Below are 72089 nucleotides of genomic sequence, written 5' to 3' on the forward strand. Positions count from 1 at the left end.
TAAACTTGAATCCACAAGCTTAAGACAAATAAGACATAAAATATATTGAATTGTTATATTTCATTAAAAGTTTGATAGATGAATGAATTACAACCTAGAATAAAACTTCCTTTTATAGGCTAAGGAAGTAGCTAGTTACATTAATTATCTTCTTAGCTAAATTAAAAAGGAACTTAAAAGTCACCAACTAGCTAAAAGAACTCAAAAGCTGGCAGGTACCATCAGCCCTCATGTGTAACGTTTCCCTTGGAAATCGTCACATATTAAAGACTAATAACTGCTGAAGTTCCTTTAGAGGAGTTCCTGAAGGAACTCGCTGTAGATCCGCCCAGCTTCTCCCTTGTAACGGTTGACTGTTACAATGTTATTATAGCCACTTTAAGCTTAGCTAATTACTTCTAACAACTGAAAATAAACATATAATTAACTAGTATTAGAAAGCAATTAAACTAAGGGAATTCAAACTTCAAAAGAAACATCCAAGGGGCGTGTAACCTCCTTCATAAACTCCACATTGAAGCTTGTAACCTCCCATTGATTGCTTTGTTGGATGCCTTCATTTACTTGTGAAATTGGACTGAAATTCGAGGGAGGATATTCCCTCGTCTATGCTAGTACTCACGCCCAAGCATCCAAGGCAAACACTTATTAATAGTCCACCCAAGTCACGCAAGACTTGATTGGAGAAGAAGCTATGACAAATCCTATGCGTGAACCTTGATGAAACTTGGACCCTTGTATGAACAAACCACGAACTAAAGGAACTTGATCTAGTTGAACTTTGGAACGTGTTAATGGACCCTTCGAACCATGCATTGGACCACTAGACTCGTTAGCTTGTAGTGCACCTTGAACGATATCCAATTCCGGATCATTCCCTCCTTCCTCGAAAAAGCTTGTCCTCAAGCATTCATCATCCAAGTAAGGAGTGAGATCACCCACGTTGAAGGTTGAGCTCACATCTCCATAGTCGCTAGGAAGTTCAATCTTATAGGCACTCTCACCACCCTTTGGAGCACACGAAATGGACCATCCGACCTAGGCATGAGCTTGTGTTTGCGTAGGTTAGGAAAACGTTCCTTCCGAAGATGGAGCCAAACTAAGTCACCCTCCTTGAACCGTGGTTGAGAACGGTTCTTGTTGGCCTTAGCTTTGTATCTTTCGTTCATGGCCTCAATCTTCTCATGAACCTTCTTGCAAGTCGCTTGAAAAGACTCCTACCTTTTCTTAGCATCTCCATGCACCAACTCGGACTTTGGCAAGGGAATGAGTTCCAAAGGTAGCAATGGGTTGAGACCATAGACCACCTCGAGCGGACTTTGGCCTGTAGTGTAAGATGGAGTCCTATTGTAAGCGAACTCAGCATGAGCTAGCTTCAAGTCCCAGTCTTTCTGTGTTTTACTCACAAGTCCACGCAAAAGAACACCCATGGTTCGATTTGTCACCTCAGTTTGCCCATCCGTTTGAGGATGGTGTGAAGTACTAAACAAGAGTTTAGTCCCTACAAGTTTCCACAACATTCTCCAGAAATGGCTAAGGAACTTGGTATCACGATCCGAAACAATGGACCTAGGAACACCATGTAAACGAACCACTTCTTTGAAATACAAATCAGCTACTTTAGATGCATCATCGGTTTTATGACATGGAATGAAATGAGCCATTTTTGAGAAACGGTCGACCACCACCATGATACTATCATTGCTCCTTTGGATTCTAGGCAAACCCACCACGAAATCCATGCTCACAGCTTCCCATGGAACACTAGGAATCGGCAAGGGGACATAAAGACCCTTGTGAAAGGTACTTTTGGACCTTTGGCAAGTTGCACACCGTTCCACCACATGGCTCACGTCTCTAGTCATGTGAGGCCAATAGAAATGTTCTTGAAGTATTTCCACCGTCTTATGAACACCAAAGTGGCCAGCCAGGCCGCCACTATGAACCTCACACACCAAGAGTTCACGCACCCCACATCTAGGCACGCAAAGCTTGTTGCCTTTGAACAAATATCCATCCTGTATCACAAAATCTTTAGAAGGATTGTTAAATAGGTTAGAAAAATCATCATCATCAGCATATAAACTTTTCAATTGTTCAAAACCCAAAATATGTGTTTGAGCTATGTACAATAAAAAGTTTCTTCTTGACAGAGCATCGGCAACAACATTCTTCTTTCCTTCCTTGTACTTGGAACTGAATGTGAATGACTGTAAAAACTCAACCCACTTAGCATGGCGTGAATTAAGTTTTTGTTGGCCATTGATAAATTTCAAGGCCTCATGATCCGAATGGAGGACGAATGGTTTTGGCCGCAAGTAATGGGACCAATGATCAAGAGCACGTACTATGGCATAGAACTCCTGATCATAGGTAGAATTAGTTCAACTTGGCACCGTTCAACTTCTCACTGAAATAGGAAATAGGTCGTTTATCTTGCACCAAAACGGCACCTATCCCCACGCCACTTGCATCACATTCAACCTCAAACAACTTATCAAAATCAGGCAAAGCCAAAACTGGAGCAGAACATAGTTTAGCTTTAATTTCTTCAAAGGCCCTTTGCGCAGACTCGTTCCATTTGAACACCTTGTCCTTAAGCAATTCGGTCAAGGGAGCAGTAATGGTGGAGAAGTTTTTGATGAAGACTCTAAAGAATGAGGCTAACCCATGAAAGCTTCGGACTTCATGGAGATTCCGTGGCACCTCCCATGTGGAGATGGCCTTCACTTTGCCGGGATCAACCTATATACCTTCACTAGATACAATATAGCCTAGGAAAGTATTACTATTACAGAAGAAATTACACTTCTCTAATTTTCCTGTAACACCCCAATAATTCTCTCTTTAAAACTTGTATTAACCTGTAATAACCTGTATAATCTGTAGTAACCTGTAATCACCTGTAAATACTTTTAATAACCTGTGAGAGAATTACTGGCATGCTACCGCCACGTGTTCAAACGTTAATGCTAGTTTCAGAAATCAGCAGCGGAAAACTAACTTAGTTTTAAGAAAAAAAAGAAAAGAATATAAGTTTCAAAACTAAAAGTCAAAACTCAACTTAGTCTTACAAGTTGGAACCATAACGGCCCTTATTCAAAATCTAGTATAATAGGAAGTAAATGGAATTAGAACCAAAATAAAATTCAATCTATGATATAAAATAAGCTAAGTGATTAACCAACGCTCCACTCAAATCCCATCACCCTGATGCAAATCAGTTTATGCAAAAACCTGTGATTAATCTGCTCCCCAATATTACAAGTGTAAGAATTGGATCATTACAAGGTCATTGAAGGCGAAGGCCATGACCAAGAGAAACACACAAAAGCACGTCATCAGCAACGCTGAGTACATACAAGCTACGAAATATAGTAAAGAGTCTTAGCATGATACTATCAAGCACTCCATACACTCACAATATAATCATTGACTCGAACACATGATTTAATTGTTACTTATTACAAAGTTTCTCTAAATAGTATTGATCACATCATTAATTTAATTGGATTAAGCAATAGACCGGGTTGTCCCCCTGTGCTCCATTCCGGAACATTAAATAAGAAAACCCTATGCCTCCTTTCGGAAGACATTAATAAACATCCAATGGCAGACGGGCGCGACTCCGTGGCCATAGCTAGTATGAGATCTCATCTAACTCATTATAATTTTAAAAGGATTTAAAACAAGAGACTCGTAGATCAGACGGCCTCTGAAAAGTGCACGGCTAATACCCCGTCAACCCCAACCCCTGTTTGTCATTACTCTAGATGTGCACAAATCTAGAGTTTTATTGCTCATCCTTCTTGCACTTTACGTGATTTACCAGTTTAAATTTGGTGATGACTCATATGCAAACAACACAATCAATCATACATCAATCATTCAAATCATTCAAGTTTCCAATTTAATTCTTAATTTATTAGTGACAAACAACATTTATTATTGAATCCTTTAACTAACTCGGTGTATAAACACCTTAAGTGCATAAGGCACCTTATATCCACAATCTTGTCTTATAAGACTTTAACTCTTCCTTTACTCATTCCATTTCAATACAAATGAATAAGTAGTTAAAAGATTCATTCCATATATATATACTTGTAGCTTTGCTTCTAAGCTCTCTTTGCAAAGTATTGCATAAATAATGCTCATAAGGAAAAATCAATGCAAATTTCTCATACATAAATTAAACCAATCATCACATTTATCATCAATCAACTCATTATCAAACAATTTCAACCAATCCACAAGTTCCCTAGCATGATTCTAGGTTTTTCCAAGTCCCTAAACATGCTCCTAAAATCAAGTTTTCTCGTATTCTTATACGTACCTTAATTAAATCATCTTTCCAACTAGCCACAATGCTAGAAATTACTCAACTTAAAGTCTCCTACAATACCAAATACATAAACTCAATTACTTCCTTGATTACACAAATTTCTAGCAACTTTTAAACACTTTAAACCTTCTCTAATAAGCTGAAATTTTGGTTTAAAACCTTTAAAACTCTTTGTTTAAGTGGGTGATTAAAACCACAAAACAAAAACTCATTCATGGTATTTATATAAAAATTCCAGCACACTTATTAAGATTTAAATCCCTCAAATAAATCAGAAAATTATTTTTAAAACATTAAACCTTCTTCAAAAATCAAAAACTGTCCGAAAACCCTATTTAGAGGCTGATTTTGGCCACGAGAGGGTGGTTCTCACAACCAAAGGTAGTGAGTTAAGATTAGAACGTTGTTTACACACGAAAACACTATTTTCTTTTGTAAAAATCGGACGAGTTATAATCTCAGCGGGATTAAAACGTGATTAAAAATAATTAAGAACGGAGATCGGAATTTAATTACCGAAAATTTGTTTTTATGTTTAATTAATCTTTATAAATTCAATAGGAATGAAAGCCCTAATTTAATTGATTATTAGAACCCTAAAAATCAACACTTTAATAGTTAAAACCCTAAATTTTAATACTTTATAAAATATGAAATTTAAAATACTTTATAATATGAAATTTATAATCTTTAATCATCAAAACACAATTATAAAATATACTAATATAATTTATCAATCAAAAATCAAAACCCAAAACAAATAATTACATAAACAATAATTTAAAACAAGGAGGAGGAGAGACGAACCACCGCGGTGGCTGGCCGCGGGTCGCCGGCGGTGGCTGGGCAGCCGAAGGTGGTCGGCGTCGGGTGGCTGCAAGGTGGCGTGGTGTTGGTGGCTTTCACGTAAAGGAGAAGGGAAAAAGTTAGAAAAAAAAAAGAAAGAAAAAGAAAAATAGAAAAGAAAAGAAAATAAATTACCTTTACCATTTGACTTTTGTGGGGAAAATTTTGGGGCTTTGGGGGATATTTATAGAGTAGAGAGTAGGGATTGCGTTTGGACTTAATAAATAAATGGGCTTTAGTCATGAAATATTTGACCCACAAGGGTTCAAATAAAAGAATTGGGCTTACTTAAATAAAATGGGTTGGTCCACTAAAAGTATATAAGAATTGTTGACATACTATTATTTAAACGAGCCCAACAATTAATAAAAGTTTAGCCCAAAATAAATTATACATTTATAAAACTCACTAATTTAAAATAATTTAGCCCTTAAAAATATATATTATAATTAATTAAAAAATTTATAAAATACATAAAAATACGGAGTATTACAATCTACCCCCCTTAAAAGAAGTTTTGTCTCCGAAACTTAGGTATGAAAACTTTTAAAACTTTTTAAGGACAAATAAATACTTAAAATCTTAAAAAAATTTCTCAATACTTTTAGTTGCTGTACTTTTTGTGACTCATACCTTCTATTTCTTTTACTCATTTCTACACAAACTTATGTGTAAAATAACGAACTTTCTAACAACTTACACAATATACTGTGTAAAATAACAACTCAACTAATAAACTTACACAAAACATTATGTAAAATATTAAACTAATTAACAAACTCACACTATTATTATTGTAATATTCATCCTTCCTAGTGTGTAAAATCATCAAACTTAACCACAAAATCAGTATAAAACTGATGACAAAGCACTTAGGGTGCCAAATTAAGGAAAAATAAGTGCGTAATTCTATCGCACTCTACCCCCTTAAAGAAAACGAGTTACGCCCCCGTAACTCCACTTAACTCAACTTTAGAAGTAAGGTACTTCTTTTCAATCTATCCTTGGTCGAATCATAATGCTTCTTTATAATCATTCCTTGTTGCTAGTACCAATAATATTATCAAACATTTAGTCATCATATTAATTTCCACCTAAATCATCTTTTACCAATCCTTTAGTATAAGTAATGACCACTTTGTATCCCAAGCTTTGATTTATTTTGCTTTCCCGTAGATCAACTTAGTAACCTCAATAGTTTCCCTTGCAACTTCATACCTTAGTCAGGAGTATGTTCTTTTACAAAGATTTATGACAAATAAATGTCTTGTACATTACCAAGGTCCAATCATAAGGCTAATTTATTCGTCACTTTACCAATACTATGTAAACCTATATATATACTTTGGCTCATCTTTGCTTTCTTATCAAAATTCAACCTTTATACCCTTTGCTTACATTTCTCCATAAAAACCATGCATCACCTTTCCTCCAGCATTCCTTGAATAAATCTTTTATGATTCACAATTAATCTCAACTTCAATTACCTTATAAATAATCCATAGTTAAATTATATCAACATTCATAACTTCAACATAACATGTGAAAATATCTTCAACGTTCAACAAGTCGAAAGTCCTCAATATTCCAATAAAATTGTAAATTCCCAAGACTCCAATGATTTACTAAAATAATATGCTCAATCCTCAATCTCGAAATAAATACTCATGGTCATCAAGAATTATAAATCATTAAGTTCACAATTTCAAACTCCAACTGACTCAAATTGAGTATCCCTTAGCTCATATAATAACTTTCATCATTACTCATCTCTATACAATTCTTATGCTTATTTCTCATGGGCTCTTGTTCCATCTCGATTCCAACTCAAACTCATGCTTAAAGACAAAACATATTCCTCAAAATGGATAAGATCACAAATTTTCCTAAGTAAAACTTTTCACTATACACTTATTCCATGTAATAATCCTTCGAAAAACAAGAGTGCCATAAACCAATTCTCAATTCAATATTTCATCATCACCACATGTTTCATCGATTCTCCAAGTAAAATAAACTCTCATTGGGTGCAAGGTTTGGAGGAAAGTCAAATAAAAGAAAGAAATATCCCCCCTAAAAAGCCAAGCATTAAATAACATCATTCAATAAACGCATATTAATAGTCACATAAATATAAGCTTCACAAAATGATCACGCAAACCTATCACATTGCACAATTTATCATTACATATTATTCTTTATTACATGCTTTAATCCTTAAACATGATACTAGGTAGTAACTACAACCAAATGTATACAATTGTATAACACATATATAATTTAAATCCCTTGCATAAACAATCCATTCAAAAATAAACAACACAAAAAGAACTAAATACAATGCACATAGAAAGAAATCATCTATCTTATATGCCCATCCTATTACCAAAACTCACTGATAAAATGAAATAAATACTCAAGTTCATTTATAAAAAAAAATACATATATTTTATTTTAAAATGCCGAATTAATTTATTTAAAATAAAATAATTTTCAAAATATAAAGTTTTATTTTAAATCAAGTAATTAAATCAAAAAAAAATCACAAGACTTAAAACGTTAGGCGCCTAAAAACTTTAAATTACCTTTAGTATTAATTAAAACTAACCTAAGCTCTGAGATACCACTTTGTAACACCCCAATAATTCTCTCTTTAAAACCTGTATTAACCTGTAATAACCTGCATAATCTGTAGTAACCTGTAATCACCTGTAAATACTTTTAATAACCTGTGAGAGAATTACTGGCGTGCTACCGTCACGTGTTCAAACGTTAAGGCTAGTTTCAGAAATCAGCAGCGGAAAACTAACTTAGTTTAAAAAAAAAAAAAAAAAGAATATAAGTTTCAAAACTAAAAGTCAAAACTCAACTTAGTCTTACAAGTTGGAACCATAACGGCCCTTATTCAAAATCCAGTATAATAGGAAGTAAATGGAATTAGAACCAAAATAAAATTCAATCTATGATATAAAATAAGCTAAGTGATTAACCAACGCTCCACTCAAATCCCATCACCCTGAAGCAAATCAGTTTATGCAAAAACCTGTGATTAATCTGCTCCCCAATATTACAAGTGTAAGAATTGGACCATTACAAGGTCATTGAAGGCGAAGGCCATGACCAAGAGAAACACACAAAAGCACGTCATCAGCAACGCTGAGTACATACAAGCTACGAAATATAGTAAAGAGTCTTAGCATGATACTATCAAGCACTCCATACACTCACAATATAATCATTGACTCGAACACATGATTCAATTGTTACTTATTAAAAAGTTTCTCTAAATAGTATTGATCACATCATTAATTTAATTGGATTAAGCAATATACCGGGTTGTCCCCCTGTGCTCCATTCCGGAACATTAAATAAGAAAAACCTATGCCTCCTTTCGGAAGACATTAATAAACATCCAATGGAAGACGGGCATGACTCCGTGGCCATAGCTAGTATGAGATCTCATCTAACTCATTATAATTTTAAAAGAATTTAAAACAAGAGACTCGTAGATCAGACGACCTCTGAAAAGTGCACGGCTAATACCCCGTCAACCCCAACCCCTGTTTGTCATTACTCTAGATGTGCACAAATCCAGAGTTTTATTGCTCATCCTTCTTGCACTTTACGTGATTTACCAGTTTAAATTTGGTGATGACTCATATGCAAACAACACAACCAATCATACATCAATCATTCAAATCATTCAAGTTTCCAATTTAATTCTTAATTTATTAGTGACAAACAACATTTATTATTGAATCCTTTAACTAACTCGGTGAATAAACACCTTAACTGCATAAGGCACCTCATATCCACAATCTTGTCTTATAAGACTTTAACTCTTCCTTTACTCATTCCATTTCAATACAAATGAATAAGTAGTTAAAAAGATTCATTCCATATATATATACTTGTAGCTTTGCTTCTAAGCTCTCTTTGCAAAGTATTGCATAAATAATGCTCATAAGGAAAAATCAATGCAAATTTCTCATACATAAATTAAATCAATCATCACATTTATCGTCAATCAACTCATTACCAAATAATTTCAACCAATCCACAAGTTCCCTAGCATGATTCTAGGTTTTTCCAAGCCCTTAAACATGCTCCTAAAATCAAGTTTTCTCGTATTCTTATACGTACCTTAATTCAATCATCTTTCCAACTAGCCACAATGCTAGAAATTACTCAACTTAAAGTCTCCTACAATACCAAATACATAAACTCAATTACTTCCTTGATTACACAAATTTCTAGCAACTTTTAAACACTTTAAACCTTCTCTAATAAGCTGAAATTTTGGTTTAAAACCTTTAAAACTCTTTGTTTAAGTGGGTGATTAAAACCACAAAACAAAAACTCATTCATGGTATTTATATAAAAATTCCAGCACACTTATTAAGATTTAAATCCCTCAAATAAATCAGAAAATTATTTTTAAAAACATTAAACCTTCTTCAAAAATCAAAAACTGTCCGAAAACCCTATTTAGAGGCTGATTTTGGCCACGAGAGGGTGGTTCTCACAACCAAAGGTAGTGAGTTAAGATTAGAACGTTGTTTACACACGAAAAACACTATTTTCTTTTGTAAAAATCGGACGAGTTATAATCTCAGCGGGATTAAAACGTGATTAAAAATAATTAAGAACGGAGATCGGAATTTAATTACCGAAAATTTGTTTTTATGTTTAATTAATCTTTATAAATTCAATAGGAATGAAAGCCCTAATTTAATTGATTATTAGAACCCTAAAAATCAACACTTTAATAGTTAAAACCCTAAATTTTAATACTTTATAAAATATGAAATTTAAAATACTTTATAATATGAAATTTATAATCTTTAATCATCAAAACACAATTATAAAATATACTAATATAATTTATCAATCAAAAATCAAAACCCAAAACAAATAATTACATAAACAATAATTTAAAACAAGGAGGAGGAGAGACGAACCACCGCGGTGGCTGGCGCGGGTCGCCGGCGGTGGCTGGGCAGCCGAAGGTGGTCGGCGTCGGGTGGTTGCAAGGTGGCGTTGTGTTGGTGGCTTTCACGTAAAGGAGAAGGGAAAAAGTTAGAAAAAAAAAGAAAGAAAAAGAAAAATAGAAAAGAAAAGAAAATAAATTACCTTTACCATTTGACTTTTGTGGGGAAAATTTTGGGGCTTTGGGGGATATTTATAGAGTAGAGAGTAGGGATTGCGTTTGGACTTAATAAATAAATGGGCTTAGTCATGAAATATTTGACCCACAAGGGTTCAAATAATAGAATTGGGCTTACTTAAATAAAATGGGTTGGTCCACTAAAAGTATGTAAGAATTGTTGACATACTATTATTTAAACGAGCACAACAATTAATAAAAGTTTAGCCCAAAATAAATTATACTTTTATAAAACTCACTAATTTAAAATACTTTATCCCTTAAAAATATATATTATAATTAATTAAATAATTTATAAAATACATAAAATACGGAGTATTACATTGCCATACAATTTATGCCTACGTAAAGCAGTAAACAATAATCTAAGATGACCTACATGCTCATTTATATCTTTGCTATATACTAGAATATCATCTAAATATACAACAATGAATTTGTTCAAAAAGGGCCGTAATACCCCATTCATTAGACGCATGAACGAGCTAGGAGCGTTGCACAAACCAAAGGGCATGACCAACCATTCATAGAGCCTTGCTTAGTCTTGAAAGCGGTCTTCCACTCGTCACCTTCTCGAATTCTCATTTGGTGATAGCCACTTCGCAAGTCAATCTTGCTAAACACCTTGGAACCACTCAATTCATCCAACATGTCTTGCAATTTAGGCATGGGAAATCTGTATTTGATAGTGATATTGTTGATGGCTCGACTATCAATACACATTCTCCAAGTTCCTTCTTTCTTTGGCACTAATAATGCCGGAACTGCACACGGACTTAAGGACTCACGCACGAAACCCTTAGCCACAAGCTCATCTACTTGCCTTTGCAATTCCTTTGCTTGCTCGGGATTGCAACGATAAGCCGCCTTGTTGGGAAAAGCCGCCCCTGGTATTAAGTCAATGGCATGTTCAATTCCTCTAATGGGTGGTAACTCATCAGGGAGTTCCTCAGGGAACACGTCCCGAAATTCCTTCAATAGGGATCGTATGGTAGGAGGGTAAGTTCCTTCCTCCATGCCTTCGGAACTTGGTTTCACTACCAACATGAAAGCAATTCCTTCTTGCTCATACAATTCATCAAATTCGGCCATAGTCATAAGGAAATTAGGCTTTTCTTCTCTAACTTTCTCTATTTTAGGGGGTAAAGGTAGTAGCTTGATTTTCTTGCCTTTGTTAGTTTTGACCGTATACACATTTGTTACACCATCGTGTATAGCCTTACGATCAAACTTCCATGGACGCCCCAACAATATTTGACATGCCGTCATAGGGAGTATATTACACCATCGGTCATCATAAAAATTTCCCACGGCAAAAGCTACCAAGGCTTGCTTTCTCACACGTACACCGGAATCATTGTCAAGCCAATTGAGTTTGTACGGATTGGCATGATCTCTAGTAGGAAGCTTGAGTTTTTTTACTAACTCCGAAGCAACCACATCCGTACATGACCCACTATCAATAATCATGCTACAAATGCGATCTTTCACCTTACAACGGGTGTTGAACAGATTTTCCAGTTGTTGCATATCTTGTGCGGGTTTAGTGTACAAGATCCTTCTTACTACACCACAAAAAGAACTGTCATCTTCTTCAGGCGCACATTCATCACAGTCACTGTCATTCTCTTCATCCTCATTCATCATATAGCCACCTTCATGAATGGCTAGGGTATTCCTTTTAGGACAATTGGTTGCAATATGTCCCTTCTGTCCACACTTGAAGCAAGTGCGTTCACCTCTATCATCCACCTTGTTCTCGGGTTTCTTTGGGAACATAGGAGCTTTTCCCTTGTCGAAACGGTTGCTAGGCGTGTAAGCTTTGTAAGGAACACGGGATGTGTTCTTTGTTTGACTATCTTTTGCTGCGCCTCTACTTTACAAGCTGCCTTCACAACATCATCGTAAGTAGTGTAGGGTAAGAGGTCTACTTTGTTGGCTATGCTTTTTGCAAGGCCTCTAGTGAAATGAGCCATCCTCAATGGTTCCGTTTCACCCAAATCACATAAGAGACTAAGTCTTTCAAACTCCTTCACGTACTCATCAACAATCAAGTCACCTTGATGAGGCGAGTGAGTTTGAAATATTGATCTTGCACATATTCTCGAGGAATCCAACGTTGCATCATTTTTCTTTTCAAGACTGCCCCAGAACTAATTTTCTCTTTTCCAGCACGTCTCCTCTTGGATTTGAGGTTTTCATACCACAATCCAGCTAACTTAGTGAGCTTGAGTGTTGCCAGTTTACAACACTTCTCATCATCATATTCTTTGTATTCGAAGATTGACTCAATCCTTCGAACCCAATCATTGAAAACTTCAGGGTCACTAGAACCATCAAATTCAGGGATGTCTAGTTTCAAGAACCGATCCTCCTGATTAGGGTGGAAACGGTTATGCTCACTTTTGGGTGTTGGTTCACCTTCTTCCAAACACGGACAATCTACGATTGTGTTGATTGGTAGCGTCACCTATCACACTTATTTGAGTGCGTACATCACGCAATACCTCCTGCCTGGTTTGCATGGTTTGCATTGCAGTCATAAGTCTTTGTTCCATCTCACGTAGGAACTCATTCTGGTTTTGGTTGGATCCTGTCATGGTCACACCTTGGCCTAGACCATGGCTGAAACCGTGGCTCTAATACCAACTGATGCGGAAACGGATATGGGTTAAGGTGTTTGGGTGATGGTTTATGTGTCTAGGCTAGGTGTTTCTGTGGGAACAGGGTAAGGAAAGAACAAAGTTCCTGACAACGAGGAACTCGAGGGTTGATTAGCAAGGAACACTCGCAATACTAATCAAGGATAAGTATGGTTAGAGTTGAACACTCACTCTACTAACCATAAACAAGCTAATCCCACTCCGGATTAAACTCACAAACTCGAACCCACGAGTTCAAGCTAAAATTGAATCCACAAGCTTAAGACAAATAAGACATAAAATATCTTGAATTGTTGTATTTCATTAAAAGTTTGATAGATGAATGAATTACAACCTAGAATAAAACTTCCTTTTATAGGCTAAGGAAGTAGCTAGTTACATTAATTATCTTCTTAGCTAAAGTAATTAAAAAGGAACTTAAAAGTCACCAACTAGCTAAAAGAACTCAAAAGCCGCCAGGTACCATCATCCCTCATGTGTAACGTTTCCCTTAGAAATCGTCACATATTAAAGACTAATAACTGCTGAAGTTCCTTTAGAGGAGTTCTTCAAGGAACTCGCTGTAAATCCGCCCAACTTCTCCCTTGTAACGGCTGACTGTTACAATGTTATTACAGCCACTTTAAGCTTAGCTAATTACTTCTAACAACTGAAAATAAACATATAATTAACTAGTATTAAAAAGCAATTAAACTAAGGAAATTCAAACTTCAAAAGAAACATCCAAGGGGCGTGTAACCTCCTTCATAAACGCCACATTGAAGCTTGTAACCTCCCATTGATTGCTTTGTTGGATGCCTTCATTTACTTGTGAACTTGGACTGAAATTCGAGGGAGGATATTCCCTTGTCTATGCTAGTACTCACGCCCAAGCATCCAAGGCAAACACTTATTAATAGTCCACCCAAGTCACGCAAGACTTGGTTGGAGAAGAAGCTATGACAAATCCTATGCATGAACCTTGATGGAACTTGAACCCTTATATGAACAAACCACGGACCAAAGGAACATGATCTAGTTGAACTTTGGAACGTGTTAATGGACCCTTCGAACCATGCATTGGACCATTAGACTCGTTAGCTTGTAGTGCACCTTGAACCATATCCAATTCTGGATCAATATGATATTATGAAAATACACAACTAAAGTTTATATAATAACATTTAATTTTGGGAAATTCTCAATGGTGATCCCCAAGTTTTAATACACCTCAATGATGACCCTCTTAAATTGAATTATACAAAATGACCTTATTTTAAAATTTTATCCCACTAATAACCTTATTTCATTAAATAGTTAATTAAAATTAATTATGGTTAGTTTTTTGTAAAGAAAAAAAGAAAAACATTTAGAAAAATTAACAACCACAACCATCAATCCACGGTTACACACCACCATTTCCACCAGCTAGCCACCGCCATATCCCTTTCCCTTTCACTGCCGGCGACCCCAACTACCCGACCACCTGCCGTCGTACATAGATGACCATCCTAGACCAGCAAATTACCCAGAACCCCAAACCCCGACCACCGATCCTCCATCTATTTCTTTCTTCTCCACCCTTTCCTCGACAACATCGACGTGAACGACTAGAGGAGACAAGTTTTCCGGCGAGTCATCGGCGCGGAAGAGAACCTGCCACGTCATGAGGTGAGGGAGGAGAGAAGACGACGGAGGAAGAAGCGCGTGAAGTGCTAGAAACACCTTAATGTTAGACCTAAATGGAGCTTCAGCGATTTCGTGGCCAGATCCCGGCGCCGAAAAACCTAGAAAGTCCATAAACTCGGAGGTGACTCGACGCTTCATTCGCTTCAACGACCTCGCGTTAACCACCATTGATGAAGAGGGAAAGTTGTAGAGATTTGAGATTGAGAGAGAGAAGAACGAGGGAAGGTCGTCGGCGGGGTTTGGGGTTCACGGTGACGGTGACGGTGGGCTGGGATAGCGTCGCCGGCGGGGGGAACGGGGAACCCTAGGCGCTAGCAGTTAAGGGGGTGGAGATAGATGTGGTGGTGGTGGACTGGTGTTGGGGCTAGCTGGGTAGGTGGTTAGGTTAAATTCTTTTTTTTTTTTTTTTATAAATAAAAATCTAACCATAGTTAATTTTTATTTACAATTTAATGAAATAAGGTTATAAGTGAGATAAAAATTTTAAATAGGGTCATTTTGTATAATCTATTTTCAAGAAGGTCACCATGTGTGCGTAGCAGAAGTTGGAGGTCACCATTGTGAATTTCCCTTTAATTTTTGTATATTTGTAAAAATTCAAGTTAACACGTTAGTATGCGAATAGTGCAAAAGTCAAAGTGATACACTTATTTAGATATGAAGGGAGTACTAAATAGTGTAATTGGACACATATAGTGAGTGCCAGAAATCTAAATCTTTCATTGCTAAAATAAGTATGAGCTAAATGTACAGGAAATATAAAACAAGAAAGTTATTGACGTATAGGAAACTAAAGATATGATCAATAAGTTGCTAAGATAAATAAGTCAACTTCTTTTCTTATCTTATATTTTCTCAAAACTAAGAAAGGCATGTATTTCTAATTGCTCAGCGTTTTTTTTCCAGAAGATTGAGGATGATACATTGAGAGAACAACTATCTAATGAAGAATTATTGTCGGAGGAATTAATTGATGATACTTTGAATAAATTTCTAGAACAAACGAAAGATGGTAGCTGGATTACAGGAGGGTGGCCTCAAACATTTACCGATTACTCAATATCGAAACTCGCTACAAATTGTTATGCAAGATATTTGGCAAGAAAGCTATCTGATAGACCTGAAGGTGAAAAAATATGTGTAAACTGCTTTTGTCCTGGTTGGGTTAAAACGGCATTGACAGGGTGGAATGGAAATATATGTGTTGAAGATGCAGCTGATACTGGTGTGTGGCTTGCGTTACTTCCGGGACAACCAACTAGTGGGAAATTTTTTGCTGAAAGACGTGAAATCAATTTCTAAAAACATTAATTAACGTCACCAATGCTATGTTGGTCTTTTGTTAATATTAGATTTTATGCTGCATTTATCGGATCACAAGTCTGAAAATTAATGTTTAAGCTTTGTAATTGTATCTAAGAGTATTTATAGTTCATTCAGCTGGTAAATTTGTTAGTTAAATGTATAGAGATAATTTGAGTAGCTCTACTAAAAACATCATTTTTACTCCCATAATAATTAGAAATCTCTTCACTTTTTGATATGCAGATTTAGTGGTTCATTTACTATTTTGTTTTTCAATAATATATACTAAATATTACTCCCATTGTTTTCTTTTAATCTACTGGCTTTTTTTTTTTTTTTTTTTTTTAGATTTTTTTTATTTACAGATGACTTACAACTTACTATTTTTGGAAACGAGACCCACCACTTTTTTCTCACAACTAATATTTTTTAAATTGTCACTCTCACACTTTACTTTCTTCTCTCTCCTTATTTTAAATACAATTCTTGGTTTCGTAAAAAAAAAAAAAAAAAAAAAAAAAAAACAGAAATGTGTAAATTTAAAAATAAACCAAAAAGAGTATATGTTTTTCTTTGGCTTGGACATGAAGTTAAGTTAAGGTTTTTTTTGTCTTGTAGGCAATGTAGTACGTTTTTATTTTTCCTTTTAGGAATTGTATGGTTGTACATAATAGTAGGTTTTACTTTTGCTATATTTTGCACCCTTGAAATGCGTATTATCTTAAGGTCTCGTTTGGTTGGATGTAGGAAGTAGAAACTCCCATGAAATTTCAATCCCTATAAGATTGTAATTTCTAAGAATTTCCAAAAATTGTTTGGTTGAATGTAGGAATTTCCTTTTCCCATGGGAAGTTCCACTTACCTGGGGGACTAGATAAGTTAATATCTCCATTTTGTGGGAAGTGGAACTTTCTAGGAAGTCCCAATTCCTACATTATTGTCAACCAAACAAGCATGCATAAATTCATTTCCTAGAAAATTAAAATTCCCATGAATTTGTTTGTCAACCAAATAAGGCCTAAAAGATAAGCTTTTAACTTCATTTATTCTTTTTCTTATGACATTCGTCGATTTATCATGAATACTTGATTTGATTATTGGCCATTGTCTAATAGATAAGTGGATTTCTGTAGTTGATATTGAAGGAAAAGCTTAATTAGAAAGCAACGACTTCAAGGTAATTTTAACAGAAAATTTATATATAGTTTACAACTAGTTTGAACTCTTATTTAACAAGAATTATCCGAATAAAAGCTTTTGAACTCTTATTTAACAAGAATTATCCGAATAAAAGCTTGACAATTAGTTTTATTTGATAAACATCCAAATACGATTGTTTGCATAAGTAAAGTAACTATTTCATGCTTCCTTATTCAACAAATGTTATTAAAGCAAGTGCAATGGAGGGGATTCACTCTCCTCTTAGCCTTCTCTCTCCTCTTAAGAGGAATCCCCTTCATTGTAGAGGTGGTATGGGGAGTCCTCTTATAAGTGTAGTTTTACACTTCCTACGACACAATATTAACCATTAATATACGAAGTCTTTCAGTTTTGAAGTAAAAATTATCAAGAAGTTGATATTTTAAAATTACTCCCTTCATCTCAAATTAGTTTTGACACTTATAATGGCACATAGTTGTAGGTGATAAGTTGTTATATAATATTGTTTGATTATAAATTATTATGTTATTGCAAAAGTAAATTTTGAAAAAAGAAAAGGGAGAGTTATAAGTAGATGTTGTTTCGGGGTTTTCTCTGTGTCCTTCAGAAGAGTTACAATTCCAAGATTGGTTCCCGGGCGTCTGTACCTGCAAAATAACGGAGACTCCGGTTGGTGGGAGTTCCGCCTCCAACGATCAAGTTAGAACGTGTTCGGATGTAAAAGGTGCAGAATGTAAAGGGGATCAGACTCCTCTTAGAAGAGAAGTGATCATCTGGCTATCCCAAACAACCTCGAAATCCGAGCCTTAGCTCTCAAGAGGTGCAATCAAAGCTGGAGTTAATGCTCAGCAATTAATGTACACGTGTGTTTTATAATTTTTGAATGTTGTTTCCCAGGGGGAACATCTCCCTTTTATAGGGTCTCGTAATGTATGCCAATCCTAGGTTTACGGGAAATCTAGGTTTGACTCGGCTTCCTTGGAGTATGGGCCTAGCTTGGAAGGCTGCTTATCCAAGTTGGCAATCTGTCTGCCACGTGTATACCCTGATTGGTCCACTTTGGTCTCTTCACTGAGTGACACGTGGCGGACTCCGGTTGGTCCACGTGGATGACACGTGGAGGGTCCTGGCTGATCCAAATGGAGGACACGTGGCAGAACCGGATTGGTCTATGTGGCGGGGTAAAAATCCCCTAATCATTTGCCTCTCACAGGGGTGACGTGGCTTACCACGTGGCGCCTGTCATAGGTGTCACATGCTGATTGGTCAACGGTTTTTACCATTTTTTTTTTAGTGTCCCTTAGAATTGCCCCCTATAAATAGGAGATGTCCCAATCATTTTTTGTACATTCCTAGAAATTTTAGACAGAACTCTTGACTTGAGAACTTGTCATTTTCTGAGAAAGAATGACTGTCGCTTGCTACCAGACCGCCTGTTCTTATAGCAGCCGAAGATTTTTCAAGCACCTTCAGCTTTACATACTAAAGGTAACTGCTTGTTTTTCTTTCGTGCTTTCTCTTTGTTTCTTTTTCTTTTTGAAAATGGTTTCCCAAAAGCACACGCCACAGCCTAGGTTAGTGATCAGCTAGTCACTAGGGACGGCTGAGTCTAGAACTAGGAGTGGTGACTGCCCCTTGATAGACCTCTCTTTGCGAAGTACCCCGAGTCCGACTGTATATGTGTCTGTGCAGGACACCATGGCCAGAATCAAACAAACAACCAGGATGGTGCACTCAGACGGCTCCTCCTTTAGAGCGCTTGTCAGTGAACTGTCGGACAGGCCGCCTGGAACCCCAAGTACCCCCTAGTGATTCTATATTAAATAAATCAGGGGATGAACTTCAAAATGAGGACTCGGGCTCTGTTGGACAAGCCCTCCATGCGGACGCTAGGTCCGAGAGCTCAGGCAGTGACTCTGAACCAAGCACTTCAAGTAGGGTTTCTGATGACTCTGAAGAGAAGCACTCTCGGTTGGAGATAGCGAGAGAATCCCTTTAAGTAGAAATGGGAGAAGACAGGGCAAAGTCGTCTGCTACCCGCCGAGAGCAATATGCCGCCTATTATCATCATGTTTTTGCAAGCAGGCGGAAAATGATGGCGGACAAAATAGGGAGCTTTAGAGCTGACCATGTTATGGGGCATGGTTATATCTTATGTACGCTGGATGCCGAGGACACCGTAGTCTGGCCAGAGGGGTCCAGCTACGGGGACGAATGTTTTGGCTGCTATGAGGCGGCTATTAAGGCTGGCCTTAGATTTCCTCTTCATCCGGCTGTGGAGCGAATCCTGGACGGATACCAGCTGGGTGTTTGGCAACTGGTCCCAATTGGTTCAACATTTTAGGTTATGTTGCCAGCTGCGAAATGCACGAAGTAGACCTCATCTTTAAAGCATTTTCCCACATGCACTACCTCAGCCGAACCCCAAAAGCAAGTGGGTCTGGCTGGTACACTTTGTCTAGCCACAAGGGCTATATGATGACTTTAGGGAAGGAGAACAAATGAAAAAACTGGAGAAACACCTTCTACATTGTCTCCAGCCCTGACAAAGTCAAAAATAAAAAGTATAACAGGTGGAACAGGAACCCACCTTTTCTAACAGGCGGATCAGAAAAGCCAGGGAAGAGATCCTGGATAAGGGCCTCTTCAAGGTGGACATCCAAGCCAACCGAGAGACTAGGGCGAGAGAGTTCATTCCCCAGAGCTACATTCCCAAGTATTACTGGCTATACAATGGGACCTATCTGACCGCCTGTGGCCTTATTGTAGAAGAGCCAGAGGTAGTTAGTTGTCTGCATGTTTAATTGCTTAGCAAGACTTGATTTATTTTGTGTCATACCTAACCTTTTGAATCTTCTTATGCAGATAAAGCTATGGAGAAGCTCTCGGCATCCAAGAAAGCTGCCGCACAATACCGCTCGGCCATCCTTGGTAAGCGGCCAACTGAAGAGTAGCCTGCTTCGTAGGCGCCCAAGGTGAACTTCTTTTCAATTTGTCTAAGTTAGAATTTATTTGTTATCGCCTGCTTCTCACTCTGTGGTTTTTGTTGTAGGGCGACTCAAACAAACCCTCTCCTCACTCACAGCCGGATCCGAAGATTCGGAAACAGACGGCTGGTGACGTGACAACTCTTGGTAGACCCAGGAAACATGTGGCCAGGCCAGTAGGCCAGGGAGGAGCCATCCTCCCAAATCTTCAACTGTCCCTGAGGTCAGCCGGCCTCATAAGGATAAGGAGGTGGCGGCTAAAGGTATCAAAAATTTTTAATCCTTTGCCTTACCCCTGTAGGGTCAAGTTCAATCAGCAATCGTCTAGTACTTCTGAAAGCAGTCGGTCTATTGGCCGAGTTTACACCAAGTACTTAAAAAATATTGATTGTGTAGATACTCCTCAGAGGTCAGATCTTCAACAGCTGGCCAAGACCATGCCGAGAAGCGTCTCCCTTGAAGACAGGGAGTCGGTGAGGGGAGTCGGCACCCTCAACTTGGATGCCATCCTCGCCTTTCTAGCTGAGGTATCCTTGTAATTTTTTACTTCCTCTTTATTTTTACACAATTCTTAGAGCCGCCTGTTACTAATGTTCTATTTTGCTGTAGTCTATGCTGCGAGTGCACGATCTTCGCAGGCCCATCAACGAGAAGACCAAGGAGGTAAAAGCTGCGAATGCTCGCTCCGCCTCTTCTTATGATAAGGCCATGTTTCAGATAGCTCAAAATGAAATATTGACGACTGGCATACTATATTCACAGGCGACTGCCAACCTGCAGGTCAAGGCTGACTTGGACGCTGCGAAGAAGCGGGTCTCTGAGCTGGAGCAGTAGGTCAAGGACCTCAAGGCCAAGCTTAAGCCTCTCCAAGAGGCAGAGAGGGAAGCAGACGACCTTCGTACGTGCGTCGACAAACTGAAACAGCAGTTGGCTGACCAAGAAGTCCAGCTTGCCAAAAAATACACTTCTAGAGCCGAGGAGGAAAAGCAAGCCTTGGTCAAAGACATGATGGACGATTGCAACATCATCATGGAGATGACTTGGGCGGCTCTTTTCCCGGACGCCAGCTATGAGTACAATGACAAAATCATGGGCCAAGCTCAAGATGGAGAAGAGGAGGAGGGCAAGTCGTCTGATTTCGTACGGGGGGTCGGACTAGGAGGAGGAGCAGGATGCTGAAAAGGAGAAGAAGTCGACTGGGGAAGAGAAGGATGCGGCTCCTGATACTGAGAAGCCTCCTCCTGAAGCTTAAGCCTTTGGGTAGTTTTATCTGCGGCCGAATGGCCATGTACTTTTTCTTCGGCCTGCGTGCCGCATGCTTCAATGTAACTTTACCGACCAAGGGATCGGATTTATTAACAATTTTCGCTAGTTGTACCGGTTAACTCTTTTTGTCGGCCATAAGGCCGACTATATTTGTTTATGAATCATCCGACCAATTGGCCGGTTTCTCCAACTTACACTTGCTTTAAATTTTTGCAATTCATAAATTTTGCTAAGTATGTAACTCGCTTTTTCTATGAATGCTTTTTTTATTATACCGATTGTTTTTTCACCTAGGCGGCTGTGCGCCTGGTTTTCAAAGGTAAATTTATTAACTTGGAAATTTTTTATACTTTAAAGAGTATGCCTAATTTCCAAGTCAATCAATCACTATGGTGCTTGCCCCAAACCATGCGGTCAGTTGGCCATTGGACAGGAGGGTAAACGTTCAGTATTATCCGCCTTTAGCCTCATTATGGTTTGCAATACGAACCGCGCTTAGCTGCTAAGTTTTATACTTAGCTTATTTTTTTGGTTGTGAATAGACCGTCTGTATGATGCCTGGACGATAGCAGGCGTCAAACAGGATATCTATCCAAGATAAGCGCCGCTTGTTCCTTACAGGCGGTAGCTTTAACTATCTTAGCTTCGTAAACCTAAGAAGGAAAAAAGGCTGAATATCGACTGGTGTCAATAAGACAAGCGGTTTCATTCGTACCTTTTAGGTTCCATTTTAGGTTTTTCTGGTTAAACGACTGTGAGTTAGCCCTTTGGGTTAGGTTAGTCTGTCGCTTTGATTTTAAATGTATAGACGGCAAAAGGCCGCATTTGATTGCTTTGCATGTTTTGTTGCTAAGTGTTAGACTTAGCTTATTTTTGCAATTTAGCTGATAAGTATTAAACTTAGCTTATATCCTCAAATTTAGCCGACTGCGTTGCCCCTGAGCAACAACAGTCAGTATCCGACTCAGATATTATAGATTACCGCATGTTTTTAGAGTAAGCTGTGGTCTTTGTTATCCTTGTCTCATTTGTTCAGTTCATAGAGCAATGTGCCACCCAAATGGGAAATGCTCTCTGCGACGAGTTCACCTAGATGGATGTCGCCGGATGCCTGCTCATGTTGGGACAGACGTATTGTTTTAATTTTATATCATCCGGCCATTGGCCTCAGTAGGTTGTTAAAAAGAACAACTCATAGCCGCTAAGTTTGTTAGACTTAGCTTATATCTACTCATGTTGGAGTAAACTCATTTTTGATATATTAAAGATCATTCGGCCATAGGCCTTAGTCAGATCATCCGGCCATGGGCCTCATTAGGTTGTTCTAAAAGGAACAACACATAGCCGCTAATTTTTTTAGACTTAGCTTAAATTTTCTCATGTTGGAGCAGTAATTTGAAATATTAAATAAGGCCGTCTGTACATTATACAGACGGTACCATGAGAGATACATTAAAAGTTAATAACGCAACTTGCATTGATACTTAAGTACAAAATAAGATTACAAGTCTCAGAAGTTGTACTTTTTTAAGTTTTCTACGTTCCAAGTTCTGGCTAACTGCCTACCGTCTGGTATTTCCAGGCGGTAGGTGCCGCCTCTTACTTCTTCATAGATCCGGTAAGGGCCTTCCCAATTGGGATTCGGTTTTCTCTGCTCATTGGCCCTACTAGTCGCCTCCATTTTTCGTAACACAAAGTCCCCTCCCTTAAAGGGGCGCTTGTGCACTCTTTTGTTGTAGGCTCTTGTCATTCTCAGACGGTAGATCTTATGGCGCAAGGCAGCATTGCCCCTGCGTTATAGGAGTGAGTCCGGTGCTAGCCGCATGACCTTCCAGTTAGCCTCCTTGTCATATAACATGACTTGAAGAGCCGGTTCATAGTGCTCAATGGGTAGAACAGCTTCTGCACCATAAACCATGAGAAATGGGGTTTCACCAGTTGCCCCTTTTTCAACCGTCCTGATGGCCTATAAAACATGTGGCAATTCGTCAGCCCATAGGCCGCCAGCTCTTTCTATTTTCTTTTTGATGCCATCTGAGATTAACTTGTTGAAGGCTTCAACCTGGCCGTTTTCTTGAAGACGGCCGACTGATGCAAAACAATGAGAGATCCCTTGGTCTCCCAACCAACACTTGAGAGCTGGCGTCTCAAGCTGAGGACCATTGTTAAAGACCATAGACATGGGTACCCCATACCAAGTGATGACATTTCTCCAGATGAAGGAGAAAGCATCTTTTGTTTTGATGCCTTTGACTGCCTCTGCTTCAACCCATTTAGTGAAGTAGTCGACAGCAACCAGAATATACCTCCGTCCGCCTGTAGCAGGCGTATATGGTCCTAGAATGTCCATGCCCCATTTGGCGAATAGTACTGGGCTATGGATGGCCGTCAGATCAGTGGCGGGCGGTGGATGAGTTTGCCAAACCTTTGACACTTGTCACATTTTTTTTCCATTTCCATGGCGTCTGCTAAGAGTGAGCCAAAAGTAGCTTTGCCGCCTGACTCTCTTTGCTAGGGTCATGTCGCCTATATGAGAGGCGCAGAAGCCCGAATGCAAGTCTTCTAAAACCTCTCGTCCTCTCTCTAGGGTGACACATTTCAATAAAGGTTGGAGATAACCCTTTTTGAAGAGTTCTCCATTATGAATTTCAAAACTGGCTGCACGTTTTCTCATTGCAACCATCTCTGGGTAAGTATCCGGCATGGTCTCGTCTGTTAAGTAAGCCCGGATGTCATCCATTCAGGTTGAGCTTCGGTCTAGTACTCCAATGGGATCTTCTTCAATGCTTCTTTTTTCCATAACTTCCCAGAAGACTGACCTAGGTGTGTCACAGGAGGCAGATGATGCAAGTTTGGAGAGAGCATCCGCCTGATTATTTTCGGACCTGGGCACTTGACTTAGATGAAATTCATCAAGTGTCCTAGCCTCTTCTTTGACCGCCTGCAAATATTTGATCATAGCCGGATGGGTGGCCTCATAGTCACCATGGTATTGGCTAACAATCAACTGCGAATCAGAGCAGGCGTCCACTTTTCTTGCCCCAGCCGCCTTACACATGTGGATGCCGGCTAGTAGGGCTTCATATTTTGCCTCATTATTTTAGGCTTGGAACTTGAATCGTAGTGCATATTCGTACTTGTCTCCTTCAGGAGACTGACATATGACGCCTACACCACCACCGTTCAGGGTGGAGCTCCCGTCCACATATAGCTTCCAAACCTAATTAAATTTTTCAGGATCAGTTGGCCTTGTCATTTCGGCAATGAAGTCGGCAAATGCCTGTCCTTTCATTGCCTTTCTTGGTTCAAAGGAAATTTCAAGGCTTTGAATTTCAATCGCCCATTTGATCATTTGGCCGGATGATTCCATGGTTATCATTGACCGCTTGATTGGTTGGTCTGTGTAAACCACTACCAAATGCACCAGAAAATAAGGTTTTAACTTCTTGACTGCCATAAAGAGGGCAAGTCCAAAATTTTCAACCATTGGGTACCTCAGCTCTGCATTCCATAGAACATGACTGATGAAATAGACCGGGAGCTGGGTGCCGCCTCTTTCAGCAAGGAGAACAGCACTGAGCGCATGGTCAGAGACGGCTAGGTACATGTACAACACTTCCTTTAGCAAAGGACTAACCAGCCTTGGCAAAGAGTGCAAGTGTTGTTCCAACTTTTGAAAGGCCGCCTTTACATCTGCCCCCCATTCAAACATTGTCTTCTTTTTTATGGCTTGGAAGAAATAGAGGCATTTGTCGCCTGACCGACTGAGGAATCTCCCCAATGCCTCTAGACAACCTATCAACTTCTGAACTTCTTTTACAGTGCGGGGCGACTGCATGTCTATTTCCGCCTATATTTTTTCTGGGTTAGCCTCTATCCCCCTTTGATCAATAAAAAATCCGAGAAACTTCCCAGACGCAACACCAAAGACACACTTCTTAGGATTGAGCATGACCTAGTGCCGCCTGAGTGTGGCGAATGTTTCTCGGAGGTCAGCAAGGTGATCCGCCTGTAATTTTGATTTGACTATCATGTCATTAATGTACACTTCTACATTCCTTCCAATTTGATTAATGAAGACTGTATTAATCATTCGCTGGAAGGTAGCAGGTGCATTCTTCAAATCAAACGACATCACAGTATAAAAGAATAACCCCTGATCAGTGACGAATGCTGTCTTTTCTTGATCTTTATTCCACAAGGGTATCCGGTGAAAGCCTGAATAGGTGTCCATAAAGCTCATCAAGGCATGGTCGGCTGTAGAGTCGACTAGACTATCGATCTTTGGAAGAGGATAACTATCCTTCGGACATGCCTGGTTCAGGTCTGTGTAATCAACACACATGCGCCAAGTACCATTCGGCTTTTTCACGAGCACAACATTGGCAACCCAATTAGGGAAGTAACACTGCCGAATGAACCCAGCATCTAAAAGCTTTTTCACCTCGGCGGCTGTCGCCTGGCTTCTTTCTTCACCATGATTCCTCTTCTTTTGCCTCACCGGATTCTTTTTAGGATCCACAGCAAGTTTGTGAATGGCTAGATACGAGCTGATGCTTGGCATCTCGTCCACTTCAAAGGCAAAGATGTCTTTGAACTCTTTTAACAAATTGTGCAAGTATGCACCCAGTTTAGCAAAAGCAACCGTCCCCACCTTAACAGTTCATTCCGGACGTGTGTCATCCAGAATAATATCAATTTGCTCACCAGCCGGCTGGGGACGGAGTTCATCCGGCCGTTCTCCGGTCAGTGATTGCTATTGCTTTTCTTTTTCATGGCCACCAACTAGTCGGCCTTTCTCTTTTTGTCGCCTGCTATGGGAGCAGGCGCGGCTTCCTTGATTGCATCAAGGTATATAGCCTCATCAATATGGCCGGATGCGACCACAATAGGCTTGAAGTCCGAGAGGTAGCATTCTCTGCCCGTCTTTTGGTCTCCCCTGAGGGAGCCGACTGAACCATCATCTCTCTCGAACTTCAAAAGCATCATGGATGGAATGATAACAACTTTTGATTCATTCAGGGTAAGACGACCCAATATCATGTTGTAGGCCGTCAGTTCTTCGACGACCAAGAACCGAACGACCATGTGTCGTTCTTCTCCCTTTTCTCCTAGTCGAATGGGTAAATCTATCCGGCCTACCGGATGCACAACTCCACCCCCAAAACAAACTAAGGGGTGAGAAACCTTGTGCATGTTCTGAGGCTTGTACTTGAGCTTGGTCAAGCACCTGTGGCTGATGAGATTAGAGGAACTGCCGGTGTCTATGAGGATTCGGCCCACCTTTTGTTTGGCCACTTTGCATTCGATGACAATGGGGTCATCATGCGGCCTCTTGACATTGCCCCTGTCTCCCTTAGAGATGAAAACCTCAGGGAAAGTGTCCTTAGACGCCTGCCCCTCATCAATTGAGCTGACATATAGCCGCCTGATGTAGTCTTTAGTTCCCCGAATGGTAGGGCCGCCTCCAGCATAGCCGCTTGCTATTATATAGATTTGTTCTTCATCAGTCATAGTTGTTAAAATCTTGATCCGGATCTTACGATCCTACGATTCTACGATCCAAAATTGCGTGATCGATCCGGATATTTGGTAAGATCTTAAAGTTTGTAGGATCTTACGATCCTACTCCGATATTAATTATGAGTAGTAGGATCTCAACACGATCCTACGATTTTATTACGATCCTACGATCCGATCCAACATGTTACTATAATATGAGACTTTGATTTATTTTGACATATTTTTTATCACCCATTAGGTTATATATGCACCTAAATTTAATGTATTCAATAATTATCGCTAATAAATTAGCGAATCTGAGACATTAATATGATTTTATCAATTGACAACTTGCAGTTGTCATATTTAAGGTCTCATTCTTGGCAAATTTTCACATAATTTATTAATTTAAACTCGTGTTATTAATCTTCTAACTACCATACAGACAAAGCTGAATGAAGAACGACCTTTCTTAAGCAAACCAATGTCTTTTAGCATTGAAACCCCGTAGAAGAAATATTTTTAAGTCAATTTATAGCATAATATATAATATTATTCGTTATTAAGTAGGATCTTACGATCCTATGGTCCGATTCTATCGATCCAATCCCACCCCCCTCATCGATCCAAGGTAGGATCCCGATCCTAACAACCTTGTCATCAGTATCAAAACTATTAGCAAGTTGAGACTTTTTCATGGACGACTGCCCAGGGTTAGTTTGCAGGGTAACCTTGGACCTCAGAATGTAGGACTTAAGCACTGCTTTGTTAGCCAGACGGTCCAACAGCCGCCTGAGACTATAGCAGTCGTTGGTGTCATGGCCAACGTCCTCATGAATATGACAGTACTTATTTTTGTTCCGATTTTTGGCGGAACCTTTCATAGCAGCCAGCTTCTCAATGGTCACCCGGTCTTTGATATCCATGAGGATGGAGTGGCAATCCTTGTTAAACTCATACTTGGGGGTGTATGGTTTAGATTCTTTCTTTTTCTTCTAGGACGGCTGCTCAGAGCTGTCGGCCGCCCAAACTTCTTTCCTTTTCTTATTTTCCTCTTTCCTAGCCGGCTGTGAAGGCCGACTCTCTTTTTTGTCAGAACGTTTTGAGTCCGACTGTTTACCAACGTTGCAGAGTTCTGTCGCCTGTATATAGACGTCTGCTTCTATCAGCGCTTCCTGGAGGGTAGCAACCCTCTTTCTGACAAGGTCGAACTTAAAGACCGACCCGTCTTTCAGACCTTTGAAAAAGTCTGTATAGGCCACTTCATGTAACACCCCAATAATTCTCTCTAAAAGAGAACCTGTAAAAACCAATGATAACCTGTGAAACCTGTATAACCTGTAAAACCTGAATAACCTGTAAGAGAATTATTGGAGTGCTACCGCCACGTGTTCAAACGTTAAGGCTAGTTTCAAAAATCAGCAGCGGAAAACTAATTTAGTTTTAAAAAGAATATAAGTTTCAAAACTGGAAGTCAAAACTCAAAGTCTTACAAGTTGGAACCATAACGGCCCTTATTCAAAATCCAGTAAAATAGGAAGTAATGGAACCAACACCAAAATAAAATTCAATATGTGTTATGAAATAAGCTAACTGGTTAACCAACTCTCCACTCAAATCCCATCACCTTGATGCAAGACAGTTTATGAAAAAACCTGTGATGAATCTGCTCCCCAATATCACAAGTGTAATAATTGGATCATTACAGGGTCATTGAAGGCGAAGGCCATGACCAAAGAAAAACACACAAAAGCACGCAATCAGCAACGCTGAGTACATACAAGTTACGAAATATAGTAAAGAGTTCTAGCATGATACTAACAAGCATTCCATACACTCACAATATTATCATTGACTCGAACACATGACTCCATAGTTACTCATTACTAAGTTTTTATTTAAATAGCATTGATCAATTCATTAATTGATTGGATTAAGCAATAGACCGGGTTGTCCCCTCGTGCTCCATTCCGGAACATTAAATAAGAAAACCCTATGCCTCCTTTTCGGAAGACATTGATAAACATCCAATGGCAGACGGGCGCGACTCCGTGGCTATAGCTAGTATGAGATCTCATCTAACTCATTATAATTTAAAAGAATTTAAAACAAGAGACTCATAGATCAGACGGCCTCTGAAAAGTGCACGGCTAATACCCCGTCAACCCCAACCTGATGTCATTACTCTAGATGTGCACAAATCCAGAGTTTTATTGCTCATCCTTCTTGCACTTTACGTGATTTACTAGTTTAAATTTGGTGATGACTCATATGCAAACAACACAACCAATCATACATCAATCATTCAAGTTTCCAATTCAATTCTTAATTTATCAGTGACAAACAACATTTATTATTGAATCCTTTAACTACCTCGGTGTATAAAGACCTTAAATGCATAAGGCACCTCATATCCACAATCTTGTCTTATAAGACTTTAACTATACCTTTACTCATTCCATTTCAATAAAACTGAATAAGTAATTAAAATGATTCATTCCATATGTATACTTGTAGTTTTGCTTCTAAGCTCTCCTTGTAAAGTATTGCATAAATAATGCTCATAAGGAAAAATCAATGTAATTTCTCATACATGAACTAAAGCAATCATCACATTTATCATCAATCAACTCATTACCAAACAATGTCAACCAATCCACAAGTTCCCTAGCATTGTTCTAGGTTTTTCCAAGTCCCTAAGCATGCTCCTAAATCAAGGTTCCTCGTATTCTTGTACGTACCTTGAGTCAGGCCCGTAGCAAGGGCAGGGCAGATGGGGCAACTGCCCCAGGCCCAAAATTGTTAAGCTCAACTTTCGTTAAAATCAGGGCCTCAAAATTTTACTGTATTAAAAGAAAAACTAAAACTTTGGGTCCGCGGCTGTATGCAATTTGAGGATTTCCCTAACATAATAAACGCTTCGATTCCTTGATATTCGCTCCCAAATAAACGCTTCAATCCCTTGGTAATTGCTCTCAGCATTTAGTTTCTCCTAAACGAATTTTATTTATTGCTACATCCCTAATCAAAACAATTTAATTATTTTGAGGGGTTTTGTTTGACGAACTGTAATTTGAGTAAGAAAAACTTTTCTCTTTCACTGAATCGCTTTTGACGTTGTTCAATTATGAAAGGTTAGGGTTCAATCTTTATAATTTCTTTCCAATATGAATTTTTAAATTTGCAATTTTTTTTTGAAAGAAATTATTATGAAGTATAATTTGTGCTCGACTGTTTAAGTTTTGTAAACTAATTCAGGGAATAAATTAAGAGGATTTTTTTGTTTTATTTTCATCAAAAGAGTAGTTTTAGTTATTATTATTATTATTATTATTATTATTATTATTATTATTATATATATATATATATATATATATTTGATGCGGAGATGAATGGAAACAATGACTTTAATGGGTTTTGTAAGCCACTTCAGGGAACAAGTGATTTGACATTTTCCCTACTGTTTAAGACTAAATGTTACGGAGTAATTAATCGAAAGAAATAATGATTTTTTTTTTGGGTAAGAGAATTTCGCTACTAATTAACAACTTAATTATCAATCACTAATACTGTTGTACGAAGTACATTTTCTTCAGATTCAATATGTTACAATGGAGTTAACATTGAAGTTGTTATTCTTGTTATTCTTTCATTTTGCATACCCTTCAAAGTTCAAACTCAAAATTTTTTATAATGCTTATTATATAGGCCCCAAATTATATGTTCGACCTAGGTCACTAAAACCTTAGAAACGGGCCTGCCTTGAGTACACAAATTGGTTGGCCACTTTAAGGCTAGAAGTCACCTTCTACGAAATCCTCTCCTAAACAAAACAACAATAGCTCAATTAATACCCAAGCAAACTATTTTATAGCAATACCAAACTATTTTAAAATCCTATAAATCATTGAAATAATACTCTTAAATTATTCCCAATAGCCAAAGTTAATAATTTAGTACTTGAACTATGAGTTCATATGCTAAAATCATAAAAGTATAGCTTATAGCATAAAATTTCAGCACTTTAAAGTAAAATTATAAATCTGAAAATTTAGTTTACAATTATAAAACAACCGCATAAACATTTTCATTTGAAATAATCGTTCTATAGCACGTTAGTATGTTGAAAACTTGAAAATCCATCATAAAACCATGATTTAAAGCTATTTAAAGTTGGGGTTAAAATCTGAAATTTTAGTTTAGTAGTAGAATATAGGGATACAAATATCTAAACTTGGAATATATAATTAGAATTCAATTATATTCATAAGTACCCACTTAAACCTTCAAATTTCACAACTCTAACCCTAGCATATACATAATTTGAAATCTGAAATTTAGTTTATAATCAAGGTAATTGAATTTAAACATAATTTTATACATACTATAATCAAAAAATTTAATCTTCCTGCTTTGAACCCAAAAATTCAGCTTTCTTAAAAATCTGAAAATTATTATACTCATCAAAATTTAAGGTTAGGATCATAATTAAACACAAGGTAAGTAATTAAATCAATCATTCACGCTTTAAACCCCCAAATCATGAAAAATCGACATTTAAAACCCAAAATCAGCTATTCTGAAAATCTGAAAATTACATATAACCATCGAAAATAAAAGGTAGAACCATATTTAAATACAAAGTAATTAGTTAAATCAATTATTCACGGTTTAATCCCAAAACATTGCAAAAATCACGATTTTTAAACCCTAATTTCGTAATTAATAAAATCTGAAATTAATCATGTACTTAGTATATAATAAACTCAACAATTTCGCAACATAACTCAATAAATTTGCAATATTCATCATGTATATGCATAATCAAATCAATAATTCATATAAAGATTAAATTTTTAAGGAAATTAAAACAAGAAAAGAGGAAGATAGAAGAGAAGGGAAGTGAGGGGAAACCGGCTGGTGGTTCAGGCAGCCGCGACGGGTCGCCGGCGGCGGCGACAACAGCCACGCAGGCGACAGTAGCAGCGAAAGCAGCAACGATTTTTTTTTTTTTTTTTTTTTTGTGTGTTTCGTGAATGAAGTAGGGAAACAAGGGAAAGAGAGTAGGGGAAGCAGTAGGTGGGTTTATAGGAGGGTTTTGTGGAAGAAGTTTACTTAATTAAAAATGAGGGTATGAGCTCTTTTTTTTTTGTTAGAATGGTAGTCATGGCCCAAAGTAAGTAATTCGTTTTTATTTTGTGAAATCTTTTCAAAATATTTTTTTATAAACATAAAATTATTAAAAAATATTCGTATACATAAAAATATATAATTATTATTTACTAAGAAAAAAATATGGGGGATTACACTTCATCAGACAACCCTTGAATCTGAATTCTCATCAGATTGAACCGCCTGATAAATAACTGAAGCCCTTCTCTCTCCCCCTGCTGAATTGCACCCAAATCAAGACTTGTTTTCTTAGCAGGGATGTTCATTAAGAAGTTGGACGTAAACAAATATGCAAGCGTCTTAAAATTGTTGATGCATCCGGCTGGCAATTGCCGAACCATGGCTGGGCAACGCCCTTCAATGTGGCCGGGAAACACCGACACCATGCGGCATCATCCAACCCTTGTAGATACATGAGGTTGGTGTATGTCATAAGGTGGTCTTCTAGATTGGTGGTACCATCATAGGTACCTACCAATACATTTTTCACCTTGGCCAGCTGTGCGGCCTCAGTTATTTCCTTGGAGAACGCAAAGGGTTGTTCCCTCAGTCTTAGCAGCCGGAGTTGCCAGTCCAAAGGTTGGATGTTTTGTGCCGCCTACCCTCCAAAGAGAGTAGGCTGCATGTAGGGTTGTCTATACGCCATGTATGGCTGTTGAGGCGCATACGGGGCCGCATGGAGCATCTGAGGACCAGAGTGAGCGGACATGCCGCTAGTCTGGTTCTCTCGGTTTGATTGAGAATACCTCATTGAGGTATTCTGAAAGCTGTCGTGTAAGTTCGACGTTGAAGCGGACTTTGACAGTTTTAAGTTCTTCTTCTGCTGGATTAACATCCGAGCATTAGAATAAGTTTTCTTTGAACCATCCGGCTGAACATGCCGGATGGCCTTTCTTTTCCCTGGCTCAGAGAACCGGAATTTGGCTAAATCGATCAAGGGCCTTTGTCCCTCTCTAGCTAGGTTTAGGGTAAGGAGTAGCCTCTCGGTTCTTGACCGGCTTGTTCCTCCCAGACTGGGAGGGATTTTTGGCCGACTGTTCCTTGGTGGAGACAGCCGTCTGTTTATCAATCAGGTCCTTAATCTCCCCTTTGAAACTTGTCATGAGAGTCATGAGCTCGTTTCTAGTGATAGGGGCGGAGCCTTCGGCCTCTTGGGATTGATCAATCGGCTAACCGGCTTGTTCGCTAGGAGTTGGTTGATCATTGTCCCGTTCCCTTCTTTCTATGGGACGAGTGCGTCTTGTTCTCAGGGAACCGTCGGCAGCCACATATGTACCGACTTCATAGTCGTCATCTATATTTTGGTCAGTATAAACCTGTGTGTCGGCCATAGGCAGCTTCTCATTAGGAGGCGGTACAGGTTCTTGTGGAGCCATCTTAGAAGTACTCTCCCCACAGACGGCGCCAAATGTTTCGGGGTTTTCTCTGTGTCCTTCGGGAGAGTTACAATTCCAAGACTGGTTCCCGGGCGCCTGTACTTGCAAAATAACGGAGACTCCAGTTGGTGGGAGTTTCGCCTCCAACGATCAAGTTAGAACGTGTTCGGATGTAAAAGGTGCGGAATGTAAAGGGGATCAGGCTCCTCTTAGAAGAGAAGTGATTATCTGACTATCCCAGACAACCTCAAAATTTGAGCCTTAGCTCTCAAGAGGTGAAAGCTGGAGTTAATGCTCAGCAATTAATGTACACGTGTGTTTATAATTTCTGAATGCTGTTTTCCAGGGGGAACATCTCCCTTTTATAGGGTCTCGTAATGTGTGCCAGTCCTAGGTTTACGGGAAACCTAGGTTTGACTGGGCTTCCTTGGAGTATGGGCCTTGGAAGGCTGCTTGTCCAAGTTGGCAATCTGTTTGCCATGTGTCATACCCTGATTGGTCCACTTTGGGCTCTTCACTGAGTGACACGTGGCGGACTTTGGTTGGTCCACGTGGATGACACGTGGAGGGTCCTGACTAGTCCATATGGAGGACACGTAGCAGAACCGGATTAGTCCATGTGGCGGGGTAAAAATCCCCTAATTAGATGTAATTAGAGATATTGGAGTATTTTTTTTTTTTAAAAAAAAGTGAGAGAGTTTAGGAAGATCCCCTCACTTTTTTGGTAATGTCAAAAAAGAGATGTATTAATATAGTATGGTATTCCAAAAATAGAATTTTTATAACTAATTTGAAACAAATGAATGAAAAAAACAGAATTTAAAAACTAATGTGAATCTTAGTCTGAAAACCAAAAGCCACAAGAATATAATCTAACCAAAATTCGATACAAAATACTCACCATGAATTAGACAAGATTTTTAATCTTAATTAATTAATTAATTAACTAAGATTCCATCTAATTAATCAATCTCCAAACCAACTAGGAACAAGTAACCTCCTAGACTAGTTTATGCAAACGAATTGAATGGTTTAACTAAAACAAATTAAACAAAGCATCGATTGATTGTAATCAAAACTTAAGTGCTTACACTCAAATTAATTATCAATGTATTTCATATGTGTATAATTAACGTGAGTACAACCCTATTTACATGCTAGCTTTCCTAGGCAGATTAGGACAAATCCCTAATTTAATACTAAATAAACTACTAAACCTAAACCGCCATGAAGACAAGATATTACACGGTTTCACAACTCACCAAATTAATATGATTTGTTTTAGTTATCCTAAACCAAATCAAACTAAGCTAGGATTCTTTCCTTATACACTAAAATATAGGATTGTAAGATAGATTAATGACTCATCTTCTCCTAACAAAAGACACATGTTAATTAGCTAACACCTAACTAACAAAACTATAACAAACTAATCAACTAGTTTAAAGAAATGAACTAAAAGGATTCTAACTTTAAAGAACTAGAAGAAACTTAAAGAAAGATTAAAAATCCTAATGCATGAACCAAGAAAAGCCCTATCAAGTGAAATGTAAAACTTGCAAGCAAAATTTATTTAAACTAATTAAATATTTGGACACCGAAGAAAGACTGTTGGCGGGAGGTGGAGACGTAGGTCCAGCTGAGACTATGTTCTACTGACCCGATCTTAGGCTGGAAATGGCTTCTCCGCACCACCAAGCAAACCGAATCCTTTTTTTGACATCCAAAAAAACGTGTCCATGCAATGCTTGACTTGAATCAATGTTTAGGGACAATAATCTATCTTGATGCATGATAACCAAATCTTTGAAGTTCTCCATGCTTAGACTTGCAAATGTTTCATTATCTACCTAAATAATAATCCACCCTATACTACTTGCCTTTTATTTGAACTAAATTAAATACCTTATTAACTAATTGATGAAATACGAATATCCCACTAATTAACTAACACAAGAAACCCCATGCGATAACAACATATTAATGAGTAGTTTAGTAGTGGATAAAGGTTAACTTGTAGTGAGGTAAAGGTTAGCTGTCAATGTAGCGGTTATTAGTACGAGTATAAGTGTTTGGCAAATATAGTGGATGAAATTTTAAATCACAATAAAAATTCATATAATATTTAAAAAGTAAACAAAATTTGTCAAACACTACTCGCCACCTTTCAAACGCTAACATTTTTAGTATTTGATAAAAGCTACCAAAACGTTACCTTTATCACTAAATATCTTGCTAAATGAAATGCTAACTTAACAAACACTACTATTTTTTCTTACTATTCTCTTTGTCCCTTATCTATATGCCTATTTCCCTTTTTTCATGGGAATTAAGGAACTTAGAGATTCCTTAAAACCCATAATTGGGAACTACAAATGTGCATGTGGGGTTACAAAGAGATAGAGAGGAAAAAAAAAGGTGGTTGGTAATGAGAGAAAGTGTTGAAAAATAATGTCAAAAATACAAAAAAAAAATAAAATTGATAACAACTCATCTAAAAGTAATATTTTGAAAAAATACATTATTTAAATAAAAATAGGCATGAAAGTCTTAAAACCCAAAAAAAGGGAAATATGTATGTGGATAAGGGATGGAGGAAGTAGTGTTTTAACTTAATCCAAACGCTAAGTGAGTAACTAACCGCTACCTAAAATGATATAGGCAAAGTCATTGTAGAGAGAGACCGAGGAAATAAGAAAGTACTCCGTAACTTTGTTTTGGGTGAGTTTGGTGCTCCGCTTTGGCAAATCAATCAAAAACAGAAGCGTTTGAACGCAAGATGATCGCATAATTTTCATGGATGATCTCAACAAACATTTGGTAAATTCATCTTCTCTACTTTCTCTCTCCTATCTTTTGCTGAAATTCTTCTCAATTTTGAACATTGTTTGCCTCTAATTTCCATGAATTTCCCCATTTTTTCACAAACATGCTTTCATAATCAAATTCTGTAAAATTTGGTCAAAATTTGATCTCAAATTTGTTAAATTTGGATGCAATTTCATAGGTTTCACTACGAGGAGCAAGTTCGAAGGAAATTACAAGGGATGCCCTTCTTGAGAGGGTTTCCCATGAAAGAGAGCTCCGGAATTATGCTCGGCGAGCTAGTTCCGCTGCTCTCTTTATCCAGGTACTCTATTTTTCGTTGTTTACGCTTTATTCGTATTTGTCGGTCGGCTTGATCTAAGTAGTCTGCTATTTTGATTATCAATGTGACTTAGTTTGCAATCTGAATGTCAATATTGATTGTACTAGTAGGCTAAATGTTGTGCTTTTGATTACATATTGGATAGTAGCAGTGCCTTTTTAGTTTTATGTACAAGATTTGTTATGCTTTCGACACCATTATTGCCACCTGTATGGTAGTGTTTTTAAAACTGAGGGATGCAGTTTACAACGCGATCAATTTGGTAGTGCTAAATGTTGATATCTATGGCTAGTAGTTTAAGGTTGGCTAGAGTTCTTAAACAACTTGGCACTGCATAATTTGCCTCGTAACGAGCTCACTTGTATGGTAAATTGTATATACTATTATCAATAGGATGAAGGGAGGCCCTTTGTGCAATTTATCTTTCATTAGGGTTTGAACTACTACTAGGCAATTTGTATATTGACTATATTCCTAGTCTATGATGACAATAGTTCTTCGTATTTATGTAAGTTGCAGAGTTAGCTAATCTTATATGTCATCTTTTTGTGATCCTTGAGAGAGTAATGCAGTTGACCGTAGAAAATTATAAGTGTTAAGATGTGATATAAGAGTTTTGTAAGGTGTATACTTGACAAATTCTATCTAGTTTTTCTACATCTCATCTGGTACTTGGGCCTTAAAGGCTATTGCCGCACAAGGTCACTAGATTAATACCTTGGAATGTGGTGGGTCAAACCGTAACTTTTGGAATTGTCCCTTTTCATTTAGTATTTTCAGGAGTTTCAGCACCTTATGATCCAACATTTATGGTCTATAATTATAATCTTAACTAAGATATTTTTCTTAAATTGAGTTTTGCACCTTAACTAGCTAATACTAGCACAAACTCTCCTTGGAGACCCTTGACCATTATTGACAAGGGGAGGCATTTCTTGATATTACATGCATATTGGCTACATGATAATCAAGAAAAAGCATTTATGCGATATGTTGGAGCACCTGTAGGCAAAGAATATTGTTTAAGAATGATTTAGGATGTTGTGAATGCTAGTTGCTTTTGCAATGCATGGCCTACCACTTTGCAGAAAAAACTTGTTTCATTGCAGTCTCAAACATGTAAATAACATGATTGTTGCTGAGGAAGATTATTATGCTAAACCGAAATGAATCTAGCCTCATGGTTTTAAAAATTGGTTCATACACGACATGTTGGTTAATTAGTTGGTATGCAAATCGCATTTATGAGTTTCCAGGTTCCTTTTAATTGAGCTAACTTTCTTTTAAATGTTATCAGAGGGTTTGGCGATGCTACAGTGTGACAATGAGAGTGGCATTAGAGCTTCAAAATGAATGGGATCTCTCCATACGTGATGTTTCCAGGCCAATGAGTAAAACATGGATTTCCTGCTATTTATTGAGGCCCTTCCTATATTTTATCACCCATTTATCTCTCAGACGGCACACTATCCAAAGCCAGGCTGTGAACTCTATGCGTAGTTGTTTTGTGATATTATTGGAAAATTTAAGTTCGACAGGTAACTTTATTTGTTTGTGTACTTATTTTGATTGGCTAGGTGTTGTTAATTCTTATTTTAATTTTGATTTGGTGTGCTAGAATTCTTTATTATTTGAACTGTCCCGGTTATGATAAAATGTGTCTGAATTTGACATTGCTTTATGTTATCTTAGTGAGATGACAGTCTGATACTTTGCCATCATAATGAACTGCCTTATCTGAGTTTTTGCTCTTTACTCGAGTGTTATATGAGATCTGCATCATATGGGAAGGGAAACTTTTTGAAAGGATACTCCGTATATTTTAAACTTCGACATTCTGATATCTTTCTTCCATGAATAAACAAGAGAGTTAAAGAATACTTCATAGGAATGATTATGCATCATATGGGAAGGGAAACTTTTTGAAAGGATACTCCGTATTTTTTAAACTTCGACATTCTGATATCTTTCTTCCATGAATAAACAAGAGAGTTAAAGAATACTTCATAGGAATGATTATAAAAAAAAAAAAGAAGATAAGATTCAAAGTTCCCATAGTTCCACAATAGTCTAAACTATGCATCGTTGCAGCTCCTGTGCATCCAATTTGACTTGGATACTAAGTCCTTGACGAATTGTGCAGTTCTTTTCTTTTCTGAATCACACCTATGACCTATCCTCTAGCATGAAAATTTTCTCTATCTTGCTTCTGCTCTCTCTCATATCCAGTTTCCCTAACCTCTTGTTCTTGGTCAATCTTCTCTCTACTCCATCCCTACTTTTAAATCTGCGTATTAACCTGCATTGATTTTTAAACTTCCCAAACCCTTTACTACATCTTGCAAATTTGTTGTTATGAAAGGTCTTCACGTATGCAAGTTAGCTGGCCCAAATTACTTTTCAATTTTAATCCATTTAATCAAATACCCTCAAGCTATAGCAGATTGTGAAAAGCCTTGAAATGGATGAAGTTTACTTGCACTTAGTGCAGTTTGGGGCACCGTTATATAAAACCATCAAGATGTAGTATTAGTAATTACGTTGTGCGTGCGTGCGTGCACACGTTGATACATACATGTGTATTTGATACATTGTGATACTTCTAACCCATCTTCTTGCTGCTTGGATAGACCTAAAATTATATGGTGTTTGAGAAGAGTCCACATTGACTCCATTCTTTTTTATTTCAAAGAAACTTGTCATATGGTGGAAACTTTTGAATCCTGTGACCTCTATGCTTATGCTTTTGTATAAGGAAATGAAGCTTTGTGAATAGGAAAAAAAATCAAGAGCAGATTTGCCCCTAATTGTTACCCAAATTCCCCTTTGCATCCCAATGCCTACTTGAAAAGGTGTTTTGAATAAGGGCCAAAAATTTGAGATGAAGTGAAACACTTTGCATCATGGTGATATAGCATGTAGTTCAAGGAGCTAAATAGAAAAAAAATAATGGGTTCTTGTTTGTCAAGAAAACAAATATTAGAAGTGTAGTTATATGATAACCATTTGTAACTATTAATAGGATAAGGTCATATGTTGGATATCATTGGCATTGTTAGCGAAAGTGGAATAAGCTCTTAAACAAAATATTTTAAGAAGGTAGCATACTAGCATTCATTAAGGGTTGTATGAATAATTAATCTAAATTTGGATTCTTATATTGCAGTATATGGGGATGCTTGCGGCATTGAATTTTCTAATTTTGCCAAAATATGTCAATGCCAAAATATGTCAAAATATTTTCTAATTTTCTAATTTTGAATTTTCTAATTAATCTAAGCTCTGATGATGGCCTCCTACCTAGAGTCTATAACATGAATCCTAATGTGCCACTACTTCCTGTGGAGTTTCATGTTTTGATGTGCCAAGAATCATCTTGATCACTTTGCTGAAATTTAGTTGTCTATAATCTACCTCTTTTCTTTTAGGATGAAAAAGAAAAAGGAAAAAAAGATTGAATTTAAAAAATCATCTTTTCTGGTTATAGAAGTATTGTACAGTGGACAACTTCTATGATAAATAACTTATTTATCCTCTGCAGTTTTTATCATGCCATATAACAATTTGTTATCACTGTGTTTGTCGTCTTATCAATTTTTCTTTTGGTAGACTTAGATATAAATTTCTGCGCTTTGGCAATTGGTACAAATGAGGAGCAACATATGTGGAATTATCAAGGAAAGAAGCTAGTCTCTTTATGCTCATTCATACTTGTGGACTATGATAATTACTCACTAGGGAGTAGTGAAGTTGTTGCCGTTACAGCATTATTGTTGCGTTTGGTTATCATCCTTGCTGATTCAAGGGGCTGGAAGTGCATATCTGATGAAAAACGTGAGGATGCAGATAGTGCAGTAAAGGATTTGGTTAGATTTATTGGCAGTGACAAAAGTGGCCTATATAGATCTGTTGGGAGGTACTTGACGAAGTTGAGTGTTTCTTCTAATTCTTCACAAAGTGTTGTTCAGAAGGATGATAAGTTTTTGATCACTGCCAGTGCAATAACTTTAGTATTGCGACCATTTCTGGTATTCAACACCGATGAAAAGGATTTTTTACCACTAGATGTGCAATGTGCTGCAGAGCAGTATTGCTTATTCATACTTACAGTACCCTGGCTGGTTCAATGTATCCCTTCTGTGATTCTACGTGCTTTGAGTCATAAATCTACTTTACTGCCCTGCTTTCAGACTCTCCTGGTGAGTAACAAGGCCTGCTAATAATATTACTTTGATGTTGTTGAATTGTTATTCATTAAAACTAGTGGTGGACTGGCGGATCAATCTGAATTATTTAACTCCTACTGTTTTTTTGTTTGTTTGTTCTACACTATTATTGTTGGCTCTTTATTCTAGGAATGTTAGAAAAAGATGAGTGGGTATAAGAAAAAATTAGATATAGTAAGATAGATGGAGTAATAAGGTTGATGGATGTTAGAAAAAGGTGGATAATGGATGAGGGTGTGTGTGGAAAGGTGTAAATATCGTGGGGTAAGGAGGGGAAGATTATAAATGGTGCTTGCAATATAAAAAAAAATTATAAGTGGATAGAATAATTTAACAACTCAAAATGTAAGGTGGGTAGAACACACACACACGCACAGTAGAGAGAGTTTGATAAAGAAGGTTACAATTGATGGTGGTGTAGAGGGGTGTTTTAAGTATGATAAAGGCGTTCTTTTTTATTTGGGTCTCCTTCCTTTTTCTTTTTGGCCGGAGAGATATAAGTGAGGAAGGTATTTACACATGGTACGAAGGGACTTTCTTTCAAACCATAGAAAGAGAGGATCTCTTTGTTTCTGGAGTCTTCTTTATAATTCTTATTGGATTATGTTTATCTTCTCTGGGCTCATGCTCATGGGATCTTCCTTAGTGTGTTTTCTTTCTGATGGTGTGTGTGATTGAAATTTTGTTTAAATTGTTTTCTTGAGTTTGATCTGCTCATTGTAATGCTTCTCTGTTCAATGGAATTTCTGTTTTTGTGATAAAAGAGGTATTACTGAAATAACTATGTAAGGACCTTGCACTATAAAACTTCAGAGGGCTGATCATTTTATGGCAGGTGATGGCAGATCTTAAATAAAAAAATCTTGATGGAATATTCAAGGATGGATCTCTCTGGAGTTTTGTATCCTAATGATATATCCTGTGTTGGTTGGGCTCTTTCAAACATTATAAGCCTGGTAACAGGGAGAGAAAATGGCTCCTCTGAATCAAGCAGCTTTACTGATGGTGTAGACATTGCTGGATATGTTCAAGTTCTCAATATCCTTGCTGAAAGATTCCTTACCGAGATTGAGAATAATCGATTTGCAGAAAAGGAAAGACAAGAACTGTTGGAGGATGGAAGTTGTTCTAAGATGTATAACTATATGGCAGAAGTGACCTTTGGATCCTTAAATTACATGGACCTTTTGAGACCTGTTTGTCAGCAGTGGCATCTTTCAAAGCTCATGGTTGCAGCAAAGAGCAGTGCTTTCACAAATGAAAATGATTCCCTTACTCCAAAGTCAGATTTAAAACACATCAAAGTTTTGGATCTGCTTGATATTGCTCATTATTACTCTTACATGATCAGAATATATTCAGCTTTGAATTTGATGCTCGGCCCATTACCAGTTCTTAACATGCTATCTTTTACTCCTGGATTTTTGGTCAGCATCTGGGGAGCAATGGAGCATGCTCTATTTCCTAAAGCCACTCAAGCTTCTGGAGATGACTTGTACCATGCTACTGAAATGTATGGGAACAAGTCTGCTGGGAATTCAAAGAGAAAACAAAAACAGCCTAGTAAAGATGGAGCTGCTAAATGGGTTAATGTATTTTATAAAATTAGTGGAAAATCCCAGACAGATGCAGATAATGGCTCTGATGGGATTGACAGTCAAACTGAAGACAGCCAGATAAAGACCAATCTGGATGATATGTGGGATGTAGAATCTTTAAGATGCGGTCTTGAAAGCATTTCAAAGGAAAAACTATGTCTAATACATCTGTTTTGTGCCACATATGCACACCTGCTCTTGGTTCTTGATGATATTGAATTTTATGAGAAACAGGTAACCTCTACTCCCTCCATTCCTTTGTATTCTTTATTTCTTTAAACTTTGATTATCATGGCCTCCAATGCATACCTTTGACCTCATATATATTCAATATGATATGAGTAAATATTCTAAAAAATTGATGTTTAGAAAATTCATTTCAAGCCGAATTTAACAAGATCCCGCATGATATGGTTTTGATGTTTATAATAATACAAATTTAAAGTAAAAAATAAAAAGAGTTGACCATAAAAGTCATAATGTAAAGAATAAAAAGAGACGGAGGGAGTATTATTTATTGACTATAGATCTTACAATCCATTGTTTGATTTGTTTCTATTACTAATATTGGGCATCTTGTTGTATAACATAGGTTCCTTTCTCCTTGGAGCAGCAGCGCAAGATTGCATCAATGCTAAATACACTTGTTTATAATGGCTTGCTTCATAATACAGATCGGCAAAATAAACCGATTATGGATGCAGCATCTAGATGCCTACAAATGCTATACGAAAGGGACTGCAGACATCGTTTTTGCCCTCCTTCTTTGTGGCTTTCACCAGCTCGCAAGAGTAGGCCTCCAATTGCTATGGCTGCCAGGACCCATGAAGTTCAGTCAGAAGTCAGATCAGATGACAATCTGACCTTTCCAAACATGGGTTCTTTTATAACTGTGACTCCTCATGTATATCCTTTTGAAGAAAGGTGGGCATAGGTTTCTAAGTTCTCACATTATTAAGTATATTAACAAGAATTTAGAATGAAATTAAGACCTGTGATATGATTGCAGATCTTTGTGTTTACATGTGAATTTGGAACTTGTCCTCTCCTTGAAATTAGAGTTTTATGACCAATAATGACTCTATGCATGAGGTGTACGAAACATCTTCATGGATGTCCCCAAATCGTTATCACATATGTAAATTTTTGGCTTTTACATCAAGCTCTGGCCATGAGTCATAATTGATATAACTGCCAAGTGGGTGCTATTTCTCAGCTGAAGCTGGAAAATAAAATTGACAAGGACTTTGAACCAAATATAAACCTGTGTGAGATCCTCTGTAGCTATGCTGATCCTTTTCTTATTAGTTTCTTTTAATGTGATCATCTCATCCATTACTGCGGACATATGGTCTCCTTTTGTGCTTGCTGTTCCTATATAATTTGTTAGGAAAGGGACAGGGAAGGGGAAGGGGAAGGGGAAGGGGGTTGGGGGGGGGGGAATGATAGTTTGAGGCTCAAAAGGCAGGTGAAACTCTTAAAAATTTTTTGGTATAGTCTGAGATCAGAATGCATAACTTTTAGATTTACATGATATCTGCCTAAGATTTTGTGTCTATCTACTCCAAAGTCTAAACTAGTCATAATATTTACTTGTTTACCTCGTTGGCAGGGTTCAGATGTTTAGAGAGCTCATCAAAATGGACAAGACTTCTCGCAGGATGGCCGGGGAACTCAATGCCCCTGGTGAGCGATCCGTTGCGATTGTAGTTCGTAGGGGTCATTTAATTGAAGATGGATTTCAGCAATTGAATTCTCTGGGAACAAGATTAAAATCATCTATACATGTTTCATTTGTTAGTGAATGCGGTCTTCCTGAGGCTGGCCTGGATTACGGTGGTTTGTCTAAGGAGTTCTTAACTGACATTGCAAAGGCAGCGTTTGACCCACAGTATGTTGTCTGCATGCTTATCTTATAATCAAAGTAATTGATTTCTTTTCATGTAAGTAAAGCCTGCGTTTTGGATTCTTGATCCTAAGGTATGGACTGTTCTGTCAGACCTCAACTTCTGAGAGACTATTAATCCCCAATACTGCTGCAAGATTTCAAGAAAATGGTGTCCAGATGATTGAATTCGTTGGAAGAATTGTTGGAAAAGCTCTGTATGAAGAAATCTTACTGGATTATTCATTTTCACATGTTTTTGTCCAAAAGCTTTTGGGCCGCTATTGCTTTCTTGATGAACTCTCTACCCTTGACCCAGAGCTGTATCGAAATCTGATGTATGTCAAGGTAAGATTGATTAGTTTTTAGTATCATTCATTGTAAAGCCTTTTTCTGCCTATTTGTGAGTAATTTACCTGTGGAGTATATGATGTGTAAGTAGCAGAACTATGAACAGATGTGGAGAAAAAGCAACTTCAAATTGGTGTCTTTTTGCCGAACATGTGGCCATTTGACAACCCTAAGATATAAAAGCAACAATAAAATATTGCATCGCATTTGACCTGATTAAGGTAGTGTTTAGCCAAGCTTCTAGGAGAGTTTCTAGGGCTCAACAGCTGAAACTAGGCCAAACACTACATATTTGGAAGTAGTTTCTAAACTTAAAATGGCTTTCTAAGAGGGCTAGCAGTAGATGCTTTAAATTGGAGCTTCTCATATCAGTTTCTCGTGGAGCTGTTAAGATCTTTTAATGAAAATTTTCCAAGTCCAAAACACCCTCCACAATTCATGAATTCCCTCCTTGCCTTTATAAAAAATAATTTCACGCTCCATTTTCATCCTTTCTCCTACTCTAATGGCAGCAACCTTTAACACTTTCCACCAGACCCACAAATCTTTACCTCTAAAATTCTTTTTCTTTTATTATTCTTTCAATTTAAAGAATAGAAGCACAGGTGCATCTCCTCATTTCATTTTCATATAAATTCTTCAATAATACGGTGTTTAAAGAACTAGGTGCTTCACTTCTGGCCAGATCTACAAATTTTTTGCTAAATTTTTGAGCAAGTTTTCGTTGAATCAATTGGTGTTTACCTGAAGTTGAGGGAGAGAAAAAAGAGCACGGAGTGGAAAGATAGATCTGATAGGTAGTTGGGTTATTGTATGGCAGTTTACTGGAGGTGACAATGATAGTTTGATGGTGGTTGGCTGCCTGTGGGACTTGATCACAGAGACTTTAGAGAGGATGGATTATGGAATAGAGATGGAGTTTGGGCCTATTTTGTTTAGAAATGTTTCAATTTGGATTCATTTTCTCCATTGTCCAAGAAGTTGGAAGTAAATGATGGTCCAAACAACATCAAATAGTTTATGTTTCTGAAAATTACATCTATAATAATGTGGCCAAACATTTCAAAATTTCTCCCGATATAGCTTCTGGAAAGTGCTTCTCAAGAGCAGAAGATGTTTTTTAAAAACTAAACAAAGCCAAATGTATCTATCTTTTGAAGTCCAATTACTTTAATCAATTTAAAATTGGATTCATCTGTTTTAAAAAAATCTTTTCACTTTGATTTCTTTATATAGTCAAGTTGTTGACTATATATTTATCACATGGAATTGACATTGTAAGAGACTATTTATTTTATTGCTTTCTGTGAAAATGGGAGGGAAATCCAACTCTTAGGTTTTGCACACTTTTTTAGATCCATATCTGAGTCGAGATAATCTTGCAAGTCAAAAAACTTTGTTTGTGATGTATCATACATCATTAAAAAAAAAAAAAATTAAAAAACTTTGTGTATTTGAGCCTCATGAAAAACTGTTAAAGAATTTGCTGTAATTGGGAGACAAAATTTATATAAAATCCCTTTTTTCCACAAAATTCTTCCCATTGATAGATCTACATAGTACGGAAAATTGGGGGAATGGCTCGAAAAGGAAAGTGGGAAGAATTTTATGCAATAGAGGGAAAGGAAACAGTATTTTCAGTAACTTTTTTTTTGGTTTGCTTTACACAACATCTATAAATTTATTTTTTTGGTTGAGATGCTAGTTTGCCTCAATTATCTTCCATTCCTTTAACTTGTGAGTTGTGACACAATAGGCATCATAGGTTGAGCCATGAAGGTCCCAAAAAAAAAAAAAAAAAGGTAAAGATATGGGCCACAAATAAAAGATCAATTTATTGCTGAAGACTGTCTTATAGATTTTCTAATGCTTATGTTTATAAGTTGAGGGTAATTGAGGCAAAGTTGAAAACTTTTATTTACTACGTACCTTTTATTTTCTATTATAAGATCGAACTAATATCACTAGTTCACTACCCACATGTCTCTAGCAAAGTTGAAGGTGAGTGGGTAGAGGTTTTTAGATGTACTTGTGTGTGTTACCCATATATAGAAAAGAAGCTGTTTTCTTCAAGACTCTTTATCTAAAAGGCAAATGAATGGCCTACAATACAATAATCAAAATTTCAAAAAGTCAATTGATTGACCAACAAAGGCAACAATACAACAAAATGCAGTCCAAAAAGGCAATTTCTACTACTTCTACTACTACAACATATATATATATATATATATATATATATATATATATATATATATATATATATATATATATATATATATATATATATATATATATATATATATATATATATATATATATATAGGCTGGTTTTGTATTGAGTCATTGTAATCCAAAATTGGAAAATACAACGTTACGAGTCTCTTGATGACTATTTTGTTAAAAATAGAAACTGGTATAGATGAGAAAAACATAGTTTAATATTTCTCAGGCCACAGTGAAAGTTGACGAGCTTTATAGGATGGTTTTTTGGAAGGTGAGGAAAAAAATATGTTGACAGTATATAATATGATGTTTCTATGTCAATTGCTGTTTGCAAGTATAGTTGGAAGGAAATATGGGCATTTTTGATGATTCTGCGGCAATTATTATATGGATAGACTAGAGTCTATGGAGTAGTTGTCATGAGAGTCATTGCTTGAATTTCTTCCTACTTTTTCTCATTGCATACTATCCCATTTGTAGATTGTCATACTTCCTTTAATTACTGTCTTTACGCTAGTGATGGGAGCGTCTTATTAGGAGAGTAGAGGATGTTAAGTCAAATATATGATTTATGTTTCACAGCGAATGCATTGTGGATCCTGTGGATCTTGGGAAGGCAGCCTAAGTTATTACAGTAAAAGGCTGGGAGCTCTTTATATGTCCTGGTATATATTGTGCTCGTATAGTTAAGTAGAGCACTAGAGCTGTAATGCCATCACTTCAGGGAAGTGCAAATATTTTATGACCCCATGTTTACCAAATTGTAATGTTTAAGCTGCTTTCAGACCTCATAGGGCTTAATGAGGTTGGCCATTGGCTAGCTCAATTATATAGATTTTATACTTATCGTATGTTTTGGGACTTTGGTTAATTGATGCATCAGTTGGTCTTCCTAGCTTTCCTATGGGCTTCTGTGACCAGCTTCCAGGGACAATCCAATTTCCACTTTATGCGGACTTAAAGTTAAAAGGCAAGTTGTAATGTAATTGTTTTTCTGTCCTGGCTAATGAAAGATCGTCTACTTCTTAGGGACTAATGGACTATAAAATCGTGCCTTGTAACCATATATGTTCAGGATTGTAATGATTGCAGCTTACATGTTCCATGTTTAGCATTGGAAGATAGTCGCAGAAAAACACAAACTATAATGCTGTTGATTATCACTTATTATTTGATCATGTGGATAGATGGTAGATTTTTCCACTTAATATGTCTTAACTCCGAGGCTTAGTCTTAGGTTTGCGTGACTTTTGATTGTACCCTTGTTTACAGAATTATGAAGGTGATGTTAAGGAACTTTCACTTGATTTTACTGTCACTGAGGAATTATTGGGGAAAATGCACATCATTGAGCTTAGACCTGGCGGCAAAGACACCATTGTGACAAATGAAAATAAGTTGCAATACATTCATGCTATGGCAGATTATAAACTTAATCGGCAGGTACTTAGAAATGTCTACAGTGAGCTGATTGTATATTCAAGGGCCTGAAGGCTGTTGAACATGGTTTCATGCAACTTACTGATATGTGATGGAAATTGCAGATATTGCCACTATCAAATGCATTCTATAGGGGATTAACGGATCTCATTTCACCATCATGGTTGAAGTTATTTAATGCCAGTGAATTTAATCAGGTATTATATTTCATCCTGTGCTTCTCAATGTGAAATATATATGAGGTACTCTTGGAAGTATAGCAAAGATATGTAATCATCATTACACACTCTGTGATTTGCAAACACTCTTGAACTGTAACCATTGCACCTCTCTTAAAGTGGCCCTGATGTTATCTATATACTTCTTATTAAAAGAGGTAGAGGTGGACAGCTGTACATCTGGATTGACTTGGCTATAACTTTCTCTATTTGCAAAAAGTGTCCCTGATGTTATCTTTACTTTTGAAGAGGACAGTATTGTATCTGGATTGACTTGGCTATAACCTTTTCAAACTGAGAACATATCTGCTGTGATAATAATTTGGCAATGCTGCTTATCATTAATCATGAGGCATTTGCTTAGTGGACTCAAAATACTAAAACAAACTGCCTGGTCTGAAGCAAAATGTCGAAAACTACCCCTGCAACTTGAAATAACAAGAACTAGGGAATGAAAAGTAGCAGCATTCCTGAAATTAAACATGCACATGCATCCTTGCACGCCTGCTCCCACTCACAGGCTCACATACATATATTAGTGCCGTTTGTAATTATTTGTGGTAGCTATAACTAATAATGATATCAAATATTCGATTTGAACAATGAATTTATTCTCCACAGTTGCTTTCAGGTGGCAACCATGATATTGATGTTGATGATTTGCGGAAAAATACACGGTATACTGGTGGATACTCTGAGGGAAGTCGAACAGTCAAACTCTTTTGGGAGGTACTTTCATCTTGTCTATATTTTCTGTAGTTGTGGTTTTTTCAATTTGTTCCAGTATTGTAAAAACGATAAAAGCAATTCGCACAAACACATCCTATCCATGATGGTTATTCTTTTCCTTGGTTAAAGTAAGGAATGGGGTAGATGAACAAGCATGTACTCGTTCCTCTTAACTTCTTATCCACATGCCAGCCTTGAACCAAAGAGACATGTTTGATTTTGAAACTATGAATCAAAAGAATCCCCATGAGGTGCTTATCAACAAAAAGACTAATGTAGGCAAGGGGGTCAATAAGGCTGACAGCTATATCAGGAACCATTATATTCGTGTGAGGTTTTGTTGCATCTTTAATGGCTCGCATTAATACACATGATCAGTGTCTAAAAAGGCGTGCCTAGGCGCTAGGTGATTAGGTTTGAGCGCATTTTTGGCTCAAGGCGAGGCACACATAAACAAATTTCTTTTGCTGTTTTATAAAGTGAGGCGCACCAAAGCACAGCAGGACCTTTATCGCCTCATTGCGCCTTGAGCTTTTTTATACATTGCACTAGATATAGAAAGTCCTTTTTATTTAGTTTTTGTAACTTATACACTTGCTTAGCTAGTGGTATCTATATTCTTTTGTTCGTGTGAATCAATATTATTCAAATTTAAACTATAAAACCTTTGATCAAGTAAGTCTTTCGACTTTGAAATCTTGGTGGTAAAGCATTCTGTTCAACTGCATTTACATGGAATGGTAATATGATTTTAAATCAAAAATTGTAGAAATCTTGCAGTATCTGGCTGTCCGACATTGCTTTGGCAAGCTGTGTGGTAATGATATTGCTTTACAAAATCTGAATTATAGAGAATGAATCTAGTGCTGGGGCAGTGAAAATGTTGAAACATTGTTTGTTTAACCTTGATTTTGAAGTATCATTGAGTGAAAGAAATAAGGGTTGTATACTTTAGAGATCAGATGTTAAAAGATTACTCTTATGATTTAATATTCTCTCACATGGTTTGAAAACAGGGTTTTTGTTGAGATTGGGAAACGGTCACATAGTTGTGGTAACAGAATTGATGCATTGATTGCAAACCATGTGGTAGTTGTCGTGATGTGAATTTAACTTCCAAGTCTTTTAGGATTTAAAAATATTTGTAAGCTGTTAAAATAGCTAAGAGTAGACCATCAGAGGCTTAGAGGCAGAGCTATTATTGGGGAGACATGGGGATATTTTCACTATGTCTCTTTATAGCAAGTAACTTTTGAGTGAAACACAGGATGTAGCATTCAATGCGAGGTAATTTGGGATGCAACTTTTGACAAGATTGCTGGTTTTTGGAAAACACTGTTAAACCAGACGATTTCAGTTCGGTCAATTAAAAAATTCATTACAATACGGCTAAACTGAAATGCACTTTGATATGCAACTGATTATTCTGTTCCAACGTTTTGAGCTATTCAATATCCAAGTATTTAGAAAATGACGTTTCTTTAGTGAAGAAGTTTCAATTTAATTGAGATTAAATTCTATGCGTGATTCTTTCTTCATCACTTAGGTTTCTCTTTATATTTCTCTCATCATCATATGGATTCCTTAAAAATGTGTTACAACCCCCCCCCCCTCTCGCACCCTGTGTTGCAAATTTGCAATTATAAAAGAGCAAACGAGGTGATTCTAATGAATTGTAATTTTAAGCTGGATTCGACTTGCTTAGCTTACATATTTTCTGGATAAAATCTGACAGGTCTTGGCAGGATTTGAGTCAAAAGAACGGTGTATGCTTCTTAAGTTTGTTACAAGTTGCTCACGAGCTCCATTACTTGGGTTCAAACATTTGCAGCCAACTTTTACCATCCATAAGGTATTCCATGAACTTTGGATTACCTAGCTAAACTCATTTGTTCGGATAACTTAGCATTAAAATACATAATGATGATACTAGTTTAACAACTCTACTGGATACATGACCAAAAATATTGTGTTTTGTTGCTACGTTATCCAATCTTAGGTTGCATGTGATGTACCTCTTTGGGCAGCGTTTGGAGGGCAGGATGTGGAGCGGTTACCCTCAGCTTCTACATGCTACAACACTCTAAAGGTATACTCAAAAACACCTATATATTGCTACGAAGTTGCACTTTGTTGCTTAGAACATATAAATTATCTTGTTGCCCGATTATGTCCTGTTTACTCTTATTTTTTACTCTTGCTGTCTTCACTTGTTATAGCTTCCTACCTATAAAAGGGCTAGTACATTGAGGGCGAAGCTTCAGTATGCAATCAACTCAAATGCAGGGTTTGAACTTTCTTGAGTGGTTTCGGCTGCTTACCAGTTCATGAGGTATCAATTAGATTTCATTTTTCTTTATATTGAACTTTTAGTTTCTGCCATTTGTAGTGAGGAAAAAAAAAAAAAAGAGATATCCATCCAGTTCGGTTTCTTGATTATTTTTACTCTAAGCATGGGCTGATATGTCACATAACTTGTTGATTGAAATTCTATCTAAGTAATTTTTGGAATATTGATGGAGACACTCTTTCGTTAGAATGCTATATACTTTCTCATGGTCGTTAGCGATTGATGTGATGTTGGCTTACTTACCCAGTCATCCTTCCCATAATTAGAGAAAAGGAACAATAAAAAAATAAAGAGAATTTAGAAATGAGAAAAGGTGCATCACTGAATTGTAACTAATGATAATCATAGGGTGGGAAGCTAATATGAATTGTCCTGGACTTGATGACGGAACCTTCATATTTACCTATATGATGGTGTTTTGTCAAACAGCTAGTACTGCTAAACTCTTACTAAACCCCGCATGTTTTACAAGGAGCAAAATTAATTAGCTCTCATGTTACACTCCAAATATATTACATCTGCCAGAGAAGCAGAGTGGCCCAAGCTCCATTCTGCATTTGTAAGGAAAACTAGAAGTGTTTCTTGATGATTTAACCTATCAGGGGAAATCCCTGTGCTAGGAGAGCACCGGCCAATACACTGTTTGCTGCTTCAGAGGGATGGAACCCATCCCAGAAAACATACTGGGTGGCATTGGAGCATGTCCCTACGGATCTTTCATTGCAAAGCAGGGATGTTTCTATTGTTCCCGTTCCACAGCAAGCTTTTCTTGATTCAAAGAAACCTGCACCAAATAGTTTGCTCTAAAACATGGGACTTGACATTCTAACTTAAGCTTTATCACTTAGGATTAATACTTTTTATTTCGTTCACCTTACCTTGTTAAAACTTCCATCCTTGTATAATACGTGTAATTTATGTATTAGGCTGCCAACTTGTCATAAAATAGGCCACTTACTACTTTCAAGTTTTTTTTTTTTTTTTCCTTGATTAAGATTGGCAATGGAAGACTACGTAGATATGATATGGATGTAAAAATTTATTTATTTAAATAGTTCTGGATTTTAACACAAATATCAAAATTCAAATGTGGCTTATTTTTCTGGAATATTGGAAGATAAACTTAGTTTAAGCAGTCTCATGAGGTTTGCAACATTGGGACTCATTTTATTGTACCTCCTTTTGCTTGGATTTAGCTGACACAGTTTGAGTGTTGTGCTTCCCTAATGCACCAACTTAACCAATAATTTCTTTAAGTATTGTAAACATTATATATTTTGATTTTAAAAGCATACAACAAGGCGAACATAACAAGATTATGCATCACTATGTTTTTCCTACCTGACTATTTTTTGTAATTTATTTTTTGGTTATATAACAGGAAATCTATTTATTGTATCTTTGTTTGCATACCAGGTGTAGGTGGAAGAGAGATTACCATTTTCCATGGGATGTGCTATGATGTCTAGGAGAGGCTGGTAGATGTCAAAGACCACCAATTTCAAATCCGAGTGTTTTGACTGCAAGTTTTGTGCCATGCCATTCAGTTTGCTGTTAAATGAAACAGCATCCTTATTAAGCCTTGCTACGCATTGGTTGCTTCCTCCTCCAAACAGGGTAATGGCTGCTGGCAAGCACCCCATTGGCGGTAAGCTCGTTACTCCTATCCTTCTTACTCCAAGTCCATACAATGTCTGTAAAAGTATATCAATATTGAGTTAGTATAGATTTTGTTAGGCTCCAAGTGGAGTGAAAAAGAGTCCTCTTTTATTCTAGGGAAAAAGGAGAATTTTTAACCTCAAAATTGTTCATTTGCTTTGAAACATCTTTTTTTTTTTTTTTTTTTTTTTTTTTTTTTTTTTTTATAATCACTAATTAATCTAGTGTGTAAATTTTTGTGCATTTTTATTATATCTATTCAAAATTTATTTTGATTCCAAATTTAGTGCATATTATAATGAAGTATTATATTTTTCAATAACTTAATCCATCTTAAAGTGAATTATTGATTTATCGGCACAGAATATGTATGTTTCTTCCCCGAATACATTTAAAAAAAAAAAAAAAAAAAAAAAAAAAGCACCTAAAAGTAGATCCAAAATTCATTGTCTAATTTTAGTGCGTAATTAAAGTGTAAAATGAAAGAGATAAGGTGAGACAGAGACCTGGACAAAGTTAGCGAAGGAGGTCATGAGAATATCAGCAAACTGATCAGGTGTATACTGTCGGTAGATGTAAGGGTTGATGTAGTAATTCTGTAGATAATCACTGTTTCCTGCACTCAGAATATGAATTCCACCTGAAAACATCCCTTTTGCTTTCTCACTTCCCACCATTTTTGTCACCTTACTCTGGTAATCCTTGTAGTACCCCAACTGTTGCGTCAGCGATATCGCCCGCTACAAATACATACCCCCACAAAATTCGTCATATTAAATAAGAAAATAATACTATATTTTTTTTTTTTTTGGAAATAATTACAGTCAAAGTAAAGAACAACATTTAGAGACGGAGACAAGTTTTTTGCATGGGTGCATGCAAATATTTTTTTCACCCTGTTATTGCGGTGAGATGATGAAACTTACATATAAGCTGGCTGTTCTTTCAGCATAACCAGAACCAGCAGATGCAAAGTTAGCACCTATCAGTAGGTTCTTTCCTCGTGCTGCTTGGCTGAGGTAAGACGGTGGATACGCAGTAAACCCCAGATTCTCAGCTGCGAAAACCACAGAACATAAAACCCATTAGCCATTTTACACTTAACATGCGCACACGCGCGCACACACACACACGAGAACAAAGAAAGATCAATAAGTAAGCCAACTCACCAGTGAAATCAGTAGCAAGTTTTCCATTGCAAAACCTTCCAGTAGCCTGGTGGGTGACAAAGTCTCTTCCATAAGGAGGGAAGTTAGCTCTGATTAGAGTGTAGAGGCCATTGTTGTTGCCTGAATCAACAACAGAGTCCCCAAATATGCAAAGTATGGGTACCAGAGGCTCACCATAACTTCGCCGAAACACCGAAACAGCGAGTAAAAAAGTAAAAACCAGTACATTTTTTGTTAACCCCATTTTCATTGTTTACTTTGACAATGAAAATGGAAGAGAGAAAAGGAGGCTAAGTATAGGGTTGAAATATTGAGGGTAATGGGGCGAGGACAGTTGAGGTTGTAATAAAGGAGTCTGGGCTGTAAATCTGTCAAATTGGAGTAAATATGTTGCAGTAAAGCTGCTCATTGTTTACTGGACAACTCCGTATTTACTTCCTGTTTTGGGGTTCATGGTCCTGCTCTTCTATGGTGACCAAAACTCAAGCCATGTTCGACAAAACTAGTTATAATTGTTAACTATTAGGCTTTAAGTTGTTAGTTGTCGACTAATAGTTGTTAAAGCTTAGCTGTCAAAGTAACTATTTAAGGTTTGTGTTTGATGAAACAGCTTCGGGTAACACTTAAGTTTGCAATACTAATGCAGAAGAAAAGTCCACCTTTTTTTTTTGGGTAGACACCTAAGTTTGCAATACTAATGCAAATCAGTGTAATTAATGAATATATTTCACTAATGCTTTCCTCTTTTAACTTCTTATTCATAGCCCTTAGGGCTATGTATAGCATTTTCCTGTTTTTTTTTTTTTTCCTCTTTTTTTTTTTCTAGAGAAATAAGTTATTTTTTCTACGTAGTAGAATACAATTGTCACTTAATATTCTCTACTAATTCAACTATCAGTAATTTCAGCTTGATACCTTCACATTTGGGTAATGGAATGAAAATAAATTAAACATAGTAGTTTTTTTTAAAAAAGTGTATATAAGTTGCAACACACCTACTTATCATTTTTTTGGAAAAATTGAAATTAATAATTCCACATTTGGCTCATCTTTTCAAAACAATCCCACCTTTGAGTATTCTGGAAATAATCCCACCTTTGGCTCATCTTCTCAAAACAATCTCACATTTGCGTATTCTGAAAACAATCCCATCTTTATACCCTATATTCTCAAAACAAGCCTTTTATCAATTTGTACAATTGGTAACCTGTTTTAGAAGGTAATATGACACGTGTCACCTTCTAATTGGGTTTTATTTATAATTTTTTTTTAAAATAAAGGAATAAACAAAAATAATAATAATAACCCTTCTTCTTCCTTCCCCTGTCGGAGCAAATGTCTCATCGGAGTAGCCGCCGGATGACCTGTCGAACCCAGCCACTCGCCGGAACAGCCAGACCCAACCACTCGCCGGAACAGCTAGACCCAGCCATCGATTCCCTCCCCTTCCCCGACTCCCTCCCTTGCTGGTCCCTCCCTCTCTCGTCGGACCAGCAACCCGCCACACCAACCTAACCCAGCCACCTATCGGAATTCCCCTTCCTCTTCCCCCTTCGTTTATTCCCTTTCCTGTCGGACGTCGGCGTCACCGAAACCACCAAAACCATTGTAAAGCCATTCACCATTTCTCACAGGCCGTATAATACCCAACTCCACACGCCACCAACCACCAAAACCGGGACAACGCACCTCACCAGCAGCGCCGCTCCACCATTCATTCAGCCTAACAATAATCCCGACAGCCACCAATTCAAACAAAAATAGTGCCCAAAATTCGCAATACAACCCACAAATCAGCCCAAAACCATTGTGGTTAGGTGTTGCGGAGCAGGTGTGTGGTTCGCAGATGTCGAAATTGGTTACGATGTCAGGTGGTTGTTGCGGTGGGGAGCAGGGGAGTAGGCGAAGGTTGGGGCTGCTGTGTAAGGGTGTGAGAATTAGGGGTTGGAGATGGTGATGTGATTGCTGGAATTTGTATAGAGGTGAGGAGGGATTGTTATTGGCGATGTGGCTGATTGGGTTTGTAATGGTTGGAGGTGGAACATGGAAGCCCCTTTGAGTTTCGGGATGGGGGTCAGTTCGATGGTGATGTGGTGGTTAGGGCTGGTTTAGTTCAGAGGTGGGGGTGAAGGGTGGTACCCATGGTGGTGATGGAGGGGTTGCCATGAAAGAAGGTGATAAGGTGGGAAGAGATAGATTAAAGGAAAAAATAAAAGAAAAAAACAAAAAATTTACCTGCTGAATCGGTTATAGGTAGAAAAGCTCATTTTGAGAATATGGGGTGTAAAGGTGGGATTGTTTTCATAATACGCAAAGGTGGGATTTTTTTTTAGAAGATGAGCCAAAGGTGAGATTATTAGTTTCAATTTTTCCTTGTATTTAACGAAGTGATTAGAGAAAATGAACAAATTAATTTAAATATTCTAAATCGTTATAACCTAATCCTTTCCTCTTATCGGTGGTAAGTTAATACGAAGTATAAATTTTGAATGTGTACCTAGTCTAAAATCTTCCTTAAATTGCATGCTTAGAGTAGGAATGACAATGGATTGGATTTGGGTCGGATGTGGCTAAATCCAAATTCTGGATATTCGGATCGTGGACTCGGGTCCAAATCCGATCCGTTTATTCAGACATCCAGATTGATCCGAGTATTCTTTTTTTTTTTTTTTTTTTTTTTTTTGAGAATAATATGTGATATACTTATAAATACTTGCGTTGTCTGTAATTAAATTTTTTTTACATCATATTAGTGCGTAAAATATTCGAAAAACCCTAGAATATAAAATCTAAATATAATGTACTTAAACTACAACCTAGGACTCTGATCAGACTCGGACTCAAATCGGACTATGTCGGACTTTGTGCAGGGTCCAAGTTCGATCCGCCTCTTATTCAAATTCAAATCTATTTTGTCAGATTCGAATTCAGACTATTTTTAAACGCATTCTAATCGGATTTTTTTTCTTTATTCGAATCGAACTTGGATTGAATTGCATCCCTAGCTTGGAGGACTTGGCGAAATGATCCAACTTAGAAAAAAAAGTGTAAGGGAATTCTACATGTCAACATCATAATGTTACAGATTCTAATTGGTTTTTTTTTTTTTTTTCATTTGTCATTTTGTCAAGTGACCCTAGGTTTATGTATAAATGCATCCTATTTTATACTTCCAAAATATTAAAATACGTTTCTATTTAAGTATATGTATCACGTGTCACCCCCTCTAAGCTCCTAAGACGTGACAGTACAGCACCAGCCACCAGCCCACCAGAAACATGACAACAACTCCAATGAGCACCTCCAGAGTGTTAGATAAAAGAGCTAAAATTAAAATATTAAAGTAAAATTAACATTAATTTATCAACATTAATTACACTGATGGACGCGTGATTTTATCATGCAATCTAAATATTGATTAATTATCTAACACGCGGGGCGTTCGTTAGCAGATCCTATTTCAACATTTGTTAAGTAATGTGCTTGAAACATTTAATTCTTTTGATATTCACATGCTCAACTTCGTTTTAGGCCTTGTTCTTTTGAGCTGCTCTACCCTGCTTTGCTCTGCTGAAATCTGATATGCTCTACTGAAATCTGCTCTGCTCTGCTCTGCTTAAAAATAATAATTAATATTTAATAATAATAATTACTGATTATAGATAATAATTAATAATATTTAATAATAATAACTAATATTTATAGATAATAATAATTTATACTTCGTATTAAATAATAATGATATTTAATATATTATAATAATAATAATAATTAATATATAATATTAATTGATAATAATAACTAATATTTAATGATAATAATCAATATTTTATATTATTTAACACATTTTTTAATGTTATAAAAAGAGTAAAAAAATCTTTAAAAAAATCAAATAATAATAATAATAATAATTATTATTATTATTATTATTATTATTATTATTATTATTATAAAATCTGTTTTGCCCTGCTCTGCCCAGAAACTCAAAGAACATGGCCTTACATAAAAGTCCCCATATTTGGCCAAGGTTTATGACGGTGACCCAAAAAACCTCAAAAGTGAAATTGATAAAGAGAGAGATCTATTAAAGTCGAAAGAGTTTAAGTAAGTGAAGTGCATGAAATGTGAATGGACCTCATTTTCTGCTAATCTGAACTTTTTTTTTTTTTTTTTTTTTTTTTTTGATTTTTTTGAAAGGCCTGCTAATCTGAACTTGCATTTAAACCAATTTGCATCTGCTATTCGCATTTAATTTTTTTGGCAGGCTATTCTGCCAAGCAATTTGTGCCCTTTCACTTGCTTTGGCAGAATCATATTTACTATGTAGTACATATTTTTCATACGAGTAGGGTACTTGCTTCACCACAAGAGGATTCAGAATGTATTTTTTCGGTTTTTAAAGAAAACTAATTTGTAATTCGGGTGATGTTTCGGATTTTGTTTACACATTACTTCTACTCTCTCTTTTTTTTTTTTTTTTTTTTTTTTTTTTTTTGACAACTACTTCTACTTTGAAAACATTACCTTAGTTTAAAATAAATTTAAAAAAATGGAAAAAAAAAATGGGAATAGAAAGAGAGATGTAGTAGTATACTTGTAATTATTACCGTACTCTGTAAAATTACTTAATTGGTGTTGAATCTAGAAAATTAGCATTTAAGGAATTAAATACCATTAGTATGTGATTAATTTCTTACAAATTAAATTGTAATTTATTGTGCAATTACTTAAAAGTTAAATTCTAGTGGAAAAATTAAATACAAAGGTTACATATATGAAGAGTTTTAGAGTGACGATACATAGGGTGACACGTATAGGTGGCACATAGCGATCAAGTGGCGCCAAATCATATTGAGGGAACAGTGACACATGGTGGTAACATGTTATCCCTTTGTGTTTTTTAACAATATTATAGATTATAGATTATAAATATAGATATGGATGATAAACATAGTCATAAGAGTTCAACTGATTATCATAACCTTTGTGGTTATCACTTATTTTATTATTTATCTATCTTTCACATCATTTAAAACCACTCTTATAAGTATACTATTTTAAAACTAATGTATCTCAATGATTGACCATAAATTTTTGGTTATTTATTTTTTCTCTCCTACTTAGCGTCTTTCACCCTACCCCAACACTGGTAACACACAATCTCTCTCTTAAAACGTATAATAGAAAGATAATGCAAGTGTTAAAAATCGGTCAAAACTAACAATTATACATTAACATTAGATATAATGACTTATAATCAAACATTAATGCAATATGGGATTTGATTAATAAATAATTAGTCGTAATTAAGAAATAACAATAATTATGGGGTTACTTTGTTAGTATATTCAAAGGTTGTTTAGTTATAAAGGGATTACTTAAGGCTTGTTTAGTTCACTTTATTTTTGCTTATCCGATTTGATCTGGTCTAATAGATCTGATATGGTCTAATCTGATCTGGACGGATTAGATTGTCCGATTTGACAAAACTTTAACCTTATGTGTACATATATCAAGTGGGGCTTGTAACGTTTGTTAGATTCGTAATAACATGTAATTTTCATAATTTTTTTTATTACGAAATTAAAGATATTTAGCGATAAAAGACCGCACATAAAACGATAAAGTGTGCCAGAATTTATTTTTTCTAAAATAAGTAAAAATAAGGTTAACTAAACAAGGCATTAGTCAATTATATTCAGAGGTTACTTAGTTAGTTATTTAAGAGTTACTTTATTAGTATATTAGGAGTTACTTTGTTTTTTACTTTAATAAATTTCTTAATGATAAAATAAATACATATTCTAATGAATAACAGGAGTTTTCGAAAAATAACAAGCATGAGTAACTAGAGAGTAATAATTTAAATGTTAAGATAACACATCTATTAATTCATATTATTTTGCCTACTATATACACCGAATTTGAGCCACAAATGATCCTCTAAGTCTATCCATAGGGCTCAATAGATATGTAATTTTTAAAACTTGCAATTCTATTGTTGCTGATTTAGTACTGAACAAACTCTTCATTATTTCCACTACTTGAAGATGCAGATGTAGCTTGATCATATTCATTTGGATTGTACTATATATTATATGTATCTCTTTCATCCTCGATGATCATATTGTGTATAATGATACAAGCTATCGCAAGATTCCATATTATTGCAAAATGAGCTTGTAGCACTCCAGAAACACGCTCAACATCCTTTCGCCTAGCTTCGTGCAGTTTGGCAAAAATACCTTTTTCTTTGTGTGGTAGTGATATTATAGGAATGAATGTCGTCCCTTTAGAATATATCCCATCAATGAGATAATAACTTATATTGTAATAGCGACCACTCACAACATAGTTACTAGGTGGTGCACAATGCGTGGTTCCTACATCCAGGTGTACCATGCGCATGGTATACCTGGATCAAAACGACAGACCCAAATGAATAAAACGCGTGCTTATTAGAGTAGAGAAAGGCGGAAAGAACATCAGGTATAGATACAAAGTATACTACATTAAATATGAATATTCAGTTTCCTTTAATTTAGGAAAAGATAATTATTAATTGATCTTTAATTACCCACATATTAGCTGTCATATCTTTTCAAAATATTTGACTTTTCCAAATTCATTTTTTCTCTCTCTTCATATTATTTTATTCCAAAATACAATCTTTTCCAAAACAAAACGTTCAAATTTGTACTGGAAAAGTTTTTTTTTTTCACTAAAAAAATTATATCCCTATATTTTCAAAAAAAAAAAAAAAAAAAAAAAAGCATTCATATTTTTCACTTAAAAATCCTTTCTTTATATTTAATTAGTTTATTAGATCTTGTAATGGCCGTCTAAATTATGATCATGGGTATCTCTTGTAATGTTCATTAGATGATTTTATAATGTTCTTTATCGGAAAACACGATGTACTTTATATTATTTTGTAATGTATAATTAGTTAATAATAATATAGAGTATTAATTTTGCAAGTTCGTTATTATATCATATATTGTATGTTCTTAATTCGATCTTTTGGTAAACTATTCTAAATATGCATGTTCATCAATTGTAATCGTAATGTACTTTTACTATCCCTTCATCGCTTGTTGTGAATTATTATTTAAAATTTGTCTTTTGATCATAGTGGTTACTTAACGTATTGTTCATTACATGATAGTATCATGTTCTTTATTAATAACATGAATGTCCTTTATCAATATTATGGATGAATGCTTTAGATTTGAAAGTCCATCATTGTCCCAAAAACTTCTCATCAACCTTGGTAATCCTGATTACAAAAAAGAAAAAAAAACATAATTATTAGATGATATAATTTAGAAAAATGTAGATAATAATAATAATAATAATAATAATAATAATAATTATTATTATTATAATAATAATAATAATAATAATAATAATATAAGGGTTAAACTAGAAAAACATGTCTACGTATAATACTCTCTTTTTCTAAAAAAAATAAAAAAAAAAAAAAAAAAAAAAAAAACCATGAACATGAAAGTATAAAAACATACTATGAAGTAAAAAGAATATTCTTGGTATAATTGAAACCCAAAGAATATTTTTAATTACCCACATTTTTTTTTTCTTTTTCATGAGAAAGAACGTATGTTCTTTAACATATCAATACGTTCTTTGATATGTTAATAATGTTCTTCAATATATACACATTGATTACAGCACATTGATTTGAGCAAATTACATAAAGAGTACAACAAAGTACATATATATATTTAGCAAATATACATGCGTAATATTAACATTGATTTTAGCAACTTGATTTCAGCAAAGTACATAAAGAGAAAAACAAAGTACATATATATTTAGCAAATGTATATGCGTTTTTCATATAATATCAACATTGATTTCAACACTAATAAATATAATAAGTTAAATAAAAGGATATAACTAAATAATAAAGGAACTTCATCTTAACCTTAAACATATTGCTGTAAAAATAAATATATAATTATAAAACGATAATAAAATGTAAATTAGCAATAATACCTAAATTTAACAATAAAAAATAAGAAGGAATTTTTAACGTAAATAGACTAACCTTTGGCCGGTTCTCCCAAAATGGACTAACCTATAAATCTGCCCATATTGGACAAAAGTTTGCCATTTTTCGCCCATAATGGACTGAGTTTACCGGTAACATTACCTATGTTGACCTCTAAATTAAAAAAAAAAAATTAAAACAAAAAAAACTCACAACAACCTCAAGCAATAGACACAACCACCAACCCCTCCTTCCCTGACCCCATTGCCAGCCACCCCTCCTCCCTCCGTCTGATGGCTGCCAGCGCCCAACCCACCCCCGGCGCCGGCGACCCTACCCTCGAACCCTAAGCCACCTTCTCGAAACCACCCTCCTACACCACAATTCACCCCTCAATGAAGATTAATCTCATTTGTGTTCGAATTTTAATGTTCAAATTCCTGTTTTGGTTGTTTTAAAGTGGTAGGGGGGTTATATGGTGGGTCAGGTGGTGTTCGGTGTATGGGGTCAAGTAGTGGCCAAGTGGTCTGGTAGGAGGGGGTAGGGTTGGGAGTTCGTGGTGGAGGTTAGGTGGGGATCAAGTGGTGGTTGTTAGGTGGGTATCGGGTCTTGGCGGAGATGGACGAGGCTGCAAGAATTGGAAGGATAAGGGGGTGCGGTGGTCAGATATTGGAGGGGAATAAGCAGAACCTGCAATTTGCTCTATTTTTGGGGCCTAAATTGTTGTGAGCTGCTCCGTTAGTGCGGTTTTGGTAGTGGCCAGAGTTCTCACCGCTGCTGATTGTGTGCGATTGTTGTTGGTGAAGGTGGAACGATGGCTGAGATTAGCTCTGTGATGGTGGGCACGAAAGAACAGGGGTTGCGGGTTGCTTGCGGTGGTGGTGCTGTGCTTGGAGGTGTTGCTGGCGTTTGGTGGTGATGTTGTGGTTGTTCTTTGTTGTGGGGGGTGGCTGGCAGTGGGATGAGGGGAGGGGGGCTGGCAGTGGGGTGGTTTTGATTTTTTTTTTTTTTTATTTCTTTTTTTTTGTAAAAATTATCAAAATTGAAAAAAAAAACCTTAACCAATAATTTAATGACAAGTGGACGTTTACCTGGTATAACAGGTAGGGTGACCTGCTTGGTCCATTTTGGGAGAAAAAATGCAAACTTCTGTCCAAAATGGAAAGATTTAAAGGTCAGTCCATTCTTGGAAAACCGGGCAAAGGTTTGTCCACTCATGTTAATTTTTCCAAATAAGAATTAACAAATGAAAAGATAACCGATTAACCAATTTACCTTCATTTTCGTTTACGATATCCTCGAATTCACCTTAATTGTTGATATCATCATCATCATCACCAACAAATCTAACATCAGAATCATGGCGAAATTTGGATTGATAAACCATTACTAACTTCTTCTACAGAGAATTCTATCGATCGGACGACAAATTTCTCTCTGTATTTTTCTCTCTGTAATTTTCTCTCTCTAAAATTTTAGGATCTCTGTAATTTTCTCTCTCTAAAATGTTTAAAAATGAAAAATGTCAATTAAGGATAATTATCAAAAACTGAAAGCTATTTAAACAGAAAAAACACCCTGTAATTAAGCTAGAATTTTTTTTTTTACAATAATTTGATTCGAGCAATTTAGTTACGCCACATCACCAGGTGCACCATGAGCATGGTGCACCCTGGTGTATTATACAAATTTCAGGTGGTACATGACCTTCAAAAAATTGTAAAATAAAGGGGATCTATCAAGAATATTAATATAATTAGGTTTACCTAGTATCCAAAAGATAACACGCTAGATCCAAAAGTCAAATGTTGTCACAACTTCCAAAATTAATGTGGGTTTACCTGCTCTTCACGAAAACATAGCTTTCAATCGAAGTGAACAATTTTTCCAACGCCAATGCACGTAATTAATAGAACTTAACATGCCTAGAAATCCTAGATGTTCTCCAATTCATAGTAGTCTTACCAAATCTTCTTCATTAGGCTTTCGAAGGTATTCATCACTAAAATAAAATACAATTCTTTCCACAAAATGTTACAGAAAATCTCTTGCAAGAGATGCACTAATTCGAATGTAGATCTGATCATGAAATCACCAACGGTTCCGTAAGCTATTAGCTTCATAGCGGTTGTGAATTTTTGCAATGTCCAGGCACCATATCTACCTTTAGCATCTTGCCTTTGCTAAAAAACTGGATGACGTCCTTTTTAAAGTTTCCTTTATAAGGAGAAAGACATGTTTGTTCATACGAAATCTTCGATAAAATAGTTGTTCGAGGGAATATAGGAGGGTCAGCAAGTAGTCATTTCATAAACGATCGTGTCCATCTTCACGATCCTTTGGAACGGAGATCAACGAGACGATTGGCTTATCTCCGTCTTTCATATTATTGGTTGTAGTTATTTCTTGAATTGGAAGTGGAATTAGAAGAGTTGGAGCTTTTGTTAGATGACATCTTTTTCAGAAGCTAATATAAGTTTGTATGAGAATGGAAGATTGAGTTTTGTTTTAAGGAAAAAGAATGGATGGTTGATCGATTGAAATTCATCTCAACCATCTCATAGAACAAATGTGTATAGTATGGAATCACATGTTTTTGTCTTTTGTATTAACTCCTAATTCCTGCTAACATTGATTCATAAAATAAGTGATACTTTTCCAATTTCATGTATATTAATGCATTGTATTTTCACTATTATTTTTACAGTGGTATGTAATTGGCTATAGAACATGTGATTCCATCGTATAAACAAGATAAGTTCTACGATCAAGGACTAAAAATGACTAGATTGACATAACTACGGAAGGACTAAAAAGAAAACTGAGTTCCTACGTAAGGATCAGGTGCAACTGGTGCATGAGATAGCTAATACTACCCAAATTTTCTTTCCTATTGTTTGTTTCATTTTGCTGCTGCCGTATAAAAAATAATAACTTTTAACCTTTTTTTAATAGAGCATTCAATATAACAGTTAACAATGTTTTGTTTTTGAAGAATGTTTTAGACTTTCTACATAAATCGTCATGCGTAGACATCCCCAACCATTGATAAAGGAGGTGAAAACATAAATTATGTAACATCCAATATTTCCAAGCCTACTTTCAATGTATTCCCTTTACACCACTAAGATTGCCCCAAGTTATCTTTTATGGAAATCCCAATGAGTTGCTCATACCCTTTCGAAGGAGAGAGGCAGATATAAAAACTTGGAAAGGAACAAAACAAAAGTTACACAAGCTACTCTACAACCAAGTTTTAAAATACTAATTTTCCTAATACAAGACAATTTTAGTGAGACGGAGGTAGTAATACAATCATTATCCTCTTAACGCGAGTTGCTTGAAATGATAAATAAAAAGGGCAAGGAAAACTTGCATACCCAAGTTACTGAAGGAGAAATAAAAATACTCAGTTGGAACACAATTACAAACATTCAATCAATCATTTAGTAACCAAGACTTTATAACACTATACTACAGACTAGAGTTCGAGAGAACTTCTACACAAATTTGTAGCATACATAGAATTTTTTTTTTGTTAAAAGTTAGGCAACGAAAGGGAGTGGATGGTGTACCAACAAATCATCAAACAATTGTGCTACAAGATAAATTATGCTTTGCTTCTCAGTTGAAGATGTTTGAATCACATTTGGTACTTGCACCATCACTTCTCTGAAGATGTCAAAAAGCTCTTGTTTGATCCTATCGCTGCCTACAAGTCAGTGCATCAATACCTCATAAACTTCATTTTCATTCTCTATTGCGTACATGAAACCGAGGTTATCAGCACACTGCTGAAACTGGTCCATCTCGGATGAAGGAACTTGGATTCCAACTAATACATTTGCACCAGCTTCACCCTAAAACATATAATAAATAATAATTTGAGAAAAATAAAAATAAGATGGTATAAGATAGATTTTGAGGGGTTAAAAAGGCAAAAACTCACCTGTGCACGGTAATGGAATAAACTAATATTCCATTGTGGGCTAAATGCATCCAGAAATTTCATCAAAGCTCCTGGTCTTTCTGGGAAAATAAATCTACAAAGTAGTTCATTTTGGACATCTGACCGGCCTCCCATCTACAAAAAAAGGCAACCAAGGTTTACTTCTAGTGAAATCTACCTTGTGACACGTAATTAAACAATGAAAGTGCATCTTGATAAAGGCATGTCAATCTTCACGCATAGTGAGTGCAACAGTGATAATATATTTCTGCTTTAAAAGACCTTTAATCAGAACATCTAATAAATCACCTTCTACACAAAGCTGCTCAATGGGGCCTTTTTATATCAAGCATGTTTCTTATATAATTTTTTTTACCATTGATAGATTTTTATACGTTGGAATTCCTTTCATTTTCGCTTTGATTTAGGCCAAATAATTTTGTCTCATTGCTCTCTGTATATTCTTCCACCAAAACCTTCCTCAAGCACCAGAATGGTTCTTTTATGACGTTTCTGGTGACAACTTTGGATCCAAAGTACTCATAATCATCTGTAAATGGAAATTTTGACTTCAAAATAAGGAAGATGCATACCAGATGCCGTAAATGATCCTTAACCAAATCATTATTTGTCAAGTTGATAGTTCGAAGCTTAGAAGATTCCATGCGCTCCTTCATTGCTTCAAGTTCAGATACAGTATGATGCCCAACACTGCAAAATAAACATAAACCAGCGAAAAAAAAATCACAACTTGTTCTTAATATAAGATTGTTATGCATGTATAGAAGTTATAGGTACTGCTGGATGACTAACATAGTCAGCGGACTTTTGCAAAAGGAAAGAAATAAAAAAAGAAGCCAAATCTCATAGGGGGTCTATAGTTTAGACTTATAGCTTATAAAAAATGACATCACAGATACAAGCTTCAATTTAGAGTTAGATACATTCCTATGGTGCATTAGGGTTTATAAAGTTGTATAGCTTATAAAGAATGACATCAGATACAAGCTTCAAGTTAGAGTTAGATACATTCCTATGGTGCATTAGCGTTTATATAATTGTATAGCCCTTCCAGCAACGTTGTACACTGTATAAGTTGTGATCATGTAAGAAGAATCAAAACAAAAGAGCACGCTGTATAGAATTTAGATACTTCACTAGTTCAGGCTTATGCCTGTTGGTTAAGTCCAACTGCAATCTGATTAAGTCCTGGACTATATAGCAGCTTTTGACAATGCCAGACCACTGGAAGTTCAGTTAAGACAAGATAACATATCCATTGGTTCAAGGAAAGGCATGGGAGTTTTGGAATATATGCAGCATATAAGAATTATTAGGATGGGCAGAGGCATCAATTGCAGTTTGCATAATCAAAGTTCTGTTGGCAACCAGCACACTCCAAACTATTTTCCACTCATAAACTCAAACTGTATAACTAAGATCAAGTTTGGATGATTGCTAACAAATTTTAGAAGTGAGAACTTAACTGCATCTGAGTTACAAACAGAGCAGCTAAACCTCGGACAAAAGAACTTATTGCTGCTTCTATGAATTATTATCAGAATATACAAGCTGTGAGAGAACAAGCAAAAAGAATGGAATCAGCATACCCAATTAAAGTAAAGCAAACCACACTCCCAAACACCCAACAGAAAGCTTAGAAGATGTTGCAAGAAACTCCATTTCTGATCTCAACTCTAAAAACATTTCATTAATTTCGATCTACCCCAATTATCTAGCTCCTCAATGCCTAAGCACGGATTTTCATACACTGATCTTATTCCCAACTAATGTAATGAAGTATGCCTTATGAACAGTAGGTTTCAGTAAATACAATAATCTATCTCAACGACGGAAGATTGGAAGCAAACATTAATGTAACCACATGAAACCTTTTGCTCTCAGCCTAACACTTTCTAAAAAAAAAAAAAAGTGCACCACACCCTTATAATCTAAATTATTTTTATTATTGTGCTCTAATTATATCCGGGTTTATGCATGTGAAACCATCCAACTGTGAAAATAGTACAAAACCTTAAAAGACACTCATTTTCTCTATGCAGCAAGGAAGAGAAATCTGCCTTTTTACGGCTTTCTTGGTAACACTATTCATTATCTTATAACACAAGACCACCCAAAGGCTGTAATAATTCACTTGAAAATATTGTAATCTTCTAGAAGACATGGGTGGCATGTTTCAATTTATAATTTAACCTCTCATAATCTTGACTTGCCTATGAGAATCATGATGGAAGTTTTGGCCCGTACCCTATTACCTGACCCGAAACCCCAACTATACTTGATATCACTTGACTCGAACTTTATCTGACCCAAACTAAACTTACCTAAACAATCAATGTGTCTACTAATGTATATAATTATAATAAGCCAAATGAAATGGAAATAGAATCAAATACAACTCGACCCAAACATGATCTGACCAGAATTGACCCGGACCCAAACCTGAACTTAAGTTTCATGTCATCCCTTTATTTCAATGGATTTGGGAGACGAACTCAAACAATAAAAGGATACTTGCAGTCCAGGTTATAATAGTGAGTGGAATATTGTATATAAAACAGACTAACAAAAGGAAGGAAGAAAATTAATCTAGAAAAGCAGAGTGACTTGTTGGCTTAAGTTATAAAATTGAATTTAAGTCAGAGTTAATCACTTGAACAATTTCCTACTTTTGCCAATTGGAAGTTTTCCTGGTCCTGGTCCATCAATAAATTCTGTACTAGAACAGAATGCTAGCAAATTGGAAATTTACAGCAATCAACTAGATAAAACTCAAAATAAGTGAAATGATATTATTAAAAGACGCCGAAATCAGGCATCAAGATTGAGGCTTTAAAGACGATTTCAGAAGTGCTTACCTGTAGAGAACTAAAGCTTCTTGCTTTGCAGAGTTATATCTGTATTTAAATTCTGTAATATTCATTGGCCCCACCTGTAATACCAAAATTCTTTGAATATAAACAAAAGATACTTCAAGTGCAAAAAGTTGACTTTCAAATGAGTGGCCTACCATGAGTACCATCTCAGCAAATATTTTGAAGCTACCAGGTTCTTCAGGCATAAAAGTTGCAAGAACTGCTTCTCGTTGCCGACCAACATCTGCAAGTTCAGTGACTAGTCTCAATCTATCAAAGTTCATATTAGCCCCACTAGTGATTGCAACAACATTTTCATTCTTATGCCATAATATTCGCAATAGGCTTCTGCACCAGCTAGAGCAAGAGCACCTGCTGGTTCCAGTATACTCCTTTTCTCCTCGAACATGTTCTACATTTAACATATCAGAATATTAGTTCTAGCAACTACATGTTCCTTGAACCAATACAATAGCAATTCAGGATATAATATGACAGATTAGCTGAAGTAGTCATGATATTCAAATATATTAGAACTTTTATTTATTTTTTTTAATAGAATGAGATGTGTGGTCAAGGTTAAGAAAAATTAAATCACAACAGAATCAGGACATAGAAGAGTAGAGATTTCAGCAATAAATAGTTATTGATAGCCATAATGAACAATGAGAATCTTATAAGCCTCAAGATGATGATGCACATCCCTCTTGAAATCAAGTTCACTAATCTAGCTTAGCAATTATTCTTAAAAACAGAAAATCCGTATTTGGACATTCAAGTTATGACTGTGGCTTCAAAATAGAACTGCGTCAACAAAAAGTCAGTGAGCCCTGCAATGAGTAGACCACAGTCACTTCCATGGCTTCCTAACAAATAACTAGGTCCCATATTCAGAGAGATAAATTTTTCATAAATGCATGAATCTACAAAAGAGGGAAACGGCAATCAAAGTGTGCCACAAGTATTGAACAGAATGTGATAGATAATTATAATCACAATACATGAAATATTTAGAGCATGGATCTACATTGCAGGTCCTGGTTAAAATTTTGGTGCTAACCTTTATAGAGGCACAAATGGCATCTCGATTAACAAGAACTACACCATCAATCAATTCCTTGCATATGCGAAAAGTTTCTTCCCCAACAACTTTAACAGCAACACCATCCGCAAACCCTCCAACTTTATCTAGCATAATTCTTTGTCCATGATGTAATGAAAGAGCCATTGCATTGGCATCAGCTGGTTCCACCCCTATAATTTTGACCTGATAAGAGATATAGCACATATATCATCATGATAAGAATATATTAACATTGCTACAAGGGAATCTGAATATTAAGAATCAGTAAAAGCAAAGTGGAAAGGACATACATTGCAAACAAAGTAGCAAAGAAAGCATACAGACATAAGTGCACCACAGGTCTTCAAAGCATAAGATATATAATAACAGCAAGAACAATAGGGTAATTTTTTGTCCCTGAATATCACTAAGGGCAGGAAGATCATGGAACAGGGTTGTCATACAGTAAAAAATAAAAAGCACAGCCAAAACCAACCTCTGGTTGAATTCTCTTTACATACGCAGCAATACCAGCTATGAGTCCACCACCACCTACAGGAACAAAGATCGCATGTAGTGGACGGCCTTTTGACTGGTTCACAATCTCCATGCCTACTGTCCCTTGTCCCATAATGACATCTGGATGGTCAAATGGGGGATAAATGTCCGCCCCTCCTCTTCTGCCCTATTCTTAGCATATGCTTGTGCCTCGTCATATGAATCGCCCACAAGAACAACTGTGGCACCCAGCCTCTTTACAGATTTCCACTGAATAAAACACGGAAATCATCAGTTTTTAAGATACCTCAGATGAAGTCACAATATATCAGGCAAAGGCATAAGAAATGTCACACATATTCTAACCTTGATTTCTGGTGTAGTCACAGGCATAACAATTACAGCATTACAACCCAATTTCTTAGCAGACAAAGCCACCCCCCTGGGCATGATTTCCAGCTGATGAGCAAATAACCCCTCTTTCCAATTGCTCTTTCGGAAGCTTTACCATCATATTGTATGCACCCCTTAGCTTGAATGAGAAGACCTGCAAAAGAAGAGTTATAGAACCCTCAAAAACTGCATGGCATGATGGAAGATAAATTAGAAGCTTTAAGGAGAGAAATCTCAAGTTTTTTATTACCTCAAAAATGTAGAACTTACTTCATAGAAAAGGAAACAATTTTCTAGATGAACAATATGAGAGTACAAAGGACGGCACTTTTATGAAATTGTTACCATAATTTTGTAAAAATATATATATAACCTCCATCTTCACGAGTACTACTCATCATTGTAGCAACAAAACTCAAGGAGAACTAAAAAGAAGGACCACCTATGCGAGTATATTTATTCTTAGGATAAAAGTGACAGAGAGTAAGAGATGTATTATCTAAAATAGGGTCCCATGAGGTGAAGTTGGAGATGACAAAAATATATACTCCGCATACTTCTTATATATATAAAGATGTTATAAAGAATATGAAGTAAAAGTGGGTAGAACTTAGGAAATAGAAAAGTGAGTGAAACACTGGAAAAAATGAAGGTAGAATTATGGAACAAACGCTATAACACTAAAAAGACGAAGGTAGTTAAGGGACAAAGGCTGTTATGTTTACTTTCAATAGTCCTTAAAATCGTAAAACTCACATCTTTTTGCATTTTTACCTACCAAGTCTGGTACCCCCCACCACACGCCCAAAAAAAGAAAATCTTTTATATTACTCCCCTTA

General features: G+C 36.4%; 3 protein-coding genes across 4 annotated transcripts in view; 1 reads left to right on the top strand and 2 right to left on the bottom strand.

Moving 5' to 3' along the window:
* The first annotated feature begins 36061 nt into the window (after window positions 1–36061).
* On the top strand, window positions 36062–53170 carry LOC110704319 (E3 ubiquitin-protein ligase UPL7-like). Of its 2 annotated transcripts, XM_021882107.1 has the most exons (15): window positions 36064–36278; window positions 36466–36588; window positions 37904–38144; window positions 40216–40805; window positions 41678–42664; window positions 43023–43354; window positions 44043–44321; window positions 44411–44663; window positions 48165–48335; window positions 48437–48529; window positions 49172–49279; window positions 51015–51131; window positions 51279–51368; window positions 51499–51611; window positions 53046–53170. In XM_021882107.1, the coding sequence occupies exons 1-14, from the start codon at window positions 36255–36257 to the stop codon at window positions 51580–51582; spliced, it is 3492 nt and encodes a 1163-aa protein (XP_021737799.1). In that variant the 5' UTR covers window positions 36064–36254; the 3' UTR covers window positions 51583–51611; window positions 53046–53170. The 2 variants fall into 2 exon arrangements, with proteins under 2 accessions (XP_021737800.1, XP_021737799.1); XM_021882108.1 differs by lacking the exon at window positions 53046–53170 and having other exon boundaries at window positions 36062–36278; window positions 49182–49279.
* LOC110704320 (GDSL esterase/lipase At5g03820-like) lies at window positions 51944–57759 on the bottom strand. Its single transcript, XM_021882109.1, has 5 exons — window positions 54458–57759; window positions 54215–54345; window positions 53795–54028; window positions 53068–53323; window positions 51944–52413 (listed from the first exon to the last, which is right to left on the bottom strand). Exons 1-5 carry the CDS (start codon window positions 54705–54707, stop codon window positions 52220–52222), a joined length of 1065 nt encoding a protein of 354 aa, XP_021737801.1. The 5' UTR covers window positions 54708–57759; the 3' UTR covers window positions 51944–52219.
* Window positions 57760–65820: 8061 nt separating this feature from the next.
* Window positions 65821–72089, bottom strand: part of LOC110704287 (threonine dehydratase biosynthetic, chloroplastic-like) — a gene marked incomplete at its 5' end in the record, with an annotated part of 7544 nt that continues 1275 nt past the window's right edge. Inside the window, 11 exon segments of the mRNA XM_021882078.1 lie at window positions 65821–66331; window positions 66421–66555; window positions 67014–67131; window positions 69300–69373; window positions 69461–69621; window positions 69624–69708; window positions 70357–70563; window positions 70856–71019; window positions 71022–71127; window positions 71224–71298; window positions 71300–71404. Of these exon segments, the coding sequence (XP_021737770.1) occupies window positions 66191–66331; window positions 66421–66555; window positions 67014–67131; window positions 69300–69373; window positions 69461–69621; window positions 69624–69708; window positions 70357–70563; window positions 70856–71019; window positions 71022–71127; window positions 71224–71298; window positions 71300–71404 (1371 nt within the window).

This window comes from Chenopodium quinoa, unplaced genomic scaffold (genome assembly GCF_001683475.1).
Source record: "Chenopodium quinoa cultivar QQ74 unplaced genomic scaffold, ASM168347v1, whole genome shotgun sequence".
Lineage (NCBI taxonomy): Eukaryota > Viridiplantae > Streptophyta > Magnoliopsida > Caryophyllales > Amaranthaceae > Chenopodium > Chenopodium quinoa.

What these genes read in the sequence shown, in the direction of transcription:
- LOC110704319 (XM_021882107.1), top strand. Translation starts at nt 36,255, where the DNA reads ATGGATGATCTCAACAAACATTTG. An exon ending in CCTGCTTTCAGACTCTCCTG is followed by an intron (nt 40,806 to 41,677) that starts GTGAGTAACAAG and finishes AGGTGATGGCAG; the next exon opens with ATCTTAAATAAAAAAATCTT. An exon ending in AAGGCAGCGTTTGACCCACA is followed by an intron (nt 44,322 to 44,410) that starts GTATGTTGTCTG and finishes CTTGATCCTAAG; the next exon opens with GTATGGACTGTTCTGTCAGA.
- LOC110704320 (XM_021882109.1), bottom strand. Translation starts at nt 54,707, where the DNA reads ATGAAAATGGGGTTAACAAAAAATGTACTGGTTTTTACTTTTTTACTC. An exon ending in ACTTGCTACTGATTTCACTG is followed by an intron (nt 54,346 to 54,457) that starts GTGAGTTGGCTT and finishes TGGTTTTCGCAG; the next exon opens with CTGAGAATCTGGGGTTTACT. An exon ending in CCTTCGCTAACTTTGTCCAG is followed by an intron (nt 53,324 to 53,794) that starts GTCTCTGTCTCA and finishes ATACTTTTACAG; the next exon opens with ACATTGTATGGACTTGGAGT.